Genomic DNA, 72,089 nt, shown 5'->3' with positions numbered 1-72,089 from the left:
CCAAAAAGCGTATAAATTATCCGCTCATCAACGACCCAGTGCACTTGCTGGTTAGTTGTACCGGAGTTGTGGAAAGTGTGATCACAATTCCGTGCACCAAGTTTTTGGCCCCATTGCTGGGGATTGTTCGAGTTTGGACAACTGACAGTTCATCTTGTTGCTTAGATTGTGTAATTTTATTTTATGTTTAAACTTTTTATTTTTATTTTCGAAAAAAAATTAGTTTTCGAAAAATTCATAAAAATTTTTAAGAATGAATTCTAGAGCTTCATGAGATATGTTGAAGCCTGGCTGGCTGTTAAGCCATGTCTAATCTTTTGGACCGAGGTTTTCACTTTCCATTGTAGAAAGGACATGTCTGTAATTGTTATGCTAAGGCTTGGATGGCCATTTAGCCATGTCTAATTCTTTTGGACCGAAGATTTAGACTAACATTACACGAATCCTGAAATTCTTATTAAAAATTTTGAATTTCTTTATTTTCTTTTTCCAAAATAATTTTGAAAAAAAATTATACAAAAAAATTAATAAAATCATAGAACCAAAAAATTTTTTGTGTTTCTTGTTTGAGTCTAGTGTCAAATTTTAAGTTTGGTGTCAACTGCATTTTTTTAATTTTCTTAAAATTTTCGAAAATTCAATCATGTATTCTTTCTTGATCTTCAAGTTGTTCTTGATGATTTTCTTTGTTTGATCTTTAATTTTTCTTGTTTTGTGTCTTTTCTTGTTTTTCATATGCATTTTTGAATTAATAGTGTCTAAACATTAAAAATTTCTAAGTTTGGTATCTTACATGTCTTTCTTTTCTTAAAAATTTTCAAAAATACGTTCTTGATGTTCATCATGATCTTCAAAGTGTTCTTGGTGTTCATCTTGCATTCAAAGTGTTCTTGCATGCATTATTTGTTTTGATCTTAAATTCTCATGTCTTGTGTCATTTTGTTGTTTTTCTCTTTCTTCATTAATTCAAAAAAATCAAAAATAATATCTTTCCTTATTTTACTCATAAATTTCGAAATTTTGGGTTGACTTAGTCAAAAAATTTTAAAATTTAGTTGTTTCTTGCTAGTCAAGTCAAAATTTCAATTTAAAAATTTTATCTTTTCAAATCTTTTTCAAAAATCAAATCTTTTTCATTTTTTCTTCTTAATATTTTCGAATTTCTTAAATAAATTTTCAAAATCTTTTTCTTAATTTTATTTCATATTTTCGAAAATCTTTACTAACAATTAATATTTTGATTCAAAAATTTCAAGTTTGTTACTTTCCGGTTAAGAAAGGTTCAATATTTAAATTCTAGAATCATATCTTTTAGTTTCTTGTTAGTCAAGTCATCAACTCTAATTTTAAAAATCAAATCTTTTCAATTTTTTTCAATTATTTTTCAAAATAAATTTCAATCATATCTTTTTTAAAAATTTTAATTTCAAAGTCTTTTTCTAACTTCTTAACTTTTCAAAATTTATTTTTAAACCTTTTCAACTAATTACTTGATTTGTTTGTTTTAATTTTAAAAAGTTTACTATTTCTTATCTTTTTCAAAACCACCTAACTACTTTTCTCTCTCATTAATTTCGAAAACTAACTAACAAATTTTTCAAAAATCTTTTTAACTAATTAATTTATTTAGTTTTTAATTTGTTTTATTTCTTTTCTTAAATTTTGAATTCCAACTTAATTAATTAAATAAAAATAAAAATATTTTTCTTTTCCCTCTTCTTAAAATTCGAATACTCTCTCTCTCTCGTCTCTTTCTATTTATTTTATTTATTTACTAACACTTCTCTTCTACTCATAATTCGAACCCTCTCTCTCTCTCTGTGTGTTCGAATTCTTCTTATTCTCTCTCTACCTCATTCTTCTATTCTTCTATTCTTATACTCACATAAAAGAATCTCTATACTGTGACATAGAGGATTTCCATTCTCTCTTTGTTCTTTTCTTTTTTATATGAGCATGAACAAGGATAAGGACATTCTTGTTGCAGCTGATCCTGAACCTGAAAGGACTCTGAAGAGGAAGCTAAGAGAAGCTAAAGCACAACACTCTGGAGAGAACCCTACAGAAAATTTTGAAAAAGAAGTAGACATGGCAGCCGAACCCAATAACAATGGTGGAGATGCAAGGAAGATGCTTGGTGACTTTACTACACCAACTTCCGACTTCTATGGAAGAAGCATCTCAATTCCTGCAATTGGAGCAAACAACTTTGAGCTTAAACCTCAATTAGTTTCTCTAATGCAGTAGAATTGCAAGTTTCATGGACTTCCATTGGAAGATCCTCATCAGTTCTTAGTTGAATTCTTGCAATCTGTGACACTGTTAAGACCAATGGAGTTAATCCCGAGGTCTACAGACTTCTACTTTTCCCCTTTGCTGTAAGAGATAGAGCTAGGATATGGTTGGACTCACAACCTAAAGAAAGCCTGAACTCTTGGAAAAAGTTGGTTGATGAGCGGATAATTTATACCCATTTTGGCATTGTTTTTACATAGTTTTTAGTATGTTTTAGTTACTTTTTATTATATTTTTATTAGTTTTTATTCAAAAATCACATTTCTAGACTTTACTATGAGTTTGTATATTTTTCTGTGATTTCAAGTACTTTCTGATTGAAATTGAGGGACCTGAGCAAAAATGTGATTCAGAGGCTGAAAAAGGACTGTAGAGATTGGATTCTGACCCTCCTTCACAAAAAGTGGATTTTCTGGAGCTACAGAAGCCCAATTGGGGCAGTCTCAATTGCGTTGGAAAGTAGACATCCTGGGCTTTCCAGAAATATATAATAGTCTATACTTTGCCCGAGATTTGATGGCCCAAACTGGCGTCCAAAAATCAGCCTAAAACATCTTGGCGTAAAACGCACAAACTGGCACCAGAATTGGAGTTTAACGCCCAAACTGGCACCAGAGCTGGCGTTTAACTCCAGGAACAGCCTAAGCATGAAAAAGCTTCAATGCTCAGCCCAAGCACACAACAAGTGGGCCCCAGAAGTGGATTTTTGCACTATCTGCACTTAGTTACTCATTTTTTGTAAACCCTAGGTTACTAGTTTATTATAAAAACTACTTTTAGAGATTTATTTTTTATCGTATGTTCCTGTTTTGATCATTGTACACGTTTGGAGGCTGGCCTCACGGCCATGCCAAGACCTTTTTCACTTATGTATTTTCTACGGTGGAGTTTCTACACTCCATAGATTAAGGTGTGGAGCTCTGCTGTTCTTCATGAATTAATGCAATTACTACTGTTTTCTATTCAATTCACACCTAATTCTTCTCCAAGATATACTCTCGTTCTTAATTTAGTTAAGTCAGAATGAAGGGGTGACCCGTGACAATCACCCAATCTTCGTTACTCACTTAGCCAAGATATGCGTGCCTGACAACCACAAAGCAGTCTACATGATGTTCAACGTAGTCATTGGACGACAGCTGGAGTATATTCTCTTGGATATCTAATACATGAACCGAGTCTGTGTAATTAGTATCTTCGTGGTATAGGCTAGAATTATTGGTAGCCATTCCTGGGATCCGAAAAGTCTAAACCTTGTCTGTGGCATTCCGAGTAGGATCTGGGAAGGAATGACTGTGAAGAGCTTCAAACCTACAAATGTTAGGCGCAAGTGACAGTGTGCAAAAGGAACAAAGGCATGCGGTAACTGTACCTGGTATTTTTCATCCGAGACGAGAAATTCGACAGTTGATTAGCCGTGCAAAAACTATAGAGGACCATTTTCACTGAGAGAATCTTACAGCTTGCCATGGAAGGAGGTAACGCATGGTTGAAACAAGGCAATAGAAAAGCAGAGATTCAGAAGCAACAAAGCATCTCCAGACTGAGATTTACAAGATGACCATAGCTTGCTTCAAGCCGACAATCTCCGTGGGATCGACCCTTACTCACGTAAGGTTTATTACTTGGACGACCCAGTGCACTTGCTGGTCAGCTGCACGGAGTTGTGAGAAAAGTGTGAGATCACTATTTCGTGTACCATTGGTCAATGCTTTCTTGGCCAAATTCTTTCCACCTCAAAAGTTGAGCAAGTTTATAGTGGAAGTCCAAACCTTCAGACAGAAGGAAGGTGAATCCCTCTATAAAGCTTGGGAAAGATACAAGCAATTGATCAGAAGGTGTCCTTTTGACATGCTTTAAAAATGGAACATCTTATGTATATTCTATGATGGTCTGTCTGAATTGTCCAAGACGTCATTGGACTACTCTGCTGGTGGATCTCTTCATTTGAAGAAAACCCATGCAGAAGCCCAGGAACTCATTGAAATTGTTGCAAATAACCAGTTCATATATACTTCTAAAAGAAATCCTGTGAATAATGGGATGACTCAGAAGAAAGGAGTTCTTGAGATTGATACTCTAAATGCCATATTGGCTCAGAATAAAATATTGACTTAGCAAGTCAATCTAATTTCTCAGAATCTGACTGGAATACAAGCTGCATCCGGTAGTACTAAAGAAGCTTCCTCTGAAGAAGAAGCTTATGACCCTGAGAATCTTGCAATAGAAGAAGTGAATTACATGGGAGAATCCTATGGAAACACTTACAATCCTTCATGGAGGAATCATCCTAATTTCTCATGGAAGGATCAGCAGAAGCCTAATCAAGGCTTCAATAATAATAATGGTGGGAGAAATAAATTTGGCAATAGTAAGCCTTTTCCATCATCTCCTCAGCAATAGACAGAGAATTCTAAGCAGAGCCTCTCTGACTTAGCAACCATAGTCTCTGATCTATCTAAGACCACTCTCAGTTTCATGACTGAAACAAGGTCCTCCATCAGAAATTTGGAGGCACAAGTGGGTCAGCTGAGTAAAAGAGTTACTGAAATCCCTCCTAGTACTCTCCCAAGCAATACAGAAGAGAATCCAAAGAGAGAGTGTAAGGCCATCAATATATCCAAAGTGGCCGAACCTATAGAGAAGGAAGAGGCAGTGATTTCCAGTGAGGAAGACCTTGCTGGACATCCACTGACCAATAAGAAGTTCCCTGTTGAGGAACCAAAGGAATCTGAGGCTCATACAGAGACCATAGAGATTCCACTGAACTTATTGTTGCCATTCATGAGCTCTGATGAGTATTCTTCCTCTGAAGAGGATGAAGATATTGTTGAAGAGCAAGTTGCTCGATATCTAGGAGCAATCATGAAGCTGAATGCCAAGTTATTTGGTAATGAGACTTGGGAGGATGAACCTCCATTGCTCATCAATGAACTGAATGCCTTAGTTCAGCAGATATTACCTCAGAAGAAACCGGATCCAGGAAAGTTCTTAATACCTTGTACCATAGGCACTATGACCTTTGAGAAGGCTCTGTGTGACCTGGGGTCAGGTATAAACCTCATGCCACTCTCTGTAATAGAGAAACTGGGGATCTTTAAGGTACAAGCTGCAAGAATCTCACTAGAGATGGCAGACAAATCAATAAAACATGCTTATGGACTTGTAGAGGATGTCTTAGTGAAGGTTGAAGGCCTGTACATCCCTGCTGACTTCATAATCCTAGACAATGGGAAGGAGGAGGATGAATCCATCATCCTTGGAAGACCCTTCCTAGCCACAGCAAGGGCTGTGATTGATGTGGACAGAGGAGAGTTAGTCCTTCAATTGAATGAGGACTACCTTGTGTTTGAGGCTCAAGAATCTTCTTCTGTAACCATAGAGAGGAAGCATGAAAAGCTACAGAGTCAAGCAGAGCGCCCACATTTAAACTCTAAGTTTGGTGTTGGGAGGCTACAATCATGCTCTAAGTATCTGTGAAGCTCTGTAAGAGCTCACTGTCAAGCTATTGACATTAAAGAAGCGCTTATTGGGAGGCAACCCAATCTTATTTATCTATGTTAATTACTTTTTCATTTCATTTTCCATTGTTAGTTTATGTTTTCTTTAGGTTGATGATCATGCGGAGTCACAAAAACAGCTGCAGAATTAAAGTGGAATAAAAAACAGCATCAAAAATAGCACACCCTGGAGGACAGGCTTACTGGCATTTAAACGCCAGTAAGGATAGCAGAATGGGCGTTTAACGCCCATGCAGACAGCATTCTGGGCATTTAACGCCAGAAATGGCAGCATTCTGGGCATTCAGAAAAATGCCTAGTAAAGAAGGATTCCTGGCGTTTAACGCCAGCCAGGGTATCTGGCTGGGCGTTAAACGCCCAAAGAGGCAGTCAAGTGGGCGTTAAACGCCAGAATAGATAGCATTTTGGGTGTTTAACGCCAGGATGACACAAGGGAGGTAATTTTGTTTCCAATTTGATTTTTTTTCAATTTTTCATGTTTTAATTCATAATTTTTTGTATCAAACATATTTTAAACGTTCATCTTTCAATTTCTATTTCCAAAAACATTAATAATCTTTCCAATTCTTTTTAATCCTTTTTTAATTCTTTTTAATTCCTTCCAAAATGTTTTCAAAACTTACATATCTTTTCAAATTCTTTTCAATTCTTTTTAATTTTTCTTGTATACAGTAATAAGTTTTCAAAATTAATTGCATCATTCTACTTCTACTCCCTTCTATCTTATTTTGCTCGAGGACGAGCAAAGCTTTTAAGTTTGGTGTGGAAAAGCTCAGCTTTTGTTTTTCCATAACCATTAATGGCACCTAAGGCCGGAGAAACCTCTAGGAAGAGGAAAGGGAAGGCAGTTGCTTCCAACTCCGAGTCATGCGAGATGGAGAGATTCATCTCAAAAGTCCATCAAGACCACTTCTATGAAGTTGTGGCCAAGAAAAAGGTGATCCATGAGGTCCCCTTCATGCTCAAAAAGAGTGAATATCCGGAGATCCGACGTGAGGTTTAGAGAAGAGGTTGGGAAGCTCTCACCAACCCCATCCAACAAGTCAGAATCTTAATGGTTCAAGAGTTCTATGCTAATTCATGGATCACTAAGAACCATGATCAAAGTGTGAACCCGAACCCAAAGAATTGGCTCACAATGGTCGGGGAAAATACTTGGATTTCAGTCCAGAAACTGTAAGGTTGGCACTCAACTTGCCAATAATGAGAGGAGATTTTCATCCTTTCACTAGAAGAGTCAACTTTGATCAAAGGTTGAACCAAGTCCTCATGGACATCTGTGTGGAAGGAGCACAATGGAAGAGAGACTCAAAAGGCAAGCCGGTTCAATTGAGAAGGCCTGACCTAAAACGTGTGGCTAGGGGATGGTTGGATTTCACCCAATGCTCTATCATTCCTACTAGCAACCGATCCGAAGGAACTGTGGATCGGGCTATCATGATCCATAGTATCATGAATAGAGAGGAAGTGGAAGTCCATGAGATCATACCTCTAGAACTATACAAGGTGGCTGACAAGCCCTCCACTTTGGCAAGGTTAGCCTTCCCTCATCTCATTTGTCACCAATGCAATTCAGCCGGAATTGTCATAGAGGAAGACATCCTCACTGAAGAGGACAAGCCCATCACTAAAAAGGGGATGGAGCAAACAAGAGAGCCCGCTCATGGACCTCAACAAGAGCATGAGGAAGTCCCTCATCAAGAAATCCCTGAGATGCCTCAAGGGATGCATTTCCCTCCACATAACTATTGGGAGAAACTCAATACCTCTTTAGGAGAATTGAGTTCCAACATGGAGCAACTAAGAGTGGAGCACCAAGAGCACTCCATCATCCTCCATGAAATCAGAGAGGACCAAAAGGCCATGAGAGAGGAGCAACAAAGGCAAGGAAGAGACATAAAGGAGCTCAAGCACTCCATTGGTTCTTCAAGAGGAAGAAGAAGCCACCATCACTAAGGTGGACCCGTTCTTTAATCTCCTTGTTTATTTTCTTTTCTGTTTTCGTTTCTATGCTTTATGTTTTATCTATGTTTGTGTCTTTATTACATGATCATTAGTGTTTAGTGTCTATATCTTAAAGCTATGAATAATTCCATGAATCATTCACCTTTCTTAAATGAAAAATGGTTTCTGAAAAAGAAAACAAGGTACATGAGTTTCAAATTCTATCTTGAAAATAGTTTAATTATTTTGATGTGGTGGCAATACTTTTTGTTTTCTAAATGAATGCTTGAACAGTGCATATTTTTTATAGTGAAGTTTATGAATGTTAAAATTGTTGGCTCTTGAAAGAATAATGAAAAAAGAGAAATGTTATTGATAATCTGAAAAATCATAAAATTGATTCTTGAAGCAAGAAAAAGTAGTGAAAAACACAAAGCTTGCGAAAAAAATACTAAAAAAAAGGAAAAAAGAAAGAAAAAGAAAAAGCAAGCAGAAAAAGCCAGTAACCCTTTAAACTAAAAGGAAAGGGTAAAGAGGATCCAAGGCTTTGAGCATTAATGGATAGGAGGGCCCAAAGGAATAAAATCCTGGCCTAAGCAGCTAAATCAAGCTATCCCTAACCATGTGCTTGTGTCATGAAGGTCCAAGTGAAAAGCTTGAGACTGAGTGGTTAAAGTCGTGGTCCAAAGCAAAATGAGTGTGCTTAAGAGCTCTGGGCACCTCTAACTGGGGACTCTAGCAAAGCTGAGTCACAATCTGAAAAGGTTCACCCAGTTATGTGTCTGTGGCATTTATGTATCCGGTGGTAATACTGGAAAACAAGATGCTTAGGATCACGGCCAAGACTCATAAAGTAGCTGTGTTCAAGAATCAACATACTAAAGTAGGAGAATTAATAACACTATCTGAATTCTGAGTTCCTATGGATGCCAATCATTCTGAACTTTAAGGGATAAAGTGAGATGCCAAAACTGTTCAGAAGCAAAAAGCTACTAGTCCCGCTCATCTAATTGAAACTAATCTTCATTGATATTTTTGAAATTTATTGTATTTTCTCTTCTTTTTATCTTATTTTGTTTTTAGTTGCTTGGGGACAAGCAACAATTTAAGTTTGGTGTTGTGATGAACGGATAATTTATACCCCTTTTTGGCATTGTTTTTACATAGTTTTTAGTATGTTTTAGTTACTTTTTATTATATTTTTATTAGTTTTTATGCAAAAATCACATTTCTGGACTTTACTATGAGTTTGTTTGTTTTTCTGTAATTTCAGGTATTTTTTGGCTGAAATTGAGGGACCTGAGCAAAAGTCTGATTTAGAGGCTGAGAAAGGACGGCAGATGCTGTTGGATTCTGACCCTCCTGCACGTGAAGTAGATTTTCTGGAGCTACAGAAGCCCAATTGGCACGCTCTCAGTTGCGTTGAAAATTAGACATCTTGGGCTTTCCATCAATGTATGATAGTCCATACTTTGCCCGAGATTTGATGGCCCAAACTGGCGTTTAAACGCCAGCTAGAGACACTTTTCTGGCGTAAAACACCGGAACTGGCACCAGAACTGGAGTTAAATGCCCAAACTGGCATCCAAGCTGGCGTTTAACTCTAGAAAAGGCCTATGCACGTGTAAAGCTCAATGCTCAGCCCAAGCACACACCAAGTGGGCCCCAGAAGTGGATTTCTGCACTATCTGCACTTAGTTACTTATTTTCTGTAATCCTTAGTAACTAGTTTAGTATAAATAGCACTTTTTACTATTGTATTTGAGGAGCTTATGCCATTTTTCACATTTGGAGGCTGGCCACACGGCCATGCCTAGACCTTTTCTCTTATGTATTTTCTACGGTGGAGTTTCTACACCTCATAGATTAATGTGCGGAGCTCTGCTATTCTTCATGAATTAATGCAAGTACTATTGTTTCTCTTTCAATTCAAGTTTACTTCTTCTCTAAGATATACTCTCGTACTAAATTCAGTTAAGTCAGAATGAAGGAGTGACCCGTGACAATCGCCCGCTATCTTCGTTACTCGCTTAGCCAAAATCCGCGTGCCTTACAACCACAAGCGGTCTACATGATGTTCAACGTAGTCATTGGAGGACAGCCGGAGTATAGTCTCTTGGGTCTCTAATCCACGAACCGAGTCCGTGAGATTAGAACCTTCGTGGTATAGGCTAGAACCAATTGGCAGCATTCTTGAGATCCGAAAAGTCTAAACCTTGTCTGTGGTATTCCGAGTAGGATCTGGGAAGGGATGACTGTGACGAGCTTCAAACTCGCGAATGTTGGGTGCAGTGATAGTGTGCAAAATAATAGAGAGATCCTATTCCGAAATAAGTGAGAACCGACAGATGATTAGCCGTGCGGTAGCTGTACCTGGTATTTTCCATCCGAGACGAGAAATCCGACAATTGATTAGCCGTGCAGAAACTGTACTTGGACCATTTTCACTGTGAGAATCATACAGCTTGCCATGGAAGGGAGCACGCATGATTGGATGAAGACAATAGGAACGCAGAGGTTCAGAGGCAACAAAGCATCTCCAAACGCTTATCTGAAATTCCCACCAATGAATTACATAAGTATCTTATTTTATTTTATGTTTTATTTATCTTTTAATTATCAAAACCTCATAACCATTTGAATCCACCTGACTAAGATTTACAAGATGACCATAGCTTGCTTCAAGCCGACAATCTCCGTGGGATCGACCCTTACTCGCGTAAGGTTTTATTACTTGGACGACCCAGTGCACTTGCTGGTTAGTTGTACCGGAGTTGTGGAAAGTGTGATCACAATTCCGTGCACCAGCAGAATTTAAAGAGATGCTACAAGAAACCAAAGATGCTAACAAGAATATGGAGGAACAATTGAATCAGACAAGGCAGCAATTATCTAAACAGATAACAAAAGAATGTCAGGCTGTTCATTTGAGGAGTGGGAAGACATTGAATGTCTCAACTCAAAGCAGCAGAAAGTGAAGAAAGGAATAACTGACAGAGGATGACCAAACCACTGTCCAAAATCCCTCTGAGGATAGCAAGAGCCCAAAGAGGAATGATTCTGGCGTTCAAACGCTAGAAAAGGGTGAGAAGTTGGCGTTGAACGCCCAGTGGATGGCCAATTCTGGCATTCAAATGCCAGAAAAGGGTGGCAATCTGGTGTTGAACGCCCATACAGCACCCAATTCTGGCGTTCAAACGCCAATGAGGGATCAGAGACCTGCAAGTGCTGATAACAACCCCCTTAAGCAAGCTTTTCCAACCACTTCTGTAGGAAATAAACCTGCAGCAACTAAGGTTGAAGAATATAAAGCCAAGATGCCTTATCCTCAGAAACTCTGCCAAGCGAAATAGGATAAACAATTTGCCCGCTTTGTAGACTATCTCTGAACTCTTGAAATAAAGATTCCATTTGCAGAGGCACTTGAGCAAATACCCTCCTATGCTAAGTTCATGAAAGAGATCTTAAGTCATAAGAAAGGGAGGAGCACAAGAGTGCAACTCTCATTCTAGGAAGAACTTTCCTAGCGACTGGACGAACCCTCATTGATGTCCAAAAAGGGGAGGTGACCCTGAGAGTCAATGAGGATGAGTTTAAGTTGAATGTTGTCAAAGCTATGCAGCATCCAGACACATTAAAAGACTGCATGAGCGTTGATATTATTGACTCCCTGGTGGAAGAGGTCAATATGACTGAGAGTTTCGAATCAGAGATAGATAACATTTTTAAAGATGTTCAGCCTGATTTGGAGGAACCAGAGAAAACAGAAGAACCTCTGAAGACTCCTCAGGAAGAGGAGAAGCCTCCTAAACCCGAGCTCAAACCACTACCACCATCCCTGATATATGCATTTCTGGGAGAAGATGACACTTTTCCGGTAATCATAAGCTCTGCTTTAGAGCCACAGGAAGAGAAAGCACTAATTCAGGTGCTAAGGACACACAAGACATCTCTTGGGTGGTCCATAAGTGATCTTAAGGGTATTAGCCCAGCCAGTTGCATGTACAAGATCCTATTGGAGGATGATGCTAAGCCAGTGGTTCAACCACAGAGGCGGCTGAATCCAGCCATGAAGGAGGTGGTGCAGAAAGAGGTCACTAAGTTACAAGAGGCTAGGATTATTCATCCTATTTCTGATAGCCCCTGGATGAGCCCTGTCCAAGTTGTCCCCAAGAAGGGAGGCATGACAGTGGTTCATAATGAAAAGAATGAACTGGTTCCTACAAGAACAATTACAGGGTGGCGTATATGTATTGACTACAGAAGTCTCAATACAGCCACTAGAAAGGATCATTTTCCTTTACCATTCATAGACCAGATGCTAGAGAGACTAGCAGGTCAGGAATACTACTACTTTTTGGATGGCTACTCATGTTACAACCAAATTGTAGTAGATCCTTAGGACCAAGAAAAAATAGCATTCACATGTCCATCTGGAGTATTTGCCTACAGAAGGATGCCATTTGGTCTATGCAATGCACCTGCAACCTCTCAGAGGTGCATGCTCTCTATCTTCTCTGATATGGTAGAGAAATTTCTAAAAGTCTTCATGGATGACTTCTCAGTATTTGGAGACTCATTTAGCTCCTATCTTAACCATCTAGCACTTGTTCTGAAAAGGTGCCAAGAGACTAACCTGGTTTTAAACTGGGAGAAATGTCACTTTATGGTGACTGAAGGAATTGTTCTTAGGCATAGAATTTTGAACAAGAGAATAGAGGTGGATCAAGCTAAAGTAGAGGTAATTAAAAAATTACCAAATGTTAAGACAATCAGAAGCTTTCTGGGGCATGCAAGATTCTATAGGAGGTTTATAAAGGATTTTTCAAAAATTGCAAAACCTCTGAGCAATCTGCTAGCCACTGATACACCATTTGTCTTTGACACAGAGTGTCTACAGGCCTTTGAGACTCTGAAAGCCAAGCTGGTCACAGCACCAGTCATTTCTACACCAGACTTGACATTACCATTCGAACTAATGTGTGATGCCAATGACCATGCCATTGGTGTAGTATTGGGACAGAGGCATGACAAGCTTCTGCATGTCATTTATTATGCTAGCCATGTTTTAAATGACGCACAGAAGAATTACACAACCACAGAAAAGGAGTTTCTTGCAGTGGTTTATGCCATTGACAAGTTCAGATCTTATTTAGTAGGATCAAAAGTGATTGTATACACTGACCATGCTGCTCTAAAATATCTCCTCACAAAGCAGAATTCAAAACCCAGAAGATGGGTGTTGCTTCTGCAAGAGTTTGATATAGAAATAAAAGACAGAAAAGGGACAGAGAACCAAGTAGCTGATCACCTGTCCCGGATAGAACCAGTAGCAGGAGTGTCCCTCCCTCCTACTGAGATCTCTGAAACCTTTCCAGATGAGTAACTCTTTGCTATTCAGGAAGTACCGTGATTTGCAGACATTGCAAACTATAAAGCTGTGAGATTCATACCCAAAGAGTACAGTAGGCAGCAAACAAAAAAATTGGTTTCTGATGCAAAGTACTACTTGTGGGATGAACCATATCTCTTTAAGAGATGTGCAGACAGAATAATCCGTAGATGTGTGCCTAGAGAAGAGGCACAGAAGATCCTATGGCATTTCCATGGATCACAATATGGAGGACATTTCGGAGGTGAGCGAACAGCCACAAAGGTTCTCCAATGTGGCTTCTACTGGCCTACTCTCTATAGAGACTCCCAAGAGTTTATACGTAACTGTGACAGTTGCCAGAGATCTGGTAATCTGCCTCAACAAGCGATCTTAGAGATTGAGTTGTTTGATAACACTTATATTCTTGTGGCAGTAGATTATGTATCTAAATGGGTAGAGGCAATTGCAACACCCACTAATGATACTAAGATAGTAATGAAGTTCCTCCAGAAGCATATCTTCAGCAGGTTCAGTGTCCCTAGGGTACTGATCAGTGATGGAGGCACTCATTTCTGCAATAAACAACTTGACTCTACTTTGATCCGATATGGAATTAACCACAAAGTGGCAACTCCATATCATCCACAGACAGATGGGCAGGCTGAAGTCTCAAATAGAGAACTAAAACAAATCCTGGAATGGACTGTGAGTACCCATAGAAGGGATTGGGCAAGAAGTCTGGATGATGCTCTGTGGGCATACAGAACCGCATTCAAGACTCCTATAAGGACCTCTCCATACCAGCTTGTGTATGGAAAAGCCTGTCATCTGCCAGTGGAACTGGAGCACAAGGCCTACTGGGTAACCAGGTTCCTAAACCTTGATGCTAAGGTAGCTGGAGAGAAAAGATTACTCCAGTTGAATGAGCTGGAGGAGTTCAGACTCAATGCTTTCAAAAATGCTAAAATTTACTAGGAGAAAGCTAAAAGGTGGCATGACAGAAAGCTGTCATCTAGAGTCTTTGAGCCAGGACAGAAGGTTCTGCTATTTAACTCTAGGCTCAGATTGTTTCCTGGGAAATTGTAATCCCGGTGGAAGGGACCATATGTGATTACAAGTGTGTCACCATATGGATATGTAGAGCTTCAGGATATTGACTCTGACAAAAAGTTCATTGTTAATGGATAGAGAGTCATACATTATCTTGAAGGCAATGTTGAGCAAAAGTGCTCAAAACTGATACTAAATTAAAAGCTCAGTAAAGTCCATCTAAAGACAATAAAGAAGCGCTTGTTGGGAGGCAACCCAGCCATTATCAAAACTTAGATGTTTATAACAATTATATGAGTCTATTTAATTTTGTTATTCATGTTCATTAATGCATTTCAGTAAATAAGTTAGGGAAATGACGGTTCAGGACATAAAGTAGAGGAATCATAGAGAAAAAGAGCTCACTGGCGTCAAAACGCCAGAAAAGGGGCATTTTGGGCGTTAAATGCCAGAATGGCTATCATTTTGGGCGTTTAACGCCAGTAAGGCTATCATTCTGGGCGTTAAATGCCAGAATGGGCAGCATTCTGGGTGTTTAATGCCAGAAACAGCAGCATCCTGGGCGTTCAAAAAAAAAGCCTAGTAACAAAGAAATTCTGGCGTTTAACGCCAGCCAGGATACCTGGCTGGACGTTTAACGCCAAAATTGGCTGCCAGATGGGTGTTAAACGCCAGAATGGCTATCATTCTGGGTGTTTAATGCCAGAACAGCAAAGTGGAGGTAATTTTATTTTCAATTCGATTTTTTTTCAATTTTTCATGTTTTAATTCATAATTTTTTTGCATCAAAAATATTTCAAATGTTCATCTTTCAATTTCTATTTTCAAAAACTAATAATCATTTCAATTCTTTTTAATTCTTTTTTTAATTCTTGATATCTTCTCAAATTCTTTTCAAATCCTTTTATTTTTTTAACATTAACAAGTTTTTCAAAATTAATTACCTCATTCTTCTTCTACTCCCTTCTATTTTATTTTGCTCGAGGACGAGGAAAGCTTTTAAGTTTGGTGTGGAAAAGTTCTACTTTTTACTTTCCATTACCACTTATGGCACCCAAAGTCGGAGAATCCTCTAAAAAGATGAAAGGGAAGGCAATTGCTTCCGCCTCCGAATCTTGGGAGATGGAGAAATTCATCACCAAAGCCCATCACTAAGAAAGAGGATGGAGCAAACTAAAGGAGCTCAAGCACTCCATTGGACCATCAAGAGGAAAAAGTAGCTGCCGTCACTAAGGTGAACCCTCTCCTTAATTTCCTTGCTTTTATTGTTATTTGTCTGTTTTTATGTTTATTTTCTGTCTAAGTCTTGTTTTTATTACATGATCATTAGTGTTTAGTGTCTATGTCTTAAATCTATGAATGTTCCATGAATCTTTCACCTTTCTTAAATGAAAAATGTTTTCTAAAAATGAAAAAGAAGTACATGAATTTTGAATTCTATCTTGAAAATAGTTTAATTATTTTGATATGGTGGCAATACTTTTTGTTTTCTGAATGAATGCTTGAATAGTGCATATTTTTTATAGTGAAGTTTATGAATGTTAAAATTTTTGACTCTTGAAAGAATAATGAAAAAAGAGAAATGTTATTGATAATCTGAAAACTCATAAAATTGATTCTTTAAGCAAGAAAGAGTAGTGAAAAACACAAAGCTTGTGAAAAAAATGGCGAAAAATAAAGAAAAAGAAAGAAAAAGAAAAAACAAACAGAAAAAGCCAATAGCTCTTTAAATCAAAAGACAAGAGCAAAAAGCCAATAAACCTTTAAACTAAAAGGTAAGGATCCAAGGCTTTGAGCATTACTGGATAGGAGGGCCCAAAGGAATAAAATCCTGGCCTAAGCGGCTAAATCAAGCTGTCTCTAACCATGTGCTTGTGTCATGAAGGTCCAAGTGAAAAGCTTGAGACTGAGTGGTTAAAGTCGTGGTCCAAAGCAAAAAGAGTGTGCTTAAGAGCTCTGGGCATCTCTAACTGGGGACTCTAGCAAAGCTGAGTCACAATCTGAAAAGGTTCACCCAGTTATGTGTCTGTGGCATTTATGTATCCGGTGGTAATACTGAAAAACAAGATGCTTAGGGTCATGGCCAAGACTCATAAAGTAGTTGTGTTCAAGAATCAACATACTGAAGTAGGAGAATCAATAACACTATCTGAATTCTAAGTTCCTATGGATGCCAATCATTCTGAACTTCAACGGATAAAGTGAGATGCCAAAACTGTTCTAAAGCAAAAAGCTACTAGTCCCGCTCATCTAATTGGAACTAAGCTTCATTGATATTTTGAAATTTATTGTATTTTCTCTTCTTTTTATCTTATTTTGTTTTGGTTGCTTGGGGACAAGCAACAATTTAAGTTTGGTGTTGTGATGAGCGGATAATTTATACGCTTTTTGGCATTGTTTTTAGGTAGTTTTTAGTATGTTTTAGTTACTTTTTATTATATTTTTATTAGTTTTTATGAAAAAATCATATTTCTGGACTTTACTATGAGTTTGTGTGTTTTTCTATAATTTCATGTATTTTCTGGCTGAAATTGAGGGACCTGAGCAAAAATCTGATTCAGAGGCTGAGAAAGGACTGCAGATGCTGTTGGATTCTGACCTCCCTGCACTCAAACGCATTTTTCTGGAGATACAGAAGTCTCATTGGCTCGTTCTCAATTGGGCTGGAAATCTAACATCTTGGGCTTTCCAGCAATGTGTAATAGTCCATACTTTCCCAAGATTTGATGGCCCAAACTGGCATTAAACGCCAGCTAGAGACCCTTTTCTAGCGTAAAACGCCGGAACTGGCACCAAAGCTGGAGTTGAACGCCCAAACTGGCACCCAAGCTGGCGTTTAAATCCAAGAATGGCCTATTCACATGAAAGCTTCAAAGCTCAGCCCAAACACTCACCAAGTGGGCCCCGGAAGTGGATTTCTGCACTATCTGCACTTAGTTACTCATTTTCTGTAAACCTAAGTTACTAGTTTAGTATAAAAACTACTTTTAGAGATTCATTTTAGGATGGATGACATTTTACATCTCATACTATATCTTCTACGGCATGAGTCTCTAAACCCCATAGGTGGGGGTGAGGAGCTTTGCTGTGTCTCAATGGATTAATGCAATTACTATTGTTTTCTATTCGATCACGCTTGATTCTATTCCAAGATACTCACTCGTACTTCAATATAAAGAATATGATGATCTGTGACACTCATTATCATTCTCAAATTTATGAACGCGTGCTTGACAACCACTCCCGTTCTATCTGAGCTCAACATAGTCATTGGGCGATAGCTTGAGTGCGTATCTCTTGGGTTTCTAATCCACAAGTTTGACCTGCATCTCCTGACAACAGAGCATTCAAACCCATGAGATCAGAACCTTCGTGGTAGAGGCTAGAAAAAATTGGCAGCATTCCTGAGATCCGGAAAGTCTAAACCTTGTCTGTAGTATTCCGAGTAGGATCTGGGACGGGATGACTATGACGAGCTTCAAACTCACGAATGTTGGGCGCAGTGACAGTGTGCAAAAGGATAGAGAGATCCTATTCCGACACAAGTGAGAACCGACAGATGATTAGCCGTGCGGTAGCTGTGCTTGGTATTTTTCATCCGAGATGAGAGATCCGACAGTTGATTAGCCGTACAGAAACCGTACCTGGACCATTTTCACTGAGAGGACGGATGGTAGCCATTGACAACGGTGATCTACCAATATACAGCTTACCATGGAAGGAAGCCATGCATGTTTGGAGAAGAAGACAGTAGGAAAGCAGAGATTCAGACGACATAGCATCTTCGGAACCTCAACCTGTTCCTCATTACTGAATCACAAGTATCATTCATTTCATGTTATTTACTTTTCATAAACAAAATCATTCATATCATTTGAATCTCCTGACTAAGATTTACAGGATAACCATAGCTTGCTTCAAGTTGGAAATCTCCGTCGGATCGACCCTTACTCACGTAAGGTATTACTTGGGCGACCCAGTGCACTTGCTGGTTAGTTGTACTGGAGTTGTGAAAATTGTGATCACAATTCCATGCACCAATGATCAAGTGCCCAGCCATGAGCAGAAAATGGAGTTAAAGCCCCTTCCACCCCACCTCAAGTATGCTTACCTTGAGGATCATCAGAAGCTCCCAGTCATAATTACAAGGGAACTTACTTCCCAACAGGAGGAGCATCTGCTTAGTGTGCTGAGAAGACACAAGAAGGCTATTGGGTGGAGTTTGGCAGATATAGTAAGTATCAGCCCTTAAGTTTGTGAGAACAGAATATTTTTAGAAGAGGGAGCAAGGCCTGTCCGTCAACCTCAAAGACGACTGAACCCCACCATCTTGGAGGTTGTCAAGAAGGAAGTGACCAGACTGCTTGAAGCTGATATCATCTACCCTATCTCAAAGAGTGAGTGGGTCAGTCCAGTCCGAGTGGTGCCCAAGAAGTCTAGAGTCACAACAGTGAAGAATGAGCATGGAGAGCTCCTGACAACTAGAGTGTAGAATTCATGGAGGGTGTGCATTGACTACAGGCGCCTCAACCAAGCTACTTGCAAGGATCATTACCCCTTGCCATTTATTGATCAGATGCTTGATCGTCTGTCAGGTAAATCACATTACTCCTTTTTAGATGGTTATACAGGCTATTTTCAAATTCATATAGCTCCTGAAGATCAGGAGAAGACTACTTTTACATGTCCCTTTGGAACGTATGCATACAAGAGGATGCATTTTGGCTTGTGTAATGCACCAGCTACTTTCCAAAGGTGCATGATGAGTATCTTCTCAGATCTTATTGAGAACTGTATGAAAGTTTTCATGGATAATTTTAGCGTATATGGTGATTCGTTTAGCCTTTGATTGGATAGTTTAGCTAGAGTATTAGACAGGTGTGTTAGTTCAAACCTTGTGTTAAATTTTGAAAAATGTCATTTTATGGTAAAATAAGGTATTGTTCTAGGACACGTTGTTTCTAATACTGGTATTTTTGTAGATCCAGCAAAAGTAGATGTGATTTCTAGTTTACCTTACCCCTCCTCCATGAGGGAATTCCGTTCATTCCTTGGTCATGCAGGTTTCTACCAGAGATTTATCAAGGACTTCAGTAAGGTAGCATTGCCTTTATCCAGACTGTTGCAGAAAGATGTTGAGTTCGAGCTGAGTGAGGACTGCATGAATGCGTTTGATAAGCTGAAGATCGCCTTGACTCAAGCTCCGATTGTGAGAGGTCCAGACTGGAGCCAGCCTTTTGAGATTATGTGTGATGCCTCCAACCATGCAGTGGGAGCGGCGCTGGCTCAGCGCGAAAGTAAGGATCCTTTTGTGATAGCTTATGCTTCTAAGACCTTAGACGCTGCTCAGTCTAATTACACTACCACTGAAAAAGAGCTTTTGGCTATTATTTTTTCTCTGGATAAATTCTGAGCCTACTTACTTGGTACTAAGGTGGTAGTATACTCAGACCATGCAGCTCTAAAATATTTATTTGCTAAAAAAGAGTCCAAACCAAGGCTAATACGTTGGATATTACTGCTGCAAGAATTTGATTTAGAAATTAAGGATAAGAGTTGTTCCCAGAATTTAGTGGCAGACCACTTGAGTCACCTTGAGCACATTAAGGATGACTCTACTCCTATCAATGATGCTTTTCCATTTGATAGCTTGCACGCAATATCTGAACTAGTTCTTTGGTATGCACCTATAGCTAACTATTTAGTCAGTCATACCTTCCCTCCCAATTTTACTAAGCATCAAAGGGATAAGCTGAAAAGTGAGTCCAAATATTATATATGGGATGATCCATATTTATGAAGGTATGGTGCTGACCAGGTAATTAGAAGGTGTGTGCCTCAATCAGAATTTCAGTCAATTTTAGAGGCCTGCCACTCCTCTGAGAGTGGTGGACATTTTGGCCCTCAAAGAACAGCTAAAAAATTTTTAGACTGTGGATTCTGGTGGCCCACTCTTTTTAAAGATGCTACTGCCTTCTGTAAATCTTGGTCCCCATGCCAAAGGTTTGGTAATATATCCAAGAGGGATGAGATGCCCTAACAACTTATGCTATTATGTGAAATTTTTTATGTTTGGGGCATTAACTTCATGGGTCCATTCCCAAACTCTAGTGGTTTCTTATACATATTGTTAGCTGTAGATTATGTTTCTAAATGGGTGGAAGCAATTCCTACCCGTACTGATGATGCTAACGTTGTTGTCTCCTTTGTTAGAAACCATATTATCTGTCGCTTTAGATCACCACGGGCAATCGTGAGTGATCAAGGCACTCACTTTTGTAACAGGAGATTAGTAGGTCTACTGAAGAAGCATGAGATTGTTCACAAAGTGGAAACAGCCTACCATTCTCAGACCAATGGGCAAGTAGAAGTGTCTAACAGAGAGATAAAGTGCATACTGAAAAAGATAGTCAAGCCTCATAGGAAGGACTGGAGCACCAGGCTTGGGGATACGCTTTGGGCTTATCGGACAGCGTCCAAGACACCAATCGGGATGAGTCCCTTCCGCCTGGTCTATGGCAAAGCTTGCCACCTCCCAGTGGAGGTGGAACACAAAGCTTTCTGGGCTGTAAGGGAATGCAACATGGGATTTGAGAAGGCTGGTGCTGAAAGGAAGCTGCAACTAGCAGAGCTGGAGAACCTTCGACTCGAAGCATATGACAACTCCATATTATACAAAGAGAAAGTAAAGGTTGTGCATGACAAGCACATCAAGAGAAGAGAGTTCAGGCCGGGGGAGCTGGTTCTCCTTTACAATTCAAGGCTGAGACTCATGCCAGGAAAGCTGAGATCCAGATGGGAAGGCCCCTACAGAGTAGAGAAGGCATAGCCATACGGAGTCTTCCATTTGAGTCATCCTTCAAGTTCCAAATTCATCAAGGTCAATGGACATCGCTTAAATCTATATCATGGTGAGAATATGAAGGAAAATAAAGAGCTAGAGGTCTTCCTCTTGGAGGACCCACCAACAGAAGAAGATTGAGCTTGTGGACCATCTAACTTAAGGATGTAAAAGCAAAGTGCTAGGTGGGAGAAAACCCACCATGGTATGATCGTTACTTTTCATTCCTAGTTTTATTTTCTTTTGTTTTCATAGTGTTCATTCATTATTTCTGCATCTTTATCTGCATTTTGCATCCTGCATACTGCATAAAAAAAGAGCACACGACGCCCAAGCGTCGCTGACGCGTACGCGTCATATGTGCGTGCGTGAAAAATAAAAATTGAACAGAGAGTTGGGCAGGAGTAGTGCTGGTGGCGTGCCTTGCGCACAAGCAAGTCCACGCGTACGCGTCCCTCACGCATACGCGTGACCCTGCAAATCGGTGTAAATGGGTGTATAGCCAGAGAGTTATGATGGTGTGGGGCTGGAACTGTGCTAGCAGCACAAGTCCCATCACGCGTACGCGTCCTTGACGTGTGCGTGTCGTTTTCGCAAAAGGACCATCCACGCATGCGCGTGTCTGACGTGCACGCGTCGTATGCCATTCTTACCCCATGCCCAGAGCGAACAGAGAGTTGTGCGTACGCGTCGTTGCCTTCGCGTGATTCGCACAATCAAAGGCACGCGTACGCGTCCCCGACGCTTATGTGTCACTATTCAATCTGCACAACCCACGCATATGCGTCGCATGCGACGCACAATTAAACCACTTCAGCGCCTGATTTCAAATCATCCACCCCTCCCAATCCTAATTCTTTTCAATCATAATTATTTCTTCTTTCTTCTTTCTTTCTTCTTCCTTATTCTTCCTTCATATCTCTTACTTTCTTCTTCCCTTCTTCATCTTCTTCATCAGTTTTCTCTTCTTCCTCCCATCTACTCTTTCATTATTGCTTTTATTTATGTTTCTTCCTTCTCTATTTTTCTTTTAGTATAATTATCTATGTTTTCTTTTTTCTTTTCTTTCTCTTGCATTCTTATGTTGGTGTTGGAATTTTATTTGGGTATTACCTTCTTACTATGAAGCTTGTGGATATTATGAGGAGTGATTTGACAATTGATATTTTAATTTGGGTCTCATATACATTTGGATTATATTATTTTCATTCCTATTCTACCTTGCACACCAAGTGTTTGTGAAAAAGCACTTATGGCATCTTGAACTCTATTTTGTTTTACTCTTATACTCTAATGCCTCTTTTTCACAACACTTGTACTCCACATGTATTTGGGATTATCATTCACAATTGTCATCATACAAATACTCTCTAAATTGGTACAATTATTAGTTGATGCTTGAGTTATGCTTCTCATGCCTATTCCTTGCATGCTTTTTACCTCTTGCATCTATTTATCATGAATTGCCTTCTTATTCCTCATTGATGTCTTACCTACATGTTGTAGCTACCATGTATTTGGGCTATCATCTTTCCTTTGGCATTTATTATCACTTGGATTTTCTCCTTTCTGGTTTTGGTCACCTATATTTCACATTCTTCCTCTTTTTTTCTTCCTTAGGCATGGGTACCAAGAAAAGAAAAGAGAAGGCCACTGACAAGACACCAGCAAGGAAAGGAACCAAGAGAACACTGGAAAAGGCACTACCCTCTACCAATGTAAAGCCACCAACAAAGCGGGTGAAGAGGATAATTAAAGTTGATGAATTAGAGAAAGCCTTTCCCACACGAGACTCCACACGGTTCACTAACCGTTATTGCGAACAGATGTTCCCTATCCTAACATAGCGGAACTACAACAATGAGCATCTACTCATCGTCCCAATACATTTTGTTGATTTTGTTGATCCCCGAATCAAGAGGAGACAGTGGAGATTTTTGAGGAGGCAGCCGCGAGAGGCCAACTTATCACGGGTCATTGAATTCTACTCCAACTTCCACTCGCCTACTCTGCAGAGTGTCTACGTTCGTCAGCAGCAAGTACCTGTCTCCGAGAGTGCCATACAGAGAATGATGGACCTTCCACCTAGTCCAGAGGGATGGGATGCATATCAAGAAGCATCTTGTAAATGCTAGAAGTATCAGTTCGACTGGGATAGCGTCCTTGGAGTTATAGCCCAACCTGGCAGCACTTGGATCTACGGGCAGCATCGTTCAAAACCCGAGAGCATCTCAGCCCAGTCACTCACCCTGGAGGCTCGCGTGTGGGCACAGATTATGTCCCACTATGTCTTTCCGAGCACTCACGAGTCGACCTTCACAGTAGACATGGCTGTCCTCATCTGGTGCATTCTGATAGAGCAATCCCTCAACCTGCCCCGACACATCCAGCAAGCCATGGGACACGTACAGATAGCGGGTAATCTGCCTTTCCCCGCCTTGGTTTCAGATTTAGTCTCTACAGCATGTGTGTCCTGTCAGGCAGGAGACACGAAGGTCATGATCCCTAGAGCCGACCAGTATGTCCCACATGGGAAGTACATCAGTCCACCAGTTCCTTCTGCGACCCGGCCTACAGGTCCATCTTTGGATACTCCTCCCACTTCTACTCCACCATCATCCACACCACAAGCACCATCCATCCATCAGATGTTCCTTCAGATCCTTGAGAGGTTCGACCGGCAAGACCGGCGAATGGAGCAAATGGAGCGTCGTAACAAGCGCAGATACAACTATCTGAAGGAACTCATAGTTGGTACTCACCCACCTCCAGAACAGAAGGAAACCCCAGACTCTCCTTCATCCTGTAGTATAGAGAGCCATGGTGAACTAGACTGCAGAGGCGATGCTTCCAGCCCTACCTTGCTTCTTACTGATGGCACGAAGGACCGTGCCAAGCCTTAAGTGTGGAGAGGTCATTCCTTGACTTCTGGAGGTAACTTCTCTCTCTTAACACCAACATTTGACTTTTTCTTTTGTTAGATAGGATAGATTGCATGTTAATAATTGTTGCATGTATGTTTTGCTTGGTTAAAGTAATGAGTTTCTTTTCCAGACCCTGTTTTACAATATTTCACTAATTTAAATTGAACAATTGTGTTAAACTTGTTTGAAGACTGTAATTTGGAACATGAATTATAGCTAAGAACACACAACATGTGAGATTTGAGCTTAATTACATGGTTACATTATTTAACCATAATATTTTATTCTTGTGTGTTTCCTTCTCTATGATTGTAATCTATATTTTGTTCCATTCTATATGTCCATTGTTTAGTGTATTTACATGCTTGCATATGATTGAGACCATCATTTGTTATTAGCTCACTTATCCCAAATAGCCTACCCTTTCAATTACCTTTGTTTGCCACTTTGAGCCTTTTAATCCCCCTTCATTCTATATTTTACCACATCACTAGCCTTAAGCAGAAAAATAATTAATTACCCCAAGTGAATCTTTGGTTAGTTTAAGATAGAGATTGTGTATTAATTAAGTGTGGGGAACTGTGGGAACTTGGGTTGATGAAAGTGTACAATGTTCTATTGACAAAATATTGGGAATTTGGGTACCTACTCATGTGAAACTAAAAAAATTAAAAAAAAAACTCATGTGCATTGATATGTTATGTTTGCTTTTATGATTCAAGAAAAAAAAACAAAAATATTCAAATAATTAAGTAAATAATAAATAAGGGGACAAAATTACCCCAGTGTCAAGTTTAATAAAAGATCAATGCATATGTGGTGAAATTAAAAGGAAAACTTCGGTACATGAGTATGTGATACAAAAGTGGGAATTATGGATAGCTAGGCATGAATTTAGAGTTATATAGAGTGTATGTGTGTTAGGTGAGAGCTTAGGTTAGTCAAAGATTCGTATTATAGCACACTTGGCCATACATATATCCTCACCTTTACCTTAGCCCCATTACAACCTTGAAAAGACCTCATGATGTTTGCATTGGTGTACTAAATTTTTGTTGATTGGTTAGATGAAGAACAAAGTCTAAAAAGCATGACTAGAGAAGAGTAGAGTGATTAACCCTAGACACTTGAGAGATTAGAGTGTATATACACTACCAGTGAGGGTTCAATGCTTGATTTTATGTTCCCTGTTTTCATGAACTATCTTCTTACACTTGTCTTTTATTGTATGATTTGAATTAGTGGAATCTGATTTATGTTTGTCTTGAAGAGCTTATTTACTTTTAACCAAGTAGACAAGAATCATCTCAGCATATAGTTGCATTCATAGGTTGCATCTCATGAGTCTTACTTTCCCCCATTCATTCTTTTGTCTCCTTGAGCTTAGCATGAGGACATGCTAACGTTTAAGTGTGGGGAGATTGATAAACCACTATTTTTTTGTTTATCTTGTGCTCAATTGAGTGGTTTTTATCAAGTCTTTGCACACTTATTCATACAATTGCATGATTTTACAATTCCTTCCCAATTTTGTTCTATAATTGAAAACTTGCTTCCTAAGCCTTTAAATTGTATGTTTTTAATTCCCCTTTATACCATTCGATGCCGTGATCGGTGTGTTAAGTGTTTTCAAGCCTTATAGGGCAGGAATGGCTTAGAGGATGGAGAGGAAGCTTGCAAAAAATGGAAGGAGTACAAGAAATAAAGGAGATAACCAGTGAGGAGCGACGCGCACGCATGGCTCACGCGTGCGTGTGAATCGGAGTTCGCACGGCGACGGGTGCGCGTGCCTAACGCGTACGAGTGACACGCAACGATGACCAGTGACACGTGCGCGTGACCTACGCGTACGCGTGACATGCGCTACCTGCAGAAATCGCAGAAAACACTGGGGCGATTTTGGGCCAAGTTTGGACCTAGTTTTTGGCCCAGAAACACAGATTAGAGCCAGGGGACAAGCAGAGACTCAACAGACATTCTCATTCGCATAGTTTTTAGTTTTAGATTGAAATCTTAGAGAGAAATTACTCTTCCTCTAGGTTTTCTTCACATTCATAGAGTTCTTGTTTTTTATGCTTTTTATGCTTTTGCTTTGGATATTGAGAAAAGTCACTACCTCCATTGAAGTTGCTATTATTCTAGTTTGCTTTTTTATTCCTTTACTCTTTTATTACCCATTAACCCTGTTCGGATAAGTATGTTTATGATTTTGGAATTTATTAATGCAAAGAACTACTTTTACCTTTAATTAATTCTCAGCTATTATTCTATTTATCATGTCTTCTTCTTATTCTCTTTACATGCCTGTGAACGTTATATTCATGTCAATGGAGTAGACTCCCAACTTGACTTGGGAGTTGATTAAGAGGAGACCCTTGAGTTGGAATACTCAAGTGATTAGTTAAATTGGAAGTTGTTGGCTAACTCTCTATTTACTAACGCTAATCCTTCCATAAGGAGAGGATTAGGACTTGTGAATAAGAGTTAGCTCAATCACTTGACTTTCCTTTATTTAGTAAGGGTTAACTAAGTGAAAACAATAACCTCTTGCTATTCCACTTGGGAAAATCCAACAAGGATAGAACTTCCAATTAATCTACCCCCGGTCAAGGCTTTTTAATTAACTATATAAATTCTCTTTTAATTTTCGCTGCTTTAATTTACAATCATTTATTTTTCTGTTCTTCAACTCTTAAAAATTCTGGGAAAATTCCTGACTAATATAATAGTACCCTTTTGTCAACTCGTTAGGAGACGACCTGGGATTCCTACTCCCGATATTTTTATTCTAATTTTGTGACAATCCTTCTAAATTGATAAGCGGATTTTTGTTGGTTAAGAATGTAAGACCCGGTTAATTAACGGCTAATTAACCCATAAATGAGAATTTATTCTAGAAAGCCAAAAATGTTATTTTTATGGCTTAATATGATAGAGGAGATTGAGACGAGAATTTCGGTATCAATTTTATAGAAATCAGACCAGATTGGACCGAACGGGCAAAACCGGTCCAACCGGACCCAAAGTGGGCCCTTGGCCCAACTAAACTAAACCAAAATACTAGTTTTCAGCACTCTCTCTCCTCACTTGACACACTCACACGCTGAAAATGGTGGAGAGAAGGGGAAGAACACTCTCTCAAGTTCTCTCCCTTGGTTGATCTTCAAACCACCCTAACTTTTGATCTAGAACTCCGATTGCCGCACCGTTTGCGGCCACGCGTTCACCGCGGAGAGCTCTACAAAACCCATACAATCAATCTTGAGGTAAGCCACGTTTTGGTCTTCGAATTTCCAGCCTTGATTTCGAGTTTCATGAGCAAAAATGTTGAGATTTTGGGCTCTTTGATGTTATAGGACCCAACTCTCTTGAAGGAGAAGATTAATCTTGTCTCCTTGGACCTTGAGTAAGGTAAGATATCTCAAACCCTAGTGAGAATGTTGAACTTGTGGTTGTCGGTGTTGAGCTCTTGTGTTTTGGTATGATGATTGTGGCTTAGGTTGTGTATATGTGAATATTGGAGCTTGATTGGTGATTTTGGAAAGCTTGGGAGAGGGTTTTGTGTGATAAAATCTATTCTTGGAGGTGTTAAGACCTTGAGAGCTTGTGGACAAGTGGTTTGGAAGTGCTCCGGTTGAGCTTGGGAAATCGGCTAAGGTATGGTTTTGGTTTCCCGTATCTAATATGTAATGTGGTAGGAAATACTTAGGCTAGAGGCCCTAAGATAGGCATTGAATTGATGATGTTGTTGAATGGTTGAAATATATGATGTGATCATATATGTGATTATGAATATTGATGCCTTGATTGTGTGATATATGAGAAATGCATGTTGTGATATATGCTTGATGGATGAATGAGGTTGAATTGATGGGTGGTACCACGTTGATGGTGAGTATGATGATAATTATGTATAATGATGGTTGATTCGAAATGGAATTATTGGAAATTGGGATGAGGAAGGATGTATGACATGATATTATATTTGTCCTTTGGCCATTTGATTGAGAAGTGTTAAAATAGTTGGATGTGGTTTTGGAAACTTTGGTAAAATGTCAATGTGTGAGTTGAGGATGGGTTGTTGTTGATCTTGGTACATTTTGAATGATTTCAAAGAAAAGGGTTGAAATTGGCATGTTTTGATTGATTTTGAAAAGAGTTGAAAGTGGCTTGTTTTGAAAATGGCACTTTGTGGTTTTGTATAAAAACATGGTTTTTGGGCATACTTTGACGGGACATAACCTGGACTACGGATCTCTGATTTGTGCCAAATCTGTTTAGAAATGAAATTGGATCTGGGATGTCCATGCCGTTCGAAGAACGGGTGAAAGATGATTTAAAATGAGAGAGTTATGACCGTCGGAAGATTGGGGGTTGAATCTGTGAATTCTGCAGCTTTTAACTTAGAAAATTTTTGGCAGAATAACCCTCCGCGCGTAGGCGCACTTGGCGCGTGCGCGCCATTCTTCCAGGAAGCACCATCCACGCGTGCGCGTGGTGTGCGCGGGCGCGTCGATGCGCTGCGCCATATGCCTAGCTATTTTCCAGAGAGTTGTGCCAGAATTGTGCCAGTTTTGTGCCTGGGCGCAAGAGCACCCACGCGTACGCGTGGCTGACGCTTGCGCACCGTTTGGATATTTTTCAACCCGCGCGTTCGCGCGTATGACGCTTGCGCGTCGATGAGTTTTTGGCCATCCGCGTGTGCGCGTGGAGTGCGCGTACGCGTGGCCCTGTTTTCATCCCAAAGTTGATTTTTGAGTTTTAAAAGCAAAATTTCATACTTCTAAGCCTCCGATCTCACCACTTATATCTTAAATCATTATGATATGCCTATCATAAGGAAAAGGGCTAGTGAATGTGGTAACTTGCGAGTGAAGCAAGGGAAAAAATGAATGATCAATGAGGATCAAAGATGATTATGTGAGATGCGGAGAATGGCGGTGGAAGTGCTTGTTATGTCATAGGCCGAAGGGCCGTAATTGTTAATGAATTGGCTGGTTATGGATTTAACCATAAGCCGGATGGCTAGATTGTTGCCGTGTTACGGTGGAGCCATGATTATGGCTAAGTATAAATGCATATATTCTTTTGAATGAATTGTGAATGTTTGCACTTCCACCATCGGAGATGAGAGTTTCCCTGGGAGGAAGCAGTGGCCAGCCACCACGTGCTCCAGGTTGAGATTCGAAGCTCTTTTGACCCTATGTCGTAAGTGTGTCTGGGCACTGTGAAAGGCCCGGATGAGCTTGCCCCCGTAAATATTCACCAGTGAGGGTGATGGATATGGATCATGATTATGATCAAGTTTATGATGAGTATAACTCGAGTTGGGGATGCGCGACAGAGGGACAGTCCAATGGTTAGCTACCAGGACTTGTCGGGTTGGCTCTATAACCGACAGATGATATCATCAGCCACTAGGGACAGGCATGCATCATAAGCATACTACATGAATTGTTTGAGATTGCCTATTTGACTGCATATTACTTGCTAATTGTCTAAATGCCTTATCTGTTCCTATTTGTAAATCTCTTGTCTGATATAACTGTGTTTGCTATATTATACTCCTGCTGGTGATCGGGAGGTCTGAAGGAATTGGAAAGGGAAGTATTAGTTAGACTGAAGAATCTTTAGTCAGTTGCCACTTACGGTTTAGTTTGTTTATAAGCTTTGATATTATCTGGAGGAAGTTCTAGGATTGCCTTCGGCTTTCCTCTATTATTATGTATTATATATGTGGAAGCTGTTACCATGCTGGGGACCTCTGGTTCTCACCCATGTGGATTTTGTGGTTTTCAGATGCAGGACGCGAGGCTTCTCGTTGAGGCATGCTAGAGACTTCTGGATTAGCGAAGATCCTTGTTCTCGGGACTCTGTTTTGGTTTATATATCTTGTTTAGATACTTTTATCTCCATTAAATAATACAAACTGTGATGACTCCTCTTCTAGGAGATTTTTGGAGAATAGGTTTCTGTATTTGTGTCCCTTTGGGTTTCCTTTGGGGTTTCCTTATTTTATTATATGTATATATTGCTATGCTCGGACCGGTTATCTTCGCAGCCGGATTTTGAGTCTTGATATTCCTGTCTGACACTCCTTTGTATATATATGATCTCGCGTTAGCTTATCCCTGTTCGTTACGTTATCGATCGGAGTGTTGCGCTTTCGAGTTACGGTTTTTGTTTACCCCTTTTTCTGCAAAGGCTCCTACTTATAATCAATTATTCATACTACTAAACGTACTAAATTTTGGTTTTAGAGGTCGTAATACCTTGCCATCTCTGAATTATGACTTAAGCATAAGACTCTGTATGGTAGGGTGTTACATTATGGTATCAGAGCAGTTCGTTCCTGTAGAGCCTGAGGAATGGACTGACTATGCTTCTGTCCATTCTCTGTATATGTGTCATGTGCTGTTAGTATATCTGCTTGATATAATTGGCATAAACGTTCATGATTTGAAGTACTAGACTTCCGATATTGAGACTGATCAACTTAATATCGATTGTTTAGTGTGTATAGGAACCAGATGGCGTCTCGTGTACGCGGTAGAGGTCGTGGGAGAGGTCGTACTAATGCTCGTGCGCCGGAGACTAACCCTAATAACCCGGTGAACTTTATGACTGCGTTGGAGAACATGGCTGCTGCTATGCAAGCCACTGCTGAGGCTCTTGGCCAACAGATGAACAACCATGGTAATGACGGAGGTGGAGTTCAAGGCCCGATGACACTAGCGAACTTTTTGAAGTTTAATCCCCCGAAGTTCAAGGGAACTACTAGCCCGACTGAGGCCGATACATGGTTTCAGGCCATGGAACGAGCACTGCAAGCGCAGGTGGTACCTGAAGGGCAGCGTGTGGAGTTCGCTACCTATTTGCTCACTGGGGAAGCGTCGCATTGGTGGCAAGGAATCCGACGCCTCCTGCAGCAGGGTGATGATTATATCACCTGGGACGTCTTCCAAGAGGAGTTCTATAAGAAGTACTTTCTGACTTCTGCTAGGACGGCCAAGGAGTTTGAATTGTTGCAGCTGAAGCAGGGTACTATGTCCGTATCTGAGTATACTGATAAGTTTGAGGAGCTGTTCAGATTCTCACGTATGTGTCAAGGGACTCCGGTGGAATATGAGGAATGGAAGTGTGTTAAGTACGAAGGAGGACTCCGGAGCGATATTTTCAGTTCAGTGGGACCAATGGAGATTAAGACTTTCTCCGAATTGGTGAATAAGTGTAGGGTTGCTGAAGAGTGTGTGAAGAGGGCAGCCACTGAGAAAGGAAGTCACAGAGGATCATTCCCACAGAACCGAGGGAAGAGCTTTGCACCTAGAGGTCCGTCTTTCAAGAGGGGAGGTTCTTTTAGGAGGCCCAACAACAACTACTCCCAAGGGAAAAGGTTTGGGAAACAGCCTCAGAATGATCAAGCTTGTACTAGGTGTGGAAGTCACCATCCGGGAGCACCATGCAAGGCCGGATGGGGTTTGTGCTACAATTGTGGAAAGGCGGGGCATAAAGCCGCAAGTTGTCCGGAGAAGCAAAAGCAAGGTGCTGGGAAAGCACAACAGACTGGTCGGGTGTTCACCACCTCAGCTGTGGGTGCAGAGGGATCCGAGACACTCATTCGAGATAACTGTGAAATGGCTGGTCAAACTTTAAACGCTTTATTTGATTCGAGAGCATCGCATTCATTCATTGCATTTGAGAAAGCCCATGAGTTAGGATTGAAGATCGTAACCTTAGGTTATGACTTAAAAGTGTATAATGCTACCCATGAAGCCATGGTAACTAGGCTAGGATGCCCGAAAGTTTCGTTTAGGTTCAAGCAGCGTGATTTTGTCCATAATTTAATCTGCTTACCGATGATCGGTCTTGACCTTATCTTGGGATTGGACTGTTTATCCGAGAACCATGTCCTGCTTGATTGTTCTACAAAGTCGGTGTACTTTATGCCGGAAGATACAGAAGGGCCGGTCGTGGTGAATAATTATTACTTGAATTCAATGATGGTGAACTGTTCTGGAATCGAATGTCAGGGTATCCTGTTGTTAACCGCTGGTGTTTCGGGGTGATGATCAAAGGTTGGATCAGATTCCGGTAGTGTGTGAGTTTTCGGAAGTGTTTCCCGATGATATTGTGGAATTTCCACCTAACCGAGAGGTCGAGTTTGCTATTGAATTGGTGCCTGGGACGGGACCAATCTCAAGTGCTCCTTATAGGATGTCACCGTTAGAGATGGCCGAGCTAATGTCTCAGTTAGAGGAATTGTTGGGTAAGAACTTTATCTGACCAAGTGTTTCCCCGTGGGGTGCTCCAGTGTTACTGGTAAAGAAGAAAGATGGGAGTATGCGACTCTGTGTGGATTACAGGCAGCTGAACAAGGTCACCATAAAGAATAAGTACCCATTGCCGAGAATTGATGATCTCATGGATCAGTTACAAGGAGCTGGGGTTTTCTCTAAGATTGATTTGTGATCCGGTTATCACCAGATAAGGGTGAGGGGTGAGGATATCCCTAAGACCGCTTTCAGGACTCGTTATGGTCATTACGAGTATACTGTAATGTCTTTTGGGTTGACGAACGCTCCTGCAGTGTTTATGGATTACATGAATAGAGTGTTCCGTCCGTTTCTGGATAAATTCGTTGTTGTCTTCATTGACGACATACTAATTTACTCCAAGACTGAAGAAGAGCATGCGGAACACTTGAGGAATGTGTTGCAGATTTTAAAGGAGAAGAAACTCTATGTGAAACTATCTAAGTGTGAGTTTTGGAAGAGTGAGGTGAAGTTTTTGGGTCACGTGGTGAGTAAGAAGGGAATAGTCGTAGATCCAACTAAGGTGGAAGCTGTGATGGATTGGAGACAACCAACCACAGTAACCGAGATAAGGAGTTTTCTGGGTCTAGCTGGCTATTACCGAAGGTTCATCAAGGGCTTTTCGCAATTAGCCTTGTCGTTGACAAAGTTAACTCGCAAAGACACTCCGTTTGTTTGGACTCCTAAGTGCGAGGAGAGCTTTCAGACATTGAAGGAAAAGTTGACCACTGCACCTGTGCTAGTGTTACTTGAGCCGAACGAACCATTTGAGGTGTATTGTGATGCCTCACTAAAGGGCCTAGGATGCGTGCTGATGCAGCATCATAATGTGGTGGCGTATGCCTCACGACAGTTGAAACCTCACGAAGTTAGTTACCTACGCACGATTTGGAACTCACTGCGGTTGTGTTTGCCTTGAAGGTGTGGAGACATTATCTCTATGGGGTTAAGTTCCAAGTCTTCTCCGATCACAAGAGCTTGAAATATCTCTTTGATCAGAAAGAGCTTAATATGAGGCAAAGGAGGTGGATGGAATTATTGAAAGACTACGACTTTGAGTTGAATTACCATCCGGGAAAGGCAAATGTAGTGGCGGATGCGTTAAGTCGGAAGTCGTTATATGCGGCTTGGATAATGCTTCAAGAGGAGAAGTTGCTCAAGGGATTCGAGAGTCTAAAAATTGGTGTTCGAGAAGTATCTGGAACCTTGTGTTTGAGCCGATTAGAAATCTCGAGTGACTTTAAGTCCGAACTCCTAAAGGCTCAGGAAAATGATGAAGCGTTATGGAAGGTGTTACCGGCTATCGAGCAAGGAAAACAGTGGAGAGTGTCGGAAGAAAAAGATGGGTTATGGAGATTCAAGGGTAGGATCATTGTGCCGGATGTTGGTACCTTGAGGCAAGATAACTTAAAGGAGGCACACAAAAGTAGATTCTCCATTCACCCGGGAAGTACTAAGATGTACCATGATTTAAAGGCGATGTTTTGGTGGTCGGGTATGAAGAATGATGTGGCGGAATATGTTTCAAAGTGCTTAATTTGTCAAAAGGTAAAGATTGAACATCAAAGACCTTCCGGGATGTTGCAACCTTTAGAGGTTTCACAATGGAAATGGGAAAGTATTGTAATGGACTTTGTGTCAGGATTGCCAAGGACTAGGACTGGTTTTGATGCTATCTGGGTGATTGTAGACCGACTGACGAAGTCAGCTCACTTTTTGCCCATTCGGATGACTTACACCCTTGAGGAGTTAGCACGATTATACATAAAGGAGATTGTGAGACTCCATGGTGTACCTGCTACTATAATCTCTGATAGAGATCCTCGTTTCACTTCGAGGTTCTGGGGTGTATTTCAGAAAGCTTTTGGAACCCGATTAAGCTTGAGTACAGCGTACCATCCTCAAACCGATGGTCAATCCGAGAGGACGATCCAAACCCTAGAAGATATGTTGAGAGCTTGTGTTTTGGACCAACCGGCGAGTTGGGATCGGTATATACCGTTAGTGGAGTTTGCATACAATAATAGTTACCATGCGAGCATCGGAATGGCTCCGTATGAGGCATTGTATGGGAGGAAATGTCAATCTCCGCTATGTTGGTATGAAGCTGGAGAGAAAGGCTTGTTGGGACCGGAAATGATAGCTGAGACCACTGAACAGGTTAAGAAAATCCGAGATAGGATGCTTACGGCGCAGAGTCACCAGAAAAGTTACGCCGATCAAAGGCGAAAGCCCTTGGAATTTGAAGAAGGAGATCATGTTTTCCTTAAGGTTACTCCCACCACAGGAGTAGGTAGGGCGATTAAAGCAAAGAAGTTGAATCCTCGATACATTGGTCCATTTCAGATCCTGGAGAGGATTGGGCCGGTGGCGTATCAGGTGGCTCTACCACCTCATCTTTCGAACCTGCACGATGTGTTTCACGTGTCGCAGCTTCGGAAGTACACTCCTGATGCTAGCCATTTGTTAGAACCTGAATCGGTTCAGTTAAGGGAAGATTTGACGCTTCCAGTGGCTCCAGTCAGAATCGATGATACTAGTATCAAACGGTTGCGTGGAAAAGAGGTTTCATTAGTCAAAGTGGTTTGGAGTCGAGGCGGTGTTGAGGAACACACTTGGGAACTTGAGTCGGAGATGCGAACGGATTATCCGCACTTATTCTCAGGTAATTCAATGTGAATTTGAATTTTGTGGGCAAAATTCCCAATTAGGTGGGTAGAATGTAAGACCCGGTTAATTAACGGCTAATTAACCCATAAATGAGAATTTATTCTAGAAAGCCAAAAATGTTATTTTTATGGCTTAATATGATAGAGGAGATTGAGACGAGAATTTCGGTACCAATTTTATAGAAATCAGACCAAGATTGGACCGAACAGGCCAAACCGGTCCAACCGGACCCAAAGTGGGCCCTTGGCCCAACTAAACTAAACCAAAATCCTAGTTTTCAGCACTCTCTCTCCTCACTTGACACACTCACACGCTGAAAATGGGGGAGAGAAGGGGAAGAACACTCTCTCAAGTTCTCTCCCTTGGTTGATCTTCAAACCACCCTAACTTTTGATCTAGAACTCCGATTGCCGCACCATTTGCGGCCACGCGTTCACCACGGAGAGCTCTACAAAACCCATACAATTAATCTTAAGGTAAGCCACATTTTGCTCTTCGAATTTCTAGCCTTGATTTCGAGTTTCATGAGCAAAAATGTTGAGATTTTGGGCTCTTTGATGTTATAGGACCCAACTCTCTTGAAGGAGAAGATTAATCTTGTGTCCTTGGACCTTGAGTAAGGTAAGATATCTCAAACCCTAGTGAGAATGTTGAACTTGTGGTTGTGGGTGTTGAGCTCTTGTGTTTTGGTATGATGATTGTGGCTTAGGTTGTGTATATGTGAATATTGGAGCTTGATTGGTGATTTTGGAAAGCTTGGGAGAGGGTTTTGTGTGATAAAATCTGTTCTTGGAGGTGTTAAGACCTTGAGAGCTTGTGGACAAGTGGTTTGGAAGTGCTCTGGTTGAGCTTGGGAAATCGGCTAAGGTATGGTTTCGGTTTCCCGTATCTAATATGTAATGTGGTAGGAAATACTTAGGCTAGAGGCCCTAAGATAGGCATTGAATTGATGATGTTGTTGAATGGTTGAAATATATGATGTGATCATATATGTGATTATGAATATTGATGCCTTGATTGTGTGATATATGAGAAATGCATGTTGTGATATATGCTTGATGGATGAATGAGGTTGAATTGATGGGTGGTACCATGTTGATGGTGAGTATGATGATGATTATGTATAATGATGGTTGATTGGAAATGGAATTATTGGAAATTGGGATGAGGAAGGATGTATGACATGATATTATATTTGTCCTTTGGCCATTTGATTGAGAAGTGTTAAAATGGTTCGATGTGGTTTTGGGAACTTTGGTGAGTTGAGGATGGATTGTTGTTGATCTTGGTACATTTTGAATGATTTCAAAAAGAAAAGGGTTGAAATTGGCATGTTTTGATTGATTTTGAAAAGAGTTGAAAGTGGCTTGTTTTGAAAATGGCACTTTGTGGTTTTGTATGAAAATATGGTTTTTGGGCATACTTTGACGGGACATAACCTGGACTACGGATCTTTGATTTGTGCCAAATTTGTTTAGAAATGAAATTGGATCCGGGATGTCTATGCCGTTCGAAGAACGGGTGAAAGATGATTTAAAATGAGAGAGTTATGACCGTCGGAAGATTGGGGGTTGAATCTGTGAATTCTGCAGCTTTTAACTTAAAAAATTTTTAGCAGAATAACCCTCCGCGCGTAGGCGCACTTGGCGCGTGCGCGCCATTCTTCCAGGAAGCACCATCCATGCGTGCGCATGGTGTGCGCGGGCGCGTCGATGCACTGCGCCATATGCCCAGCTATTTTCCAGAGAGTTGTGCCAGTTTTGTGCCTGGGCGCAAGAGCACCCACGCGTACACGTGGCTGACGCTTGCGCGCCGTTTGGATATTTTTCAACCCGCGCGTTCACGCGTATGACGCTTGCGCGTCGATGAGTTTTTGGCCATCCGCGTGTGCGCGTGGAGTGCGCGTACGCGTGGCCCTGTTTTCATCCCAAAGTTGATTTTTGAGTTTTAAAAGCCAAATTTCATACTTCTAAGCCTCCGATCTCACCACTTATATCTTAAATCATTATGATATGCCTATCATGAGGAAAAGGGCTAGTGAATGTGGTAACTTGCGAGTGAAGCAATGGAAAAAATGAATTATCAATGAGGATCAAAGATGATTATGTGAGATGCGGAGAATGGCGGTAGAAGTGCTTGTTATGTCATGGGCCGAAGGGCCGTAATTGTTAATGAATTGGCTGGTTATGGATTTAACAGTAAGCCGGATGGCTAGATTATTGCCGTGTTACGGCGGAGCCATGATTATGGCTAAGTATAAATGCATATATGCTTTTGAATGAATTGTGAATGTTTGCACTTCCACCATCGGAGATGAGGGTTTCCCTGGGAGGAAGCAGTGGCTAGCCACCACGTGTTCCAGGTTGAGACTCGAAGCTCTTTTGACCCTATGTCGTAAGTGTGGCCGGGCACTGTGAAAGGCCCGAATGAGCTCGCCCCCGTAGATATTCACCAGTGAGGGTGATGGATATGGATCATGATTATGATCAAGTTTATGATGAGTATAACTCGAGTTGGGGATGCGCGACAGAGGGACAGTCCAATGGTTAGCTACCAAGACTTGTCGGGTTGGCTCTATAACCGACAGATGATATCATCAGCCACTAGGGACAGGCATGCATCAAAAGCATACTACATGAATTGTTTGAGATTGCCTATTTGACTGCATATTACTTGCTAATTGTCTAAATGCCTTATCTGTTTCTATTTGTAAATCTCTTGTCTGATATAACTGTGTTTGCTATATTATACTCCTACTGGTGATCGGGAGGTCTGAAGGAATTGGAAAGTTGCCACTTACGGTTTAGTTTGTTTATAAGCTTTGATATTATCTGGAGGAAGTTCTAGGATTGCCTTTGGCTTTCCTCTATTATTATGTATTATATATGTGGAAGTTGTTACCGTACTGGGGACCTTTGGTTCTCACCCATGCGGATTTTGTGGTTTTCAGATGCAGGACGCGAGGCTTCTCGTTGAGGCATGCTAGAGACTTCTGGATTAGCGAAGATCCTTGTTCTCGGGACTCTGTTTTGGTTTATATATCTTGTTTAGATACTTTTATCTCCATTAAATAATACAAACTGTGATGACTCCTCTTCTAGGAGATTTTTGGAGAATAGGTTTCTGTATTTGTGTCCCTTTGGGTTTCCTTTGGGGTTTCCTTATTTTATTATATGTATATATTGCTATGCTCGGACCGGTTATCTTTGCAGCCGGATTTTGAGTCTTGATATTCCTGTCTTTGACACTCCTTTGTATATATATGATCTCGCGTTAGCTTATCCCTGTTCGTTACGTTGTCGATCGGAGTGTTGCGCTTTCGAGTTACGGTTTTTGTTTACCCCTTTTTCTGCAAAGGCTCCTAGTTATAATCAATTATTCATACTACTAAACGTACTAAATTTTGGTTTTAGAGGTCGTAATACCTTGCCATCTCTGAATTATGACTTAAGCATAAGACTCTGTATGGTAGGGTGTTACAAAGAACTGTACTCGCAACGTTATTTCTATATTAAATTCTTAATCGGCTAATTTCCGCCCGCATCAACTTGAACAAAAAAGAAACTAGTTTTTTCATTTGAAACCAAAGACTTTGTGCTTCATCATTGTGCCAAGAATCGCCTTTATTTCTTCAGAAAACTTCATCCAACCATAAGCAACATGCAGTTAAATCTAAATGGACAAAAAAAATATAGTCAAAATATCAGCTTAACAATAATATGTATACTCAAGTGTTACAACAATTTAGTACACATATACCTAATCATGATTTGGTATATGAGTCGATGGAGGAGAATGTCGAGGAATCAAATTTGAATTTTGTGCACTATTTGCACTATTTAGAAGCATAAAGAAGTGCTTGGTGTTTAGCTACAGCATAATCTTTGTTCTTGTCGAAGAATAATTCAGTTTGATAAATGACCTAAAATTGACACAGATTAATTACAAATGTTCCAAAGAAGAAACAGAAGACATGTAGCATTATGGCCTTATGTTATACCATATGTGTGTTCTATTTATGATATGAATTTAATTTGTATGCATCATCAATGTGAAAGAGTTTTTCACAAACATCCAATCATCAAATGACAATGTAAAATTTTTTGTATTGATGGTGCATAGTAATTAAACTTTTATGGTCTGATATGAAAACCCCCTCCCCCCCAAAAAAAACTCAACTTACATCACCGGCATAATGACAAATTATGAAGTCACTAAGTGATAACTTGGGCTTGCTAAACCTTTTATGGTTTTTTGAAGGTCTAATACAGCTTTTGAGCAAAAGTTTCATGTGTTGATCTTGAAAATATGCTGCATCACACACACAACACACAAAGTGATGCAGAGCTATCAGAGCATGAATAAAAATACTTTAAGAAATAATTAATTTTAAAAATACTTACCAAGCTTCATCCAAAAGAGTAATAATGCCACCAAGTTTCTGAAAATGAATGCATAAAAATTATTTTTAAAAGAAATACAAGAACAATAGCATCATTTGTATGCTAACAAGAATAATGACCATGGAAATAGTTATAACATTTTATTTCACTCTTTAAGGAGAGGGAGATAAGAGTAAATATGTGTACGTACGTTCACATAAAAATTCATTTTATAATAATCAGATTTAGTAATATAATTTTTTCCTTTCTTTTGAGAAAAGGCTGTTGATACAACCTTGTCTCCATATTGATAAAAATGTTACTGATTACTAAGTTTCCATTCCTTTAGCTACTGGAGAAAAAAAGGAAGTCCATTTCAAGCACTATATTTGATTTCAAAAAAATAGTCAAGTACCTTATTTAACACATTAAGATCATATACCAAAATGCATGCTATAAGAGACAATCAACGTTAAGAATTACGAATAAAACTATGAACCTTTTCAATGAGTAAAGAATAAAATTTATATTATTTTCTATGAACTATTTAACTCAATCAAAGTGGCCAACAGAACAAACAAATAAAAATTAATAATCGATTCTATATGAACTAGTTAACTCAGCGAATTATAAAAATTAATCGTTTTGTATTTTATATTAAAAATAAAAAAATCAAAGGAGAAAAATACCAGAATCAATATGCAATACTATTGAAAACATAATAATCATTAGTGCTATCTTTTTGCGAAATTATTACTCTAACTGGAAGTACGTTATATAACACCCTACCACACAAAACCTTACACCTAGGATGTAAAACAGAGGTGGCGAGACGTTACGACTTCTAAAAATAAAAAACTTATATATATAATATAGTTGAAGAAGATTTATTCTAGGAGCCTTTGAAGACAAGTTAAAATCAAAAACGGTAAAACGAAAAGCGCAATACTCACAACAAGAAAACGATAAACGGAATAAGATAAGAGAAGCTAAAATAGATATAACCGAAAGAGAGTTCTAAGGTACAAATATCAAAGCTCACAACTCGGTTCGCGAAGATAAACCGGCTGAGCACATAAGTATATATACATATATATAAGAGAACCCAAAACAAGCCCAAAATACAGAGTTACAGGACCTATTTCTCTAAAATAGCCTCTAAGAAGAAGTTAATACATCAAATACATAAGCAGTGGAGATAAAAGTATCTACATATATACATATATCCAGAATAAAGCTCCAAAGACAAGGATCTCCGCTATCAGAAGCTTCCAGCATGCTTCAGCGAAGTGCCGCCTGACCTGCATTTGAAAACCACAAATATCCATATGGAATGAGAACTGGGGGTTCTCAACAAGGTAATGGTGTCGCATACATAATATATAAGGTCTCGGGAAAGCTAGAGGCAATCCTAGAACTCTGTCACTCAAATTATAAAACTTAACGAATTAAAATGGAAACCATAAACAGAGGTAGTCTTCTAAGATTCTTAGACTTAACCAATTTCTAACTAAAACCCTCAATTATTCTCTTCCTCCACAATCCTTCCAAACTCTAGTAGATCCACATAAACAAATAAGACAGACAAAGTAAATACAAGTAGAATATAGATACAGGAGATAGCAAATATAATAGGTAAATAATATAATCACATAGACAAACCCAATTAATGTACAAGCATATGTCATAATTTTTTTAAAAAATAATTATGTCAATTAAAATTAAATTCATATTTTAACTAATTAATATTTTTTATCTTAGCTAATTAATATTTTTATTGGTATTAAAAGTTTAAAACTCTTTTTTTAATTTTTCTTGCAGGAACCATTAAGGAGAAAAAAAGAAATTCAAAGAGTCAATGACCAACCTATATACAGAGAAAGATCCAATGCAACATGAATGTCTTCTCTTTTCTTGTGCTTAATCAAGCCACCAACTTTATCGTAGCTGGCCAAATTGCTTCCCCAACATAATAACAAAATAGTACACGTGTTGTAAGAAGAGTTATGTTATGAGAATATCTATAAACTTAAATCTGTACAGTATAATTTACCTTAAAAATAAAGAATAATTTTAAATAAACTTAAACAATTGTGATTCTCGCGTTCACACTCTACAAGTTCTTTTTTTTTTTTTGTCAAGTGGATTGAACAACTCCCAATTTTAGGTATCACAACACACTCACATTACACACTCACCCACACAATACTTAAGAGTTTATATTCAACACTTGGTGCGCTTACCAAAGTTTAAACCCGGGTGCAGCATATTAAGAGGCATATAGTTTAACCAGTTGAACTAAGCCTCAGCTGCCACTCGCGCTCAAGGGACAAGTCCCTCAGTAAGCCAAACGACCAAATTTTTAGAAAAACGGACAGAATCTCCTCTATTTTTAGGACCTTACCCACATAAATATTAACTCCCTGTATCAATAATAAACATCCATTTCCAAAGACAACAACAACAACATATTCCAATCATACCCACAACTAAATATATCCAAAATACGCGTCATATATATGTATATATCAAGTTGATAACTAGAGTATATAGTTAAAGCCATAAGTCTTATATAACCAAATCATAATTACTACATAAACAGTTCAAGATTCAAAATAACATAACCCACATGAAGATCCTGCCTGTGACATATGGAGCATTCACATAATCTAAATTTTGAGCAAATGTTCCATTACATAATTACTTATCCCTTGGAAAGAAGAAGAGCTCATCAAAATGACTAAGATCTACTGAGGGGCAGGTGAAATGGAACCTGGAATGACTTCTGTATCTGAAAAATATGGGAATATAATAGGGTGAGTCTTGCAACTCAGTGAGCAAACATTATATCTATAACCCACACGAGACAATACAGAGTTTACCTTAAAAGTTATATTTCTTTTTAGAAATGAGAAATTCATATTAATTAATTATGCAAAAAATAGATAAGTAGTTAAGCGGATGAACTGAAATGGGAGTTTTCATTCCAGAAGTCAAATCAAATCAAATATTACACACCTAAGGCAGCTCCACCTCTAAGGGTAGCCCTTTCCTCTAGTGTGCCCGTACGATATAACAGATCCAACGTGTGGCCTACACGTTAGGCTAGCAACACCCCTGCTAGCTGAGGTCTAAGCCAGATGCATCTAGGTTAACGTCATAACCGCCGTTAACTACGGTTTTCTAGTCAGAGTCTCCCAAACCAATCCAAACCAAATCACTTATAAAAATCTCTAATGCTTATAACATACTACTAAATTCCATAGCAAATCAATATATATAAGATTGTATACTAAAATTTAATTAAAATTTAATAAAGTCAAATAAGAAAACATGTATGCTTTACAAAACATATAAATATCGTATCAGTGTGTATTTTTATAAAATTGTAAGTTTCACAAATTAATATTTATTTCAAAAATTTAAAAATCACAATAATAAAATATTTTCAAACTCCAAAATTAATTATTCAACAAAAATATTGATAACAATATATTTAAAAACAATTATAAATATAATATCCACTCACAACTTGATTCTAAAGAACTGAAAGCAACTCTGAGCGCATCAACGAGCTACCAAATGATGTCCAATAACTCTACAACTCTAGAAATATGACAATAATAATATTTCATATACCACTTTTTTTTGGATAGATATTTCATACTTCGTATATACTAATTAAAGGGCATTGCTCTACAACATGGGCCTATTGGATTTGGAGATTGGACCATTATGTAAAAAAATTTTCTTGCCAAAGATTCATGAATTGTGTAAAATCTATTTACTAAGAGTTCGTTTTCGTTTGTTTTTTAAACATATATTAAGATTACTAGTTAATAATATTTTTATTAAAAACCAACAAAGTGAAAGTTAACAATGAATTATTAAATAAAAATATCGATTATATTTCACTAATAATGATTTAATTTAATATGTACTTTTAGAATACATGTTAACTCAACCTTTATTTTTTACTATTACTACTAATAGTGTATTTTTATTTTTTAACCCTTTCAATGAAAACACAAATATTTAGTAACTGTAAAGTGCTGTTTTTGGAAGAATAAGTCTGAACCTGTTGTTTTTGAAGAGGAGTATGAAAAAAAAATGATGTTTAGCTAGTGTATAAATATATGCTAATCGTAATTATTGGCCAAGTATTTGTCCAAATTGATTCAAAACTATTGGTCCTCTAATACTACTGTTTTACCAAAGAAAAATTATTGTTATTGTTTTCTTACTTTACAAAAACATCAGTAGTTTATACTATTCAAATCTAAAGAACTTGGATGGGGGTTTTGAGGATTTTATATGTTTTGAAAGATTCTATTTTCAAAACTATATATTTGCATTATTATTTTATTGTTTTGTAAGAAGCTAATGTCACATTGATATCATCCATTCTCATTAATAACATAAGGCTAACTAAATTAAAGAATATGGAGAAGAAAGGATGAGGAAGCAACCTGTGTTAAGCCAATTATGTGGTAAGCAAGCTTTAATTGAAGGGAAATCCGTCTTTGCTTCCTGTCAATGGGTAAGTAATGATGGAATATATAAATCAGTGGATTTTGCTAGCAAAATTCAAGAACAATTGCGTTCCAGCCCTTAATAATTGACCCCACTCAAATGGTTTCTTATGCTGACACCCAATATTAGATATAGAGCAGCCAAAATATTTTTTTTTTACACGAAAATGTTTAATAATATAAAAAAAAAAAATACTATTTGTACATCAAATTAGTCACTAAAATCAATTATCAATATATTTATATATAAATACATGTGTGATTTAATTTATTTTCAGTATATTTATATTCTAACATATATTTTATACTAATAATTAATTTTAATGACTAATTTTAATATACACGTAACATATCACTTAAAAATAACCATAACTTATCTTATTTAATATTTATTTATTATTACAACAATTAATAAATTCTAAATAAAATAAATTTTAACTATTTTTTATTTCTCTAGCATTATCAATTTTTTTAAGAACAAATTTCATACACGCCAAACCACAATTAGAAATCGCAATAAGAGCATTAAATCTACATTTACTTATACATGCTGAATTAAAATCTGAGAGAAAACGTAATATTTAATTATAAAAATCTTAATACGTATATATATATATAGAGACAAAATTGAGTATTTAATTATATTTTTCTTAAAATATCTTCCTTTCATATCAGAATAATGTTTATACTACATAAATTATGTTTATATATTATATTTTTTGTCCATATATATTATATCACAAAAATATATATTAAAAAAATACTATGTATATAAAAGTGAATAAAAATGATGAGAATAATTTAAAGTAAAAGATAAATAGATCCCTAACATTTTTAAACGTGGACATTTTCATCTTTCAGAATTAAAAAATACATTTAAATTTCTCTCCTTATAAAACGCGTGACAATTATACCCCTCCGTCAAGTTAGAGTTTAAAACTGCAACGGAGAATGCTGATCTGGAAGGGTGAATACTGAGGTGTCCGTTTTGATTGATGATGTGGATGGTGAACAAATTATTAATGGACAAATTGGTTCTTATGCTTCAAAAGAACGCCGTTACCATGAATGAGCCCTATTTGATCGAAATGCATCGACGAAGTCATGGCCATTGATGGTGCGATCGTTCATGACAAGTGAATGGGATTCTTCATGCACAAGACCTGGAGGAGAATCTTTATGCACCGTGCTAAGAGGATATGAGCGATATGAGATTGCCACAGAAGCACTTTCTAGTCATTCTATTACGCACCTAAGACTCGAACTAGAAACCTTGCGCAAAAGCATTTATTTTCCTTTGTGATATCTTTGCATTGATGATTATAGCTTCCATTCTTTAATTATACATTTTCATATTCCAATCAAATAGGTAGCCTGCACTAGCTGCTTGAAGAAGACAGAATTGGGGGTTTCCGAGTTAGTTAAGCAAAGCATGAAGAAACGGCTTCCAAGTAGGAATAATAGATCCAAAGGCATCAGGGTAAAACATGTTCTGCAAATTGTTCTATTGCTTGGTGTTTATAAGAACTGGAATTTTCATGAATAAAATCATTTAAATGCCCAAATTGAATTCCGGAAAGTTAGGATGAGAATTTGGGGATTTAAGTATGATTTTTGGACTCAGTAAGTCCTTCCAAGTTAGAAAATGTGCTTTCTGCGAAAAACCGTGAAAAATCGCAAACCGGAAGTTGAACTGGTTAAACCGGTTCAAGTCTGTCTGGTACCGCACGAGAAAAAGTGAAAACCGTCAAAAACCTTAGAAAAACAATAGAAGTTGAAAATCGGGCGTTAATTTTAAAGGTTTGGCCCAAAATTAGACCAAACGGGCTAAAAACGCTAACGGATTGGACCGGGTCCAAGTTGGGCCCAAGCCCAACATATAAAAAGTTCATTAATGAATCCATTTCTCGCACACACACATAAACACAACCTATTCATGCTGAAATAGAAAAGGGGAGAAGAGGAAGAAGAAGACACTATTCACTTCAATCTTCTTTTCGTGATATCTTGAGCTACAGAGCTCCGATCACCGTATCGTTTGCGGCTACGTGTTCCTTGTGAAGAGCTCTACAAAACTCACCCAAGAAAGTAGTAAGGTAACCACGAAATCTTCTCAATTATGCTCTCCAAAATTTTGGGTTTTATTAGGGTTTTGGGTTAAATGGGTTTTTGTGATTTTGGATGTTTAGAATCACTCTAATCCTTGTTTAGCATTGGGTTTTGACATCCAAATCTGTTGGAAAAGGTAAGAGAAATTAAATCCTTGTGCTTTTATGTTTAAATGGAACCCTAGGTTGATTTGTGATGGTTTATGCATATATAGTTTGATTATTGTGACTTTGGGAGCTATTGGAACTTATTGGTGCTTATTGGAGTGGAATTGAAAACTTTGATTGTGGTTGGGAGCTTGTTTGTGCTAAATTGGAGTTTTGGTTCATATAGGGAATCGGCCAAGGTATGGTTTTGGTTTCCTCTATGTAGTATATAATATTCATGGACACTTAGGCTAGTGACCCATAGGATAGGTTTGAATTTAAATAGTTGTTGAGTTGCTAAATGATGATATGTGATGATTTATGATGAATTGATGATTGTTGAATTTGATTATGATGATAGTGACATGATGAGGATGAATGATTTGTGAAGTTGAGAAGTGAATTGTGTTGGTATATGTGATATTGATGTTGATGAATTGGTAATGTAGTTGGAAAAATATATTAATGAGGTTTGATATATGGGATATATTGATGTTCAGATTGAGGATGAGTAAAGGTGAAGGAAAATGTGGTAAGTTGGTGTAATATGGCATGGAGAGTTGATTTTGATGATAAATAGAGTTTGGAATGGTTTGGTTGTGTTTTATGAGAAGTTGTGGAAATTGTGAAATTGGGTAAAAGTTGGTTTTTGGTGAACTTTATCTGATCATAACTTTTGCCTCGTTTTTCAAAATCTGATGAAATTTATCTAGAATCAAAGATCTTTGATAATCCTTTTAATCGATATAGAGTTTGTGAAATTTGGAATTTTGTAGAGGAAGTTATTATCATTCAAAGATGATGTTGAAAATCTGAAATTCTGCAAAGTTATAGAATTTCAGGATTTCTGATATGTGCGCACACACAGCCTTGTGAGCACGCACAACCCTGCAAAAATCTCATTCTGTGTGGACGCACAGACCTGTGTGTACGCACAGGTAGGAAAAGGCTTACTTCTTGCAGCATTAGCACAGCTTGTGTGCGCATACATCAATGAAGAATTGCAACCTGTGCGGACGCACAACCCTGTGCACACGCACAAGTCAGGAAGGGTCGTCTGTTGGGAGCGTTAGCACACCCTGTGCGAGTGACAGACCTTACAAGTTTTTATACATGTGCATACACACACTCCTATGCATACGCACACTTTCAAAATTTCCTGGACGTGTGCACGCACACCCCTGTGCGGCCGCACACGCCCTGTTTCTCAAATTTTAACTTTGTTTTCAACTATTTCACTTTTCCAACAAGGTTGTAAGCTTCTATAACACCTTTTTAAGACTCTTGGGCTAAATTTTGGATATTAGAACATGGGAAAGGTCATAGCAAACGGAGGTTTAAATTTCTGGTGTACTGAGGATGAGTTGGTTGAGAGAGAATGACGAGTGGTGAATATGGTGATTACTGACAACGGATGTGAAAAATTGGTGAATTGATGAGTTCGGAATGGAACTGCTTATGATGAGTTTGAGAAATATGAATGTTTAAGGATGTTAATGGAATAATGATCTTGAAGGATGTTGAGAGTGTGCCAGGCACTATAGCCTTGGGTTATTTATGATAGTTTGCAGGGTATCATATCTCTGGGATCGGATTATGATTGATAACCTTTTCTACTGCAAGAGTGGGCCAGGCACTATATCCTTGGGTTACGCATGCGAGTGTGCTCGGCACTATATTCGTGGGTGAATAGAGTGTGCCCGGCACTATATCCATGGGTCAATAGAGTGTGCCCGGCACTATATCCGAGGGTGCGGCAGAAAAGCTACATCCGAAAGGATGTGTTGGGTTGGCATTTATGAACCGACAAGTGATATCACAAGTCAATAGGATAGACATTCATCATATGTATTTTCTATTTGTTTGTATGCTTTGACTACTTGTAATAGTTTGTCTATTTGTATAACATGCCTATTTGCTATTTGAATTATTTGCCTTATATGCCAATACTTGTGTTTTACTTGTATTGTATATTATCTATGTTTTCTACTGGGATTGAGGAGGTTCGGAAGGTGGTGGCGATGGGATCGCATGGAGGATAGGTTGGTAAAGGCTGTGGGACAGCGGTGTTTGGTTAGAATAGAAATCCCCTAAGATTGATCACCCTGTTTAATTATGTTAAGGTTGATATAATCATGCTTTATTGTTTTAGAAAGCTTTAAGTTTGAACTCTTGCGATGGATATGGAGCTTAGGATTGCCTTTGGCGTCCCGGGGTCTTATATCCTACCTCACTGGGCACTGCTACCATACTGAGAACCTCCGGTTCTCATACCATATTTCTGTTGTATTTTTCAGATGTAGGTCGCAACCCACCTCGGTGAGTTGTTTGGTTGGTGACAGAAGCAGAGGATCCGGACTTCTCTTTGAGTCTTTTGGGGTTATTTTGTATATGTCTGTCACTTTTGTATTTTATTTTGTCTAGGGGCTTGTATTTGAGAGAACAAAATTGTATAAGCTGTTTTTACTATCTGGTCCTGTATGTTCTGTATATGGCTAGCCGGCTTAAACTCCGCGAGCCGTGGCTAGTTTCCTATGATATTATATACTTATATTTTGAATTATCTTATCTGTTTCCTGTGCCTTAAGATAGTAGCTTCGTTAGTACGATTTGCGCTTTTGAAATCCTGTTTTTGAGCTATATCCTTCATTGGGCTTTCAGATTATACTATTCTTTCTATATATATATATATATATATATATGAGCTTAGAGTTGTCGTAATCTCTGGTTAACCTTCGCTTTACGACGTGAGGTAAAGCTTATGCTAATTAGGGTGTTACAGTGTTTGCTTCTGGTTAATCTACCGGGTTAAGCACAATTTTAAAGCACTTTGGCATAATTTCATTTCGCTCATATCCTCCTGGCACGGCACATGAAGATCTCCCTTCAGGTCATGTGCATGAAGAACTCCCTTCACTTTTCATGGACAATCGTAGCATCAATAGTCATGACTTCGTCAATGCATTTCGATCAAATAGGGCTCATTCATGGTAACGGCATCATTTTGAAGCATAAGGACCAATTTGTCCATTAACAATTTGTTCACCATCCACATCATCAACCAAAACGGATACCTCAGTCTTCACCCTTCCAAGTCAGCATTTTTCGTTGTCGTTTTGAACCCCAATTCGATGGAGGGGTATAATTATCACGTACTTTATAAGATGAGGAATTTAAATGTATTTTTCAATCTTGAAGGATAAAAATGTCCGTGTTTAAAAAGGTCAGAAATTTATTTGTCTTTTACTCTAATTTTTATTGATGTTAGACCAATTTAATTAAATTTGTAGTCATGATATTCTAGTGTGGAAATAAGCCCCAAATTTTGGATGTAAAATAATGTGACCTTTTTCACTTTAGGGTTAGTAATTTATTCTTATTTATCAATTGGACGCATAAATGTTTGGTAACCGGCTTTGAGTCATCCCACCCTGTGCTTCATGTTAATGTCAGGTTTGGATGTAAAATAACCCTATCTACTCTTGGATGCAAATAAACATTGCATTCTCTGCTGCCTCATTGGCAATTTGGCATTCACGCGTTAAACTAAGTTAGCTATAAACTTAAGTTATGTTATGATGATATTGCTGTAAAGCATTGGATTCGATGGTCCCAAAACGTTTGGATCATTAAATGGTCTCAGAATAAAATATATTTTTTAAGTTTTTTTTATAATTACTAAAAAGTTTTTATCTAATTTTAATTACAAATTAATCTCATATATTTTATTTAATCATAAAAATTATTTTTTATTTTATAAATTATTATTTTATTATTAATCTATTATGATTATTAACAATCAAAAACAAAAACAATAACGAATTAGATCTTCTCTTGATCGTAATAAACTTTTTGGCTATTCCAATTGATTAAAAGATTATATTTGATCCGTGACGTTCGTCAAGGACTGTGAAATCGTGTTTTTTTAAATCAATCGATTGGATTATCAAAACAATCGATTGAATTTCAGATTTTCCATAACTCAATCGATTGGACTACAGGTTGTCATCACAAAACAATCGATTGAAAATTATAAGGCAGCATGGTTTTTGTAAGACCTAGAATATTTGAAAAGTCTTATCATGATCAAGTCTCAAATCCTACAGTTATTTATAGCCTTAATTTCAGAGCTTATTTTATTAAAGATAATTGAGGCAAGTTTTGATTTATTGGATTTGAGATAAGTTATGATTATTATCCAATTTTATAATTATTGGATTATTTTCTATATTTAAAGTATAAGGTTGATAGTTATGAAATAATAAGGATTTTATATGATTTGGATTAGATAAGTAATATTTTAAATATTAATATTGTTATTTTGGAAAATAAAGAAATTAAGTATATTATTTCTAATTATTTGGTTGGGAGTTGGGACATTTTATTGAAAATAATTTGTAAAAATGAGGAGCAAATAGTATTTTCTATATACAATTAGTGTTGGTTTTAATTGGGGTTTCAATTACTATATTATCCCTATTTTTAAGTGAAATTACTAAAATGTCCTTAACCCTAATTTTACTCAAAAACCCTAACCCAGTTACCCGGTTCCCCTGAGCCCAGCAGCAGCAACACTTCTCCTTTCCCAAATCAAAGCGCAGCCACACCTCCACCCCTGCTTCATCCCCTTCGGTGTAACGCACCCTCAGTCCTTATTTTAGCGCCGCAACCCTCCTTACAGCCGCCACCCTTTCTTTTTCCTTTTAGCAAACCTGCAACACGACAACTTCAGAGAAGAAACGGAAATCAAAAAGGGGGAAACTGAGCCAGAATGAGGGAAGGAGAGGAAAGAATAGCGTCGCCGGCGTGTCGGGCTTCACCACCGCCGTCGCATCGCTGTCGTCAGCCCTGCGAGTTGTCACCCGCACCGCTGCCGTCGAATCTCCGCAATGCTGTCGCCACTGTTCGCGCAGAAGAGGGTTGAGGAAATAGCTGCCGTATGCGAGCTAGAGGAGCTCGTCCTCGCCGATCTGCTACCGTTGGGATCACGTACAGCGAACACGCGAGATGGGTGGTGCGCCGTTGGAGCCACATCGTCGTGTCCCTCACTGTCGCCGCCGTGATGGAGAGCGAGAGGCAGAGAGCTCGCGGTGGGGGAAGGGGCAAGTGCCGTCGTGCCGTGCGAAGCTATCCCCGCCGTTCCTGCCATCGTCAATGCCACCGAGGCTCCGACCGTTATCGTTGTTGAGGGAGCTCGCCGGAGTTGCTGGAGGCTGCCACCGCTCTATCTGGTCCTGTGTTGAGTTGCGCCGGTAAGCCTCTGCCGCCAGAAAACGTCCCTGCTGTTGCGTTGCCGGAGTTCTGACAGCCGGAAAACCTCGCTGCCGCTGTGGTTGTAGTCCACTGTATGGCCGCCGGAGAAAACCGCCTTGGCCGCTGAAACCACCGCCGGTAAGGGTCCTTGCAGTCGGTTCTCATTCTTTCTGTTCCTAGGTTTTTATGGTTATGACGTTGTCGTGCAGTCGCGGTTGTCATGGTCGGAATTCGTCTCCACTGCTGCTTGAGGTGGCTGCCGGGCTGCCGCTGAACCGGTTTGAAGACCGCCATTGTTCCGGTTCAGCCGTTCCTCCTTCGATTCGGTAAGCGTTTCGATTTGAAAGCTTTTTCGTTATTATTCTGTTATCTCACGCTGAGGTTTGTGGCGTTAATTGCTATAAGATTGAGTTCGGTTGTTGTATGTTGCGATTAGAGTTGTTGAGACTGTTGCGAAAGTGGCTTGGAGCTGAGGTTTTGGTTGCCATCAGTTCGGTTTGAGGCGGAAAGGACTCCATGAGGCGTTTGGGTTATGGAGTTGTGTTTTGAGGTAGGGGCGCTTTCCAAAAACTATATTTTGTATATTGGAATTATTACATATGGATACTGATGTGAGATATGGTGTATTTAGTGATTGTATCTACCTTATGTATTATTTGATTGACTCGAATGATTATGGATGTTTGTTTGGCTGAATTATTGTGCGGCTTTGTGAAATGTAATGTTTTGGAGTTGATTCTTTAAAGGCTTGAAATATGAGTTTAATCCGTTGAGGATTGGTTTGAATCGTGTCAATTATTCTGATGATGTGAAAGATAGAATACTTTTGAAATTCAGCCTGGGGTGCTTTAATTGATTTGGTTTTGATAAATGACTTATCGCTGAACTGATTCTTTAAAGCTTTGGAAATGAGTTAATTCGGTTGATATTGGTGTGATTTTGAAACGGTTTCTTTGAGATGTGCCAATGAGGCGACTGTTGGATTTAGTTTGATTTTGAATTGATTTTGGATTTTGGGCTGTTGGAAAAGGATTGTGGAATGGTTTTTGTTGGGACCCGAACCGGGTGGCAAAGTCCAAGTTTTAGGGGAGATGCTGCCGGAATTTCTATAAAATCCGAGTCTTTATTGAAAGGTTGTTTGGAAAAATGATGAGTTAAAGACTTCTACTATTTTATTTGAATTATCAAGAAAAGGATTATTCATGCTTTTGAAATGAATTATTAAAGAGGAAATTGTGATTTAGTCTTGCTTCTTAAGAAAGGCATTGTATCTCTTTCAGAAAAAAAGTTATTTAGATGAAACTTATGTTTTAAAGCTGTTTTAAATGTGACAAGGGCAATGCCTTTGAATTTGACTTGAGGGTTTCAATTAGAGGAGTTTCAATGACGTTGAAAGAACTTGAATGTCTATTGACAAGTTTCATTTTGAAATGTTTTGGAGAAAGGCTTTAAGTACTCTTGAACTCTGAATTCTTGCAAGACTAAAACAATTTTGAATAGTTGAAACATTCTAGAATTTATTATGGGGGTTGAAGTTGGTTTTCCTAAGTAAAGGAAACGGCTTGAAAGAAGTAAATGATTACATGACTCGGTTTGGCTTAGATCTTATTTTATTACTCAAATCGGAAAGCCAAGGTTTTAATGATTTTAAATGAATTTGGCAAAATGAGTTATGTTATTCTCCCCTAAAGACTTGGGACTCTGCCGAGAAACTTTTGTTATAAAATCCCATTGTTGGATGGGTGATTTTGAATATCTCAAAGAGGCTTTTATCTTGCCATGATTATGAAAGTTTTGGAAAGAGGATGCCGAGAGTGGCATTGTTTTTAAAAGGGGAATTTACCTTGAGTAAAAGTGGCTTATGAGCCGAAAAGATTTGAGAAATGAGATCTTTAAAGCAAAGGCTTAAAAGAGTTGAAACTTGATTTCGAAGTGAAATGAATTGAGAAAATGATTTATGGCTTAAATGTCGGTTTCATGAATTTGATGATTTCGAATGTGGAAGTGCTGTTTTGTTGTGAGCCGGAATGGCTGTGTATGATTATACATATTGATTGGTTCTGGATTGAACCGTGAGCCGGAATGGCCTTGAATGATATGAATATTGGCTGGTTCTGGATTGAACCGTGAGCCGAATGGCTGAGATAGATGTTGATCCATGATTGAGAATGAAAGCATTTATGCTGAGATATTGATAAGTTGTGATGTTGCACTTCCACTATTGGAGATGAGGGTTTCCCTGGGTAGTAGCAATGGCTAGCCACCATGTGCTCCAGGTTGAGACTCGAAGCTCTGTTAACCCAATGTCGTAAGTGTGGCCGGGCACTGTGAAAGGCCCGGATGAGCTCGCCCCCATAAATATTCACCAGTGATGGTGATGGATAAATATTCACCAGTGAGGGTGATGGATATGGATCATGATTATGATCAAGTTTATGATGAGTATAACTCGAGTTAGGGATGCACGACAGAGGGACAGTCCAATGGTTAGCTACCAGGACTTGTCGGGTTGGCTCTGTAACCGACAGATGATATCATCAGCCACTAGGGACAGGCATGCATCATATGCATTTGTGTGACATTGGTTGGGTGTGCATATTATACTTGGTTTGCCTATGTGATTAATTGCTAACTGTTATACTTGTAATAACTGTTTGTTTGTGCTTGAACTTCCTGACTGTGTTTGCATCTGGGACTCTGTTGGATTGTGGTGATTGGTTGTTGGTTGGATTGTTTGGGCCTAGGGCCGTGGTTGGAAAGAGATGAACTGATGGTTGATTTCGGTTTTGTGTTTCTGGTTTGGAATAAAATTATGAAAGGCTATTTTGGTTCCGCATAGATAAACCGTTTTGAAAGGCTTTTGAGTTTTTGAGAATTGAACGGTTCTTCTTTCTGAAAAGATTTCCGACTTTACTTTCATTGTAAACCATTGTTTTTGAAAAGAGGCATAAGACGGTTATGAATCACTGGTGCGATTATCTTCATGTATCCTATTACAGTAATTCCCAAAAACCCTCTACTGAGAACCCTTTCGAGGATGATGTTCTCACCCCCCTACATTTTTCCCCTTTCAGGATATGGGCGCAGAAGTTACGAAGAGCTTATTTAATTGTTGTTGTGATGCTCTGTATTGTTTTAGTTATGGTTTATTGTACCCTCGCCTTTATCTTGATATATTCTGTAAGAGGGATAGGAATTGTATGTACTCTTTATGAGTTTCTGTAAGTTGTATGGTATGTATGGATGTACGTTGTATGGTAAAAGTATTTTTGGGAGCGGTATTGCGGTTTAAAGTTTCAAACAGGCTCATATTTTAGTATTAAATAGTATAAGTGTCATCGTAATATCTGAGCTATCAGAGTTGCGCAGCCGGAAGCGTTGCCTTTGGTAGTCAGGGTATTACAGTTTTCGCAAAAATCTATCGATTGGTCATATTACCCAATCGATTGAACGATGACTAAAATGTTGGTTTTTTATAATTCAATCGATTGAAAGCTTCAAAACAACCTGAGATCTCACAATTCAATCGATTGGTTGTGTTACCCAATTGATTGAATTCATCAAAACAATATGGATTTGCCGAATTCAATCGATTGGTTTTAGCTATATTCAAATCTTAGAACTGTGATGTCAATTTTGCATTCGTATAACATTGTCTTCTTGAGCTTATTCACTTGAGCATGTGAATGTGATTGAAGATAGAATTTTAAAGATAAGATAGATGAATAATAAGATAATAATTTATAAAAACGATAACAAAATTGAAATAGGCGTAGTACACACTTCAATCGATTGGGTAGCACAACCAATCGATTGAATTTGGCAAATCCATATTCGTTTTGAAGCATTCAATCAATTGGGTAGTATAAATAATCGATTGAATTATAAAAAACTCACATTTTAGTCATCGTTCAATCAATTGGGTAACATGACCAATCGATTGATTTTTGCGAAAACCATGCTACCTTTCAATTTTCAATCGATTGTTTTGTGATGAAAACCTGTAGTCCAATCGATTGAGTTATGGAAACCTGAAATTCAATCGATTGTTTTGATAATCCAATCGATTGATTTTCAAAGAAACACGATTTCACAGTCCTGGACGAACGTCACGTATCAAATATAATCTTTTAATCGATTGGAATAGCCAATTATCTTTTATTGTTAATAAACATAATAAATTAATGATAAAATAATAATTTATAAAATAAAAAATAGTTTTATGATTAAATAAAATATATGGAGTTAATTTGTAATTAAAATTAGATAAGAACTATTTAACAATTATAAAAAAAACTTAAAAAATATATTTTGTTCTAAAATCATTTAATGGTCCAAACGTTTGGAGACCATCGAATCCAGTCTCTTACTTTAAAGCCAGGTAGCCACTTTTTTTTCTATGCAAGATGGATTACCCTTGTACAAGCACGGACCTAAGTAGAGTAATGGGGGGCACTTGCCCCCACTCTCATTTCATTTTTGTTTATATATATATATATATATATATTTCATTTTAAATTTTAAATGATAAATAAATTAAAATTAATTATTTAAAATTTTAAATTTATTTTATCTTTATATCATTTTAACTATTAGTTAACCTAATTAAATTTAGTCTTCTTCTATTCTTAAATTTCAGCCGTTACTCTTTTATTCTCTTAAACCTTCTTCTTAGTTTCATATTTTTAACCTTCTTTTTTTTATTCTTTATCTAGTGGTCATCTTCTCTTCATCAAAAGTTAAATTTTAAATTTTCTATTTTGTTTTATATAACTCTTTATGACTCTATGTATTTTTCAATTTTATTGTTTCTCTTTTTGATATTTTTAATTACAAATTTTAATTCAAACAATTATAGTTTAGGTGGTATTGATCTATTTTTTCATTCTCTTCATGAATTTATATATTTTATTTTATTCTCAATTTAATGATCCTTATTATTTATTTGTTTATCTTTCGTTCTATTCTATTATATGTAATTATGTTGCTTATAAATTTCTAAAGTGAATTGATCAATTTACTAATTTAGAATATATATTTTTTTATTTTTAAAAATAATAATGAAAAAATATTTTTAAAAAAGTCACTCTATTATTAGAAATAGAAAGCTACCACTAGAATCTGAAATCACTCTATTAGTCTCTTCTAACAAAAAGAAGTTCTTAAAATATCATAAAGACTCGATTTCGTAATCGAATAGAAGACGAGTGGTTGAATGATTGTTTGGCTATATAGAAAGAGAGACATTCAATCAAATTAATAATGAAATAATTATTCAACATTTTCAAAATATGAAAACAAAAAAAGAAGTACCTTCAAAATTTAAAATGAAAAAAGTTAACTACTAATATAATTTTTAATTTTTATTTTGTATTCAAATAATTAATGTACACTTTTATTTTTTTAAATTTAAATATATCTTTTAATAATAATATATATTATTTTTACCCCAACATAAATTCTTTGGGTCTATCATTGTTCTTGTACATAACATCTAACAATAATAATAATAGTGGTAGTTATTGTCATCATGATTACTCTTACATTAAGTTTATCTCTTATCATCATTAATATCAATACTTTTAACATACATGAATAGGTCAAACGAGTTAGGTTTTCACATACATAAATTTGTATTGGTGGAGTTTGTTCTAGCATTATAGTGCTAGGGACTCGTACGTTTGGATTAATGCAACGAGAAGGAATAAGATGATATTCATTATCCGAGTAAGTTTTTATAAAAATGGATAAAAATTTTGTTAAGAAAAAAAAATGGTTACAATCTATTGACAACAAATTAAAATGATACATCATGGAAGTCGACAAAGATATTTGAAGGTCAAATATTAAATGGGTCGAAAAAAAAAGTAAAATAATCGAATCGGTAAAGAATGGGATGCAATTAACATGTGAAAAAATAAAATTAATTTTAATGGGTAAAGACTAGTCACACCGTAGAGACTGTTATTTGACTCTCAAAACATAGTAAAAACGTGAGTAATTAACTTTAGAGAGTAAATAAAACAAAAACGTGAGTATAAGATTAATGATGGTAAAAAAAAGTTCTGCATAATAAGGATTTCTTCTCTACAAATAGAAGAAGCAAAGAATTAAGGGGACTTCATTCAACATCCCAAATCTCATTAAAATTTTGCAAAATTTTTAGTCATATTGATGCTAAGAAAGATCAAGAAATACAAATGTATATGAATATTAGGGAGTCTAATTTTAGTAAGCTCAAATCTTTTGAATTTTTTTAATATGCACAAAAAATAAATTACAAATATACCTCATGAAATTTAATAATATTTTTTTTACATTTACCACAAATATTTTTTAAATTTATCTAAATGAAACCCTAATTCTATTCACTTTCCCTGTAAACTCATCATACTCCAAATTTATCCACAGAAGTCAGAACCACCACCACCTACTCTACTCTTCTTTAGTCTCTGCCATCGCCGTCCAGCCCAGTCGTCGCCGTCGGTCTTAGCCCATCTCCCGGTGTCGTTCCTATGCTCTCTCTCCCCGTCTCCTCTTGTCTCTTCTCTCGTCAAGTCGTCGTCAGCGCCGTGGTGCTTTGTCTTCCTCTTTATCCTCCACTTCCAGAGTTCTAATGGAGCCTCAGCTTCAGATAGTCTCAGGTATGAATTTGCTTCATTGATTTTTTTGTGTTCCTTTTATATTCTTGTTGTATGAATTTGTTTGAACTCAATTAGTTATTTTTTCTACTTATTTTTTGTTTAGGTTTTCCGTATTCCTTCCTTTCATTGATTTCATTTAATTATTTTTTTGTTCTGTTTGTTTCGTTGTTTGAATTTTTTGGATTTTTTTATGAGGGTTAAAAAATTTTGGAATTTATTTTTATGATTCTGATTTCAATTTCTGTGTGTATGATTCTGTTCATAATGTTCTAATTTTTTTATTCTATTTATTATTTGTTACTGCTGTTTGATTTTTTTTAGTCTGTTTGCAAATTCAGAAATTATTATTGTGATTCTGTTTGTAAATTTAGTGGTCACTAGTTAGTTTTGCTTATTTGATTATAAATTTTAACTAATTTGTGCTATTTTGCTGGGTAATTAGTTTTAGTCACCATAAATTGTAGGAAGCATCGAATAGTCAAACACACACAATGGATGAAAATGGAAAACAACTGAAATATGCATTTGATTTTTATCCCATATAATATATTTTAAATTAATATTCTTATTAAAGTTTGTTGCTTTAATCAATATCTTTCTCAATCGTAGTTTGAGCCAGCTCCAAGAGGGGAGAGCCGGACGTAACCAGGAGAACACCTGATTACTTCCTATGATAGAACTTTGGTTGACTTGCTACTGTAGTCAGAAACCAGTGCCCTTCATTAGTGTGCAAAGCCATTTCTGCGTCAAAATAAGAGCCATTGCATTAAATTTGATACTCGTATATTTTCAAAGTTTGGCCTTGTTGAATGTGTTATTTTACTTGAATGAATTTATAAATTGAATCATTTCCAAGAGAACGCTGAGGAATAGACGATACTTGTAGGCGTGTGCACACGATTTCAGCATGCAATGTATCAATTTAATGTTTTCTCCATTTTCTTCTTTTCTATTTATTTACCATTATTTTGACATTTCTCTCCTTGATTTAGGGTTATTGTCAAAGCGATGGATTTCTCTAGATGGATGATACTTTAATATGTCATCTAAAGTGTGCTTTAGACGATATGTTAAAGTGTGCTTTAGACGATTTGTTAAAGTATTATTAGTTTTTCTTTTTTTATATGAACTTTCATGTCAACAGTGCAAATACCTATCATTGCAATGAATGTTGATGGCAAAATAGTGTTTATGTCCGAGGATGATGGACAAAAGAAGGCACATGAGCCACTTAACAAAGAGAAAATGAATCTTACACAAAGAAAGTTGACTAGAGTAAGGAGTCAATTTTGCAAACTGATACGAAAAAATTAATCTTCTATAATAACTAACGGCAAGTGCACTAGGTCGTATCAAGTAATAAAACTCACTTAGAGTGAGGTCGATCCTACGAGGATTAAAAGATTAAGCAATCAATAGTTAATTAATTATTCTAGTTAGACAAACATAGTTGGATGATGAGCAAATAGGAAATGTAAATGACTTGAAATTAAAAGAAAGCAATAAAGTGTAAGAAAGTAAACAACAAGAAAAGTAAAGTACGGGAAAGTAAAGTGCAAGAAAGTAAATGACTATAAAGTAAATACAAAAACTAAGAATAAAATGAACATTGTGATCAAGAGATATTGAATTCTCTAGATTAATTGTTTTTCATCTCATTTTCAATCATACAACTCATTGATCTCTTGGCAATCATGAGTGATTGAATTCCAATCCCTTGGTGATTCAATCTCTCTACCCTTGAACAATTACCAATTCCTTGATCTAGTTGCTCATGAGAAGAGATGAAGATTGGTCCCTGATTATACCACACACTCTCCTAGATCCAAATAATGGGTAGATTATCCAACCCAAAACCCAAATATAATCAAGTGTGAGAAACAGTTTCAAGTATGATTCTATGATTTCCTTTCCCATGGATCACATAGAATCCAAATACGTTCAATCTCTTTCCCAAGATAATTGAATGATTACATGAAGAACAAAATTCTTTCTAGTAAATCAAAGAGAGATGAAGAGAAAAAGAAGAATCAAAATGAATCAATCCATCAAAGTACAATAGAGCTCTCTTTCCCAATGGAAATAGTTAGTGATTCATAACTAAAATATTTACAAGAAAGTGGAAGAGGAGAGAAGTGTGGGTGAGAAGAGAGGGTCCAAAGACCCCTCCTAGTGAAATTCCCAGCCAAGTGTTGATTCTTATTTTTATGAAACTAAAGCCTTTATATGGACTCCCCTAAATTACAAACTTAAATGAAATTGAAAGCAAATTACAATCAAATGAAAATGAACTATTCTAGATTATTCTTGTGGCCTTGATTGAGTGGTATTTGTTGGCTTGCTTGCTTGAAGTTGAGTGGATTTTAAGTGACCAAAAAATGATGTTCCAGGGGTCCTTTTGGTATATTGGGCATTCCTTTGGTGTGTTTTAGAGTCCGGCGCTTGCTACTGAGCGTGAGGAATGAGCGCTGGCTATTTTTCTTTTTGTGCGTGCGCACACTTGCAAAATCATCCTTGTGCGTACGCACATCAGGGTGTGCGTACGCACGAACCTCAATTTTTTCTTGGTAAAGTATCGAAGGCACTCTCCAATACGGGCGTGCAACGAGCGCTGAAGACGAGCGCCAGGGTCAACATTTTGTGCATGTTTTGGTGCGTACTGCACCTTGAAAATTTTTCAATTTCCAGAGTCGATGGCGCTTGCTGGCGAGCGTGGAAATGAGCATGGGTTCTAGCACTGGGAGTATTGAAGGGTGAGTTTTGAGGGTTGGTAGACGCTCTTGGTGGATGCTCTTGAGTGAGCATGGGTGGAGAGCGTCCTAATGAGTGTTAGGACATTGTTGGCGCACATAGGTGAGCGTTGGCACAAGCGCTGGGGCAAGCACTGTGCAAGTGTGTGTAGGCGCTCTTGGGTAAGCGCTGGCATGAGTGCTAGAGTGAGCACTGGTGCCTTGTGTTGAGTGTGGTGTAGTGTGGGGTGTGAGCGCTGAGGCAAGTGCTGCGTGCATGAGTGATGAGCGCCAAGCACTTCGGTGCTTTATGCTGGTGTTTTTGGGGCTTTAAAAATGCCCATTGTTTGTGCTCCAATTTCATGCCCACTATAGACTATTATACATCATTGGATAACTCTGGATGTCAGCTTTCCAACACAACTGAAATCACATCAATTAGACCTTTGTAGCTCAAGTTATGCTTCTTTGAAGATAACAAGGTCATACTGGTAGGATGCTGGCGCTCTTGGGAGAGCACCAAGAAGAGCGCCAGGCTTGCTTCCAGGGTCCATTTTAATACCATCTTTTGAAGCTTTAATTGAATATCCACCCCTTACTATTATATATTGTTGGAAATCTCTAGATGTCTACTTTCCAATGCAACTGGAAGCACATCATTTGGAGCCCTACAACTCAAGTTATACTCCTTGAAAGAGGGTAGGGTCATGCTGGCAAGATGCTGGCGCTCTCCCAAGAGCGCCAAGAAGAGCGCCAGGGTGAGCGCCAGGCCTACTTTCAAGGTCCATTTCAACACCATCTTTTAAAGCTTTAATTGAATGTCCACCCAATACTATTATATATGGTTGGAAAGCTCTGGATGTCTACTTTTCAATCCTTTTAAAAGTGTGTCATTTGGAGCTATACAACTCAAGTTATGCTCCTTGGAAGATGACAAGGTCATGCTGGCAGGATGCTGGCACTAGCCAAGGAGCATGGTGGAGAGCGTGGGTGAGAGTGTTGTATGCTCCAGGAGAGCGCTGCGCTCTCACAAGAGCGCCAAACAAGAGCGCTACTTCTTTATGGGTCATGGGCCACGCTTTTAAAAGCGCAGCCTAAGGTTCCAAAGCGTATCCAAAAAGCTCCTCTTTTCTTTGTTTGAGCTTGTTTTATGCTTTTTGCTTATTTTTCTACCATTTCCTATAAAAATAATCAATTCAACGAGATCAAAGCAATATATGACATAAGCACAAAAATAATAAATAATTAAGCATGATAAATTAATTTTTGATATGAAAAAGCATAGAAAAAATACATGATGCGCATGCATCACAGACCGAAATGCAAGTTATGACAGCACAATCAAAGTGAACCTATGATGAGCAGATATTTTATACGCTTTTTGATATCATATTCATATAGTTTTTGTTATGTTTTGTTTAAGTTTTATTATATTTTCGTAGGTTTTAGTGCAAAATTCATATTTTTGAATTCTACTTTGAGTTTGTGTGTTTTATCGTGATTTTAAGTATTTTCTAGCTAAAATTGAGGAGCTTTGGAAAAAGTCTGATTCAGACACAGAGAAAGGACTATAGATGTTGTTAAGATCTAACCTCCGTGCACTCGAAGGAGCTTTTCTAAAGCTACAAAAGTCCAAATGGCACTCTCTCAACGACTATGAAGGGCTAACATTTAGGGCTTTCCAGAAATATATAATAGCTCATACTTTGCTCTGGAAATAAAGGTTCAAAACAGGCATTCAATGCCAGTACTCCACCCTCTTCCTAGCATTGGACGCCCAAACGGGAGCAGCTAGCGTCCAACGCCCAAAAGGGAGTCCCAAGCCAGCGTTCAACGCCCCTAAGGAGTCCTAGCACGTGGAGACACCCTTGGCCTAGCCCAAACACTCACCAAGTGGGTCCGGAAAGTGGATTTTCGCACTACAAGACTAGTTTATCTTATTTCTGTAATCCTTAGTTATTAGATTAGTATATATAGGAGAAGATCACCCATGTTTAGGATCTTCTACCAAACCCTTGCCCACTCTACACGTTTTCAGCTTTATTCTTTGTACAGCATGAGTCACTAACCTCCTAAGGTTAAGGTTAGGAGCTCTGCTGATTCTTATGAATATCACTATTCTACTTCAATCTATGCTTGATTCTATTATAAGATGTATCTTCGTTCTTCATCCTAATGAATTGGGAGTGTAACTTGACCGTCATCCCTATTCACACGGGTTCTTGCGAGTCCTTGACAGGATGGTACTGAACCACAAGCTTGATTATACATCTCTTAGACGGCTAATCCACGGCTTCGTTGGGGACTTCTCGAGACATCAGTTCAGCCGAGGTTCGGGGCGATTAGGGCCTTTCTGGTATAGGCTAGAACTAATGAAGCAGTATTCTCTGATCTGGAAGATCCTTCCTTGTCTGTGGTGTTTTGAGTAGGATCACCAAGGGAATGGACTGCTAGAGCTTCATCCCCGTTCAGATTGGATGACCGCTGACCCGACATTTGATCTAAAGCAGAGGAGATTAATGACCGCTAACCCAGCGTTAATCATATACAGTCTGCCATGGAATGAATCAATCAGAAGTTGGAGTAGATGGTGAGAAAAATTGATCTAGAAGGAAGATGTAACACCCTACCATACAGAGTCTTATGCTTAAGTCATAATCCAGAGATGGCAAGGTGGTAAACAAAAATCGCAACTCGAAAGCACAACACTCGGATCGATAACGCAACGAGCAAAGGATAAGTTAACGCGAGATTATATATATACAAAAGAGTGTCAAAAATGGGAATATCAAAACTCAAATCCGGATACGAAGATAACCGGTCCGAGCATAGCAATATATATATACATATAATAAAATAAGGAAACTCCAAAGGAAACCCAAAGGAACACAAATACAGAACCCTATTCGCCAAAATCTCCTATAAGAGGAGTCATCACAGTTTGTATTATTTAGTGGAGATAAAAGTATCTAAATAAGATATATAAACCGAGACGGAGTCCCGAGAACAAAGGATCTTCGCAAATCCAGAAGTCTCCAGCATGCCTCAGCGAGAAACCTCACGTCCTGCATCTGAAAACCACAAAATCCGCATGGGTGAGAACCAGAGGTCCCCAGCATGGTAACAGCTTCCACATATATAATACATAATAATAGAGGAAAGCCGAAGGCAATCCTAGAACTTCCTCCAGATAATATCAAAGCTTATAAACAAACTAAACCGTAAGTGGCAACTGACTAAAGATCCTTCAGTCTAACTAATACTTCCCTTTCCAATTCCTTCAGACCTCCCAACCACCAGCAGGAGTATAATATAGCAAACACAGTTATATCAAACAAGAGATTTACAAATAGGAACAGATAAGGCATTTAGACAATTAGCAAGTAATATGCAGTCAAATGGGCAATCTCAAACAATTCATATAGTATGCATATGATAAATGCTTGTCCCTAGTGGCTGATGATATCATCTGTCGGTTATAGAGCCAACTCGACAAGTCCTGGTAGCTAACCATTGGACTGTCCCTCTGTCGCACATCCCCAGCTCGAGTTATACTCATCATAAACTTGATCATAATCATGATCCATATCCATCACCCTCAGGGCGAGCTCATCCGGGCCTTTCACAGTGCCCGGCCACACTTACGACATAGGGTCAAAAGAGCTTCGAGTCTCAACCTGGAGCACGTGGTCGCTAGCCACTGCTTCCTCCCAGGGAAACCCTCATCTCCGATGGTGGAAGTGCAAACATTCACAATTCATTCAACAGCATATATGCATTTATACTTAGCCATAATCATGGCTCCGCCGTAACACGGCAATAATCTAGCCATCCGACTCATGGTTAAATCCATAACCAGCCAATTCATTAACAATTACGGCCCTTCGGCCCATGGCACAACAAGCACTTCCACTGCCATCCTCCGCGTCTCACATAATCATCTTTGATCCTCATTGATCATTCATTTTTCCCTTACTTCACTCGCAAGTTACCACATTTACTAGCCCCTTGCCTCATTGCTAGGCATATTATAATGATTTAAGATATAAGTGGTGAGATCGGAGACTTAGAAGTATGAAATTTGGCTTTTAAAACTCAAAAATCAACTTTGGATTGAAAATAGGGCCACGCGTACGCGCACTCCACGCGCACGCGTGGATGGCCACAAAATCTCATCGACGCGCAAGCATCATACGCCTGGACGCGCGGGTTGAAAAATAGCCAAACGACGTGGAGTGCGCGTACGTGTGGGTACTCTTGCGCCCCAGGCACAAAACTGGCACAACTCTGGCACAACTCTCGGAAAAATAGCTGGGCATTTGGTGCAGCGCATCGACGTGCCCGCGCACACCACGCACACGCACGGATGGTGCTTTCTTGAAGAACGACGCGCACGCGCCAAGTGCTTCTACGCGCGGAGGGTCATTCTGCTAAAAAAATTTTCTAAGTTAAAAGCTGCAGAATTTACAGATTCAACCCCCAATCTTCCGACGGACATAACTTTCTCATTTTAAATCGTTTTTCACTCGTTCTTCGAACAGCATGAACATCCCGGGTCTAATTTCATTTTTAAATAGATTTGGCACAAATCAGAGATCCATAGTCCAAGTTATGCCCCATCAAAGTATGCCCAAAAACCATGTTTTCATACAAAACCATAAAGTGCCATTTTCAAAACAAGCCACTTTCAACTCTTTTCAAAATCAATCAAAACATGCCAATTTCATCCCTTTTCTTTGAAATCAATCAAAATATACCAAAATCAACATCAAGCCATCCTCAACTTACACATTGGCATTTCACCAAATTTTCCAAAATCACCATCCAACCCTTTTAACACTTCTCAATCAAATGGCTAAAGGACAAACACAATATCATGTCATACATCCTCCCTCATCCCAATTTCCAATAATACCATTTCCAATCAACCATCATTATACATAATCAACATCATACTCACCATCAACATGGTACCGCCCACCAATTCAACCTTAATCATTCATCAAACATATATCATAACATGCATTTTCTCATATATCACAAAATCAAGGCATCAATATTCATAATCACATATATGATCACATCATATATCTCAGTCATTTAACAATATCAACCATTCAATGCCTATCTTAGGGCCTCTAGCCTAAGTATTTCCTACCACATTACATATTAGATACGAGAAACCGAGACCATACCTTAGCCGATTTCCCAAGCTCAACCGGAGCACTTCCAAACCACTTGTCCACAAGCTCTCAAGGTCTCAACACCTCCAAGAACATATTTTATCACACAAAACCCTCTCCCAAGATTTCCAAAATCACCAATCAAGCTCCAATATTCACATATACACAACCTAAGCCACAATCATCATACCCATACACAACATCTCAATACCCAACATCATAGAACAACAAATTACACTAGGGTTGAGAATCTTACCACACCCAAGGTCCAAGGAGACAAGATTAACCTTCTCCTTCAAGAGAGTTGGGTCTTATAACATCAAAGAGCCCAAAATCTCAACATTTCATCCATGAAACTCGAAAACAAGGGCTGGAATTTCGAAGAGCAAAACGTGACTTACCTTAAGATTGATTGTATGGATTTTGTAGGGCTTTTCGCGGTGAACACGTGGCCGCAAACGGTGCGGCGATCGGAGCTCTAGATCAAAAGTTATGGTGGTTTGAAGATCAACCAAGGGAGAGAACTTGAGAGAGTGTCCTTCCCCCCTCCAAAACAATTTTAGCGTGTGTTTGTGTGTTGTGAGGAGAGAGAGTGCTGAAAACTAGGGTTTTAGTTTAGTTTAGTTGGGCCAAGGGACCACTTTTGGTCTGGTTGGCCCGGTTTGGTCCGTTCGGTCCAATCTTAGTCCGATTTCTATAAAATTGGTACCGAATTTCTCGTCTCACTCTCCTCTATCACATTTAGCCATAAAAATAACATTTTTGGCTTTCTAGAATAAATTCTCATTTATGGGTTAATTAGCCGTTAATTAACCGGGTCTTACATCCTACGCACCTAATTGGGAATTTTGCCCACAAAATTCGAATTCAATTACCTGAGAATAAGTGCGGATAATCCGTTCGCATCTCCGACTCAAGTTCCCAAGTGTGTTCCTCAACACCGCCTTGACTCTAAGCCACTTTGACTAATGAAACCTCTTTTTCACGCAACCGTTTGATACTAGTATCGTCAATTCTAACTGGAGCCGCTGGAAGCGTCAAATCTTCTCTTAACTGAACCGACTCAGGTTCTAATACATGGCTAGCATCAGGAGTGTACTTCCGAAGCTGTGACACGTGAAACACATCGTGCAGGTTCGAAAGATGAGGTGGTAGAGCCATCCGATACGCTACCGGTCCAATCCTCTCCAAGATCTGAAATGGACCAATGTATCGAGGATTCAACTTCTTCGCTTTAATCGCCCTACCTACTCCTGTGGTTGGAGTAACTTTCAGGAAAACATGATCTCCTTCTTCAAATTCCAAGGGCTTCCGCCTCTGATCGGCGTAACTCTTCTGGCGACTCTGCGCCGTAAGCATCCTATCTCGAATTTTCTTGACTTGTTCAGTGGTCTCAGCTATCATCTCCGGCCCCAACAAGCCTTTCTCTCCAGCTTCATACCAACATAGCGGAGATTGACATTTCCTCCCATAAAATGCCTCATACGGAGCCATTCCGATGCTCGCATGGTAACTATTATTGTATGCAAACTCCACTAACGGCATATACCGATCCTAACTCGCCGGTTGATCCAAAACACAAGCTCTCAACATATCCTCTAGTGTTTGGATCGTCCTCTCGGATTGACCATCTGTTTGAGGATGGTACGCTGTACTCAAGCCTAATCGGGTTCCAAAAGCTTTCTGAAATGCACCCCAGAACCTCGAAGTGAAACGAGGATCTCTATCAAAGATTATAGTAGCAGGTACACCATGGAGTCTCACAATCTCCTTTATGTATAACCGAGCTAGCTCCTCAAGGGGGTAAGTCATCCGAATGGGCAAAAAGTGAGCTGACTTCGTCAGTCGGTCCACAATCACCCAGATAGCATCAAAACCAATCCTAGTCCTTGGCAATCCCGACACAAAGTCCATTGCAATACTTTCCCACTTCCATTGCGAAACCTCTAAAGGTTGCAACATCCCAGAAGGTCTTTGATGTTCAATCTTTACCTTTTGGCAAGTTAAGCACTTTGAAACATATTCCGCCACATCATTCTTCATACCTGGCCACCAAAACATCACCTTTAAATCATGGTACATCTTAGTACTTCCCGGGTGAATGGAGAATCCGCTTTTGTGTGCCTCCTTTAAGATATCTTGCCTCAAAGTGCCAACATCCGGCACAATGATCCTACCCTTGAATCTCCATAACCCATCTTTTTCTTCCGATACTCTCCACTGTTTTCCTTGCTCGATAGCCGGTAACACCTTCCATAACGCTTCATCATTTTCATGAGCCTTTAGGAGCTCGGACTTAAAATCACTCGAGATTTCTAATCGGCTCAAACACAAGGTTCCAGATACTTCTTAAGCACCAATTTTTAGACTCTCGAATCCCTTGAGCAACTTCTCCTCTTGAAGCATCATCCAAGCCACATATAACGACTTCCGACTTAACGCATCTGCCACTACATTTGCCTTTCCCGGATGGTAATTCAACTCAAAGTCGTAGTCCTTCAATAATTCCATCCACCTCCTTTGCCTCATATTAAGCTCTTTCTGATCAAAGAGATATTTTAAGCTCTTGTGATTGGAGAAGACTTGGAACTTAACCCCATAGAGATAATGCCTCCACACCTTCAAGGCAAACACGACCACAGCGAGTTCCAAATCGTGCGTAGGGTAACTAACTTCATGAGGTCTCAACTGTCGTGAGGCATACGCCACCACTTTATGATGCTGCATCAGCACACATCCTAGACCCTTTAGTGAGGCATCACAGTACACCTCAAATGGTTCGTTCGGCTCAAGTAACACCAACACAGGTGCAGTGGTCAACTTTTTCGTCAATGCCTAAAAGCTTTCCTCACACTCAGGATTTCAAACAAACCGAGTGTCTTTGCGGGTTAATTTTGTCAACAGCATGGCTAATTGCAAAAAGCCTTTGATGAACCTTTGGTAATAGCCAGCTAAGCCCAGAAAACTCCTTATCTCAGTTACTGTGGTTGGTTGCCTCCAATCCATCACAGCTTCCACCTTAGTTGGATCTACGGCTATTCCCTTCTTACTCACCACGTGACCTAAATACTTTACCTCATCCTTCCAAAACTCACACTTAGACAGTTTCGCATAGAGTTTCTTCTCCTTTAGAATTTGCAACACGGTCCTCAAGTGTTCCGCATGCTCTTCTTCAGTCTTGGAGTAAATTAGTATGTCGTCAATGAAGACAACAACGAATTTATCTAGAAACGGACGGAACACTCTATTCATGTAATCCATGAATACCGCAGGAGCGTTCGTCAACCCAAAGGACATTACAGTGTACTCGTAATGACCATAACGAGTCCTGAAAGCGGTCTTAGGGATATCCTCACCCCTTACCCTTATCTGGTGATAACCGGATCGCAAATCGATCTTGGAGAAAACCCCAGCTCCTTGTAACTGATCCATGAGATCATCAATTCTCGGAAATGGGTACTTATTCTTTATGGTGACCTTGTTCAGCTGCCTGTAATCCACACAAAGTCGCATACTTCCATCTTTCTTCTTTACCAGTAACACTGGAGCACCCCACGGGGAAACACTTGGTCGGATAAAGTTTTTACCCAACAATTCCTCTAACTGAGACTTTAGCTCAGCCATCTCTAACGGTGACATTCTATAAGGAGCACTTGAGATTGGTCACACCCCAGGCACCAATTCAATAGCAAACTCGACCTCTCGGTTAGGTGGAAATTCCTCAATATCATCGGGAAACACTTCCGGAATCTGATCCAACCTTTGGTCATCACCCGAAACACCCGCGGTTAACAACAGGATACCCTGACATTCGATTCCAGAACAGTTCACCATCATCGAATTCAAGTAATAATTATTCACCACAACCGGCCCTTCTGTATCTTCCGGCATAAAGTACACCGACTTTGTAGAACACTCAAGCAGGACATGGTTCTTAGATAACCAGTCCAATCCCAAGATAAGATCAAGACCGATCATCGGTAAGTAGATTAAATTATGGACAAAATCACGCTGCTTGAACCTAAACAAAACTTTCGGGCATCCTAGCCTAGTTGCCATGGCTTCATGGGTAGCATTATATACTTTTAGGTCATAACCTAAGGTTACGATCTTCAATCCTAACTCATGGGCTTTCTCAACTATAATGAATGAATGCGATGCTCCCGAATCAAATAAAGCATTTAAAGTTTGACCAGCCATTTCACAGTTACCTCGAATGAGTGTCTCGGATCCCTCTGCACCCCTAGCTGAGGTGGTGAACACCCGACCGGTCTGTTGTGCTTTCCCAGCACCTTGCTTCTGCTGCTCTGGACAACTTGCGGCTCTATGCCCTGCCTTTCCACAATTGTAGCACAAACCCCATCCGGCCTTGCATGGTACTCCTGGATGGTGACTCCCACACCTAGTACAAGCTTGATCATTCTGAGGCTGCTTACCAAACCTTTTTCCTTGGGAGTAGTTGTTGTTAGGCCTCCTAAAGGAACCTCCCCTCTTGAAAGGTGGACCTCTAGGTGCAAAACTCTTCCCTCGGTTCTGTGGAAATGATCCTTTGTGACTTCCCTTCTCAGTGGCTGCCCTCTTCACGCACTCTTCAGCAACCCTACACTTGTTCACCAACTCGGAGAAAGTCCTAATCTCCATTGGCCCCACCGAACCAAAAATATCGCTCCGGAGTCCTCCTTCGTACTTAACACACTTCCATTCCTCATATTCCACTGGAGTCCCTTGACACATACGAGAGAATCTAAACAGCTCCTCAAACTTGTTAGTATACTCAGATACGGACATAGTACCCTGCTTCAGCTGCAACAATTCAAGCTCCTTGGCCGTCCTGGCAGAAGTCAGAAAGTACTTCTTATAGAACTCCTCTTGGAAGACATCCCAGGTGATATAATCATCACCCTACTGCAGGAGGCGTCGGATTCCTTGCCACCAATGCGACACTTCCCCAGTGAGCAAATAGATAGCGAACTCCACACGCTGCCCTTCAGGTACCACCTGCGCTTGCAGTGCTCGTTCCATGGCCTAAAATCATGTATCGGCCTCAGTCGGGCTAGTGGTTCCCTTGAACTTAGGTGGATTAACCTTCAAAAAGTTTACCAGTGTCATCGGGCCCTGAACTCCACCTCCGTTATTACCATGGTTGTTCATCTGTTGACCAAGAGCCTCAGCAGTGGCTTGCATAGCAACAGCCATGTTCTCCAATGCAGTCATAAAGTTCACCGGGTCATTAGGGTTAATCCCTGGCGCACAAGCATTCGTATGACCGCTCCTACGACCTCTACCGCGTCCACGAAGCGCCATCTGGTTCCTATACACACCAAACAATCGATATTAAGTTGATTAGTCTCAATATCGGAAGTCTAGTGCTTCAAAGTCCCAAATGCATGCTCATGAATGTTTATGCCAATTATATCAAGCAGATATAATAATAGCACATAACACACATACAGAGAATGCACAGAAGCATAGTTAGTCCGTCCCTCAGGCTCTACAGGAACGAACTGCTTTGATACCATAATGTAACACCCTACCATACAGAGTCTTATGCTTAAGTCATAATCCAGAGATGGCAAGGTATTACGACCTCTAAAACAAAATCTAGTACGTATAGTAGTGTGAATAAGGATTATAACTAGGAGCCTTTGTAGAAAAAGGAGTAAACAAAAATTGCAACTCGAAAGCGCAACACTCCGATCGATAACGCAACGAGCAAAGGATAAGTTAACGCGAGATTATATATATACAAAAGAGTGTCAAAAACGGGAATATCAAAACTCAAATCCGGATGCGAAGATAACCGGTCCGAGCATAGCAATATATATATACATATAATAAAATAAGGAAACCCCAAAGGAAACCCAAAGGAACACAAATACAGAACCCTATTCGCCAAAATCTCCTATAAGAGGAGTCATCACAGTTTGTATTATTTAGTGGAGATAAAAGTATCTAAACAAGATATATAAACCGAGACGGAGTCCCGAGAACAAAGGATCTTCGCAAATCCAGAAGTCTCCAGCATGCCTCAGCGAGAAACCTCACGTCCTGCATCTGAAAACCACAAAATCCGCATGGGTGAGAACCAGAGGTCCCCAGCATGGTAACAGCTTCCACATATATAATACATAATAATAGAGGAAAGCCGAAGGCAATCCTAGAACTTCCTCCAGATAATAT

The 72,089-nt window shown here is 38.8% G+C and overlaps 1 protein-coding gene across 1 annotated transcript; it reads left to right on the top strand.

Moving 5' to 3' along the window:
- The first annotated feature begins 30,479 nt into the window (after positions 1 to 30,479).
- On the top strand, positions 30,480 to 41,175 carry LOC148581393 (uncharacterized). Its single transcript, XM_088492365.1, has 2 exons — positions 30,480 to 31,590; positions 41,135 to 41,175. Exons 1-2 carry the CDS (start codon positions 30,480 to 30,482, stop codon positions 41,173 to 41,175), a joined length of 1,152 nt encoding a protein of 383 aa, XP_088348491.1.
- Positions 41,176 to 72,089: the final 30,914 nt, after the last annotated feature.

This window comes from Arachis ipaensis, chromosome B10 (genome assembly GCF_059453495.1).
Source record: "Arachis ipaensis isolate K30076 ecotype BB chromosome B10, ASM5945349v1, whole genome shotgun sequence".
NCBI lineage: Eukaryota > Viridiplantae > Streptophyta > Magnoliopsida > Fabales > Fabaceae > Arachis > Arachis ipaensis.
This window is presented reverse-complemented; position numbering and strand designations above follow the sequence as displayed.

Excerpts from the sequence above, each read along its gene's own strand:
- LOC148581393 (XM_088492365.1), top strand. The coding sequence starts at position 30,480 with ATGGCGTCTCGTGTACGCGGTAGAGGTCGTGGGAGAGGTCGTACTAAT. Across the intron at positions 31,591-41,134 it reads AGATAACTGTGAAATGGCTG|GAACCATTAAGGAGAAAAAA; the intron begins GTCAAACTTTAA and ends TTTTTCTTGCAG.